This window comes from Cetorhinus maximus, chromosome 21 (assembly GCF_964194155.1).
Source record: "Cetorhinus maximus chromosome 21, sCetMax3.hap1.1, whole genome shotgun sequence".
Taxonomy (NCBI): Eukaryota; Metazoa; Chordata; class Chondrichthyes; order Lamniformes; family Cetorhinidae; genus Cetorhinus; species Cetorhinus maximus.
Window position 1 is genome coordinate 62,669,073 of NC_135899.1, and position 72,089 is coordinate 62,741,161.

The 72,089-nt window shown below is 42.3% G+C and overlaps 1 protein-coding gene and 1 long non-coding RNA gene across 2 annotated transcripts; one reads left to right on the forward strand and one right to left on the reverse strand.

The window, feature by feature from the left end:
- The first annotated feature begins 20,494 nt into the window (after positions 1 to 20,494).
- Positions 20,495 to 41,458, forward strand: LOC144695394 (uncharacterized). The gene is made up of 3 exons (XR_013579951.1): positions 20,495 to 22,003; positions 24,468 to 24,569; positions 40,945 to 41,458. It is a non-coding gene; the product is annotated as an uncharacterized LOC144695394 (long non-coding RNA).
- LOC144695476 (uncharacterized) lies at positions 24,720 to 35,010 on the reverse strand. The gene is made up of 6 exons (XM_078566353.1): positions 34,939 to 35,010; positions 32,172 to 32,264; positions 31,838 to 32,003; positions 29,981 to 30,195; positions 25,903 to 26,001; positions 24,720 to 24,725 (listed from the first exon to the last, which is right to left on the reverse strand). The coding sequence occupies exons 1-6, from the start codon at positions 35,008 to 35,010 to the stop codon at positions 24,720 to 24,722; spliced, it is 651 nt and encodes a 216-aa protein (XP_078422479.1).
- Positions 41,459 to 72,089: the final 30,631 nt, after the last annotated feature.

Genomic DNA, 72,089 nt, shown 5'->3' on the forward strand with positions numbered 1-72,089 from the left:
ATAGTGACGTTTTAACAAGTTCTAAGCTCAAGGGAATGATCGCTTTCTTTTGCTTTAACCCACCTGGAAACCAATTCTCTTAGCCTGGAAGATCCTAACCTAATTGCAGCAATTATACTTCTGATAAATATTGGACTGTAGCTTCAAGAATAATCCTGTGTTGTAAGATCACATGATCTGTGTAAACCAATGAGTTAGCAGCACAGGGAAACTCTAGAAGATAGTTCTTTAGTTATAGAGTTGGTTGCACACATGTAGTTGCTGCTACTGTCTTGTAAATAAAGTTAATTGTGCCCATCAAGAAAAGTTGCCTGGAAAATCAACTCAATAACAAATTGGCGATGAGGATAAATCAGGTCTGGTATTGTCCCTCGCCCAGCGATTGTGAATATCTAAGTTCATTAAAAAAGAAAGGAAGATCGACTCATCCGAGATGCCACAGTTTTCCAGAATCGATCCCTTTGAACCAGCCACAAGTGACTGATCTCAATGTATAGAATGTCTTGTGTTCTTCTTTCAAGCCAATGAAATCATGGGGGAGGAAAAGAGGAGAGTGATTCTCCTGAGTATTTGTAGGAGCAAGACCTACAGTTTATTTCGAAGGTTGACGGACCTCAGTGTCCCAGATTTGAAGGCTCTCAGTGAATTAGTAGACCTCGTTAAGGGACACTTTCAACCCAAGCCCTCAGTCACAATGCAGAGGTTCAGGTTCAATTCACGGAATAGAGCCCTGAGGGGGACCATTGCCACCTGCGAGGTGAAATTAAAACAACTAATGGAATATTGTGATTTCGGTGAAACCCTGAATGATATGCTCAGGGATCGTTTGGTCTGTGGCGTGCAGTGGCATTCAGCGAAGATTGCTGGCTGAAGTAGATCTTGGTTTTAAGAAAGCGTTAGAAATAGTGCTGGCGATGGAAAGCGCTGTAAGGGATTCACAGGCAATTCAAGGGGCGCAAAATGGCACCGCTCTCCTAGTTGGGCAGGAACAGTCAGCCGAAAGCGGCATGAAAAGCCAGGACTCCACCACGGAGCGGGTAACAGCCCCTGCTAATCGAAAACTTAGAGGTAACAGCTTAGCAACAAAGTCAAAAACTAATTTTTATCGATGTGGAAACAATCATATTCTTCACGATTGGCGATTTAAAGAAGTAGAGTGTTATTTTTGTCACAGAAGTGGACACATGTTGAAAATTTGCAAAGTGAGATTTAAACAGGCTTCCAGGCAACAATCGAAGTCCAATGAAGTCTATAGTGTAGAAGAGCCGGAAACAACCAATTCTGACATTTATTCATTATTCAACATGAAAATTGGGAAGATAGAGCCAATTATTGTCACAGCGCAAGTGATTGGTAAACCATTAAAAATGGAAGTAGACACGGGTGCTTCTACCGCTGTAATAGGAGAACACACTTTCAGATATTTAAATAAAGGTGATCAACAATTAAATTTGGAACAAACATCTGCCAGGTTGAAAACGTACACAGGTGCAGAAATCTAGGTATAAGGTATCACCAGAGTAACTGTTCATTATAGACACCAATTGGCACAGCTATCAGTGATGGTGGTACAAGGTGAAGGACCAATCTTTCTAGGTCGTGATTGGTTTAAAGAGATTAAATTAAACTGGTCTGAAGTCTTCCAGTTGCGAGCAGGGGGACTGCCAGAACTGCTAAAAAATGACACCGTCTCCAAGGATGAACTGGGAAAAATCCAAGACCTACAGGCCAACATTTGCTTCTTCAAAGCAAGATTGGTACCATACTCCCTGAGAGGGAAGGTTGACGCTAAGCTGAACCAGCTAGAGAGGCTGGGTGTCATGCAAGTGGTTCAGTTCTTAGAGTGGGCAGCACCTACAGCCCCTGTCTTTAAAGCAGACTGGGGCCATCCGGATCTGTGGGGACTATAGACTAACGGTCAACCAAGCAGCCAAACTGGACAGGTTCCCTATTCTAAGGTTGAAGACCTTTATGCCAAACTAGCAGGAGGGACAACTTATACAAAGCCTGACATGAGTCACGCCACTGATGATGCTTCCCGGGAATTTGTGTCCATAAAGACCCACAAAGGGTTATATCAATACAAATGCCTGCCCTTCGGTGTTTCCTCAGCCTGTGCCATTTTTCAGAGGATGATGGAAAGCTTGCTAAAGGGACTACCTCAAGTTGTGGTCTACCTGGGCGATGTACTGATAACTGGATTCACAGAAAAGGAACACTTGCCTAACCTAGAGGAAGTCCTGAAATGATTTTAAGAAGCAGGAGTGCACCTGAAGAAGGAAAAATGCAATTTTCAGGCAAATTGAGTCATTTATTTGGGCCATTAGGTAGATACACAAGGGTTACACCCTATTGAAGAGAAGGTTAAAGCAATCAGAGAGGCACCTGCACCTAAAAACATCTCTGAACGTAAATCATTTTTAGGGATGGTAATTTATCATGGCCGATTTCTACCAAATTTATCAATAGCTCTGGCCTCTCTGCATTCATTGCTAAGAAAAAAACAGCGTTGGGTTTTAGGAGTCACCCCATAAAGAAACCTTCATGAAAGTAAAACAGCTCTTACATTCTTCAAATTTGTTAGTGCATTAAGACCAGACAAAGGAATTGGTGCCAACCTGCGATGCGTTCCCCTATGGAGTGGGAGCGGTACTACCTCACTAGATGAATGACGGCACAGAGAGGCCGATAGGCTTTGTATCTAGGACACTTAACACAGGTGAAAAAGGATATTCTCAGATCGAAAAGGAAGGTCTGTCGATTATTTTTGGTGTAAAAGAATTCCACCAATCCATGCATGGGTGACATTTCACGATAGTATCAGATCACAAACCACTTTTCAGCCTGTTTAGTGAGGAAAAGGCTATACCTCCCATAGCCTCTGCATGAATACAAAGATGGGCTCTAATTTTGGCAGCACATGAATACACCTTTGTAAATAGACCAGGGATTCACATAGCAAATGCCGATACCCTAAGTCGCCTTCCTTTGCAAGAGAACAATGACCACATCCCAATTCCCCAAGAACTCGTATTAGTGATGAATTTCCTAGATTCTTCACCAGTCTGTACCAGGCAGATAACAAAACTGGATGAATTGTGATCCAGTCTGTCTCAAGTGAGAAACCAAGTGTTACATGGCTGGTCCTAGGAACCAGTCTCTGATGAATTGAAGACATTTTTCAACCGAAGACACAAGATGAGCAGTCAAGATGGTATTCTATTATGGGGTGCACGAGTAGTAGTTCCTTCACAAGGAAGGGAACCAACCTTAGTAGAGTTACACAGTGCCGATCCAGGGATCTCACAAATGAAGACGATAGCGCGAAGTTATCTTTGGTGGCTGGCGTTGGATGGTGATATTGAAAAGGTGGTAAAACACTGGGCAGAATTTTGCCCTTGGTGGGCGTGCGGGCCCCACTGGCTTGGCGGCGGGCGGACAGCCGACCCCCGCCGCCGAAACGGGGCCTGCCGCCATTTTGAATGGGCGGGCCAATTAAGGCCCGCCCAGCAGGCCACCCGACGGGAAGTGCTATGCGCTTCCTGTGCGGGGGGGGGGAGGGAATCCCCAGCTGTCAAAGTGCGCTCTTTCACGCATGCGCACGAAAGAGCGCACTGCTCCCTGAAACTAAGTGCTGTCTCAGGGAGATTAGTGACAGTGCACATAAGTTAAAAAATAGAAAAATAAAAATATTATTAACATGCCCCCCTCATGTGACAATGTCGCACGAGAAGGGACATGTTAATAAAATCGACATAAACTTTATTAAACTTTTTAAAAACGTACATGAAACCTTATCCCGCCAGTGGATGAGGTTTCATGTATTATCAGGAGCCCGCCGGCGCTCCTGGCCTGTCCACCAGCCTTAAGGTTGGACGGGCAGGTCTTTAATGATCTTAATTAGCCTGTCAATGGCCTTAATTGGCCATTGACAGGTCGGCGGGCGGACAGCTGATTTTGCTGTCCGCTTGGCTTCCTAAAAATTTAAAGGGACCGGGATGATGTCGGGGGTTCCTCCCGACGTCATTCCACATCATTTTCCCGTCGGCAAGCGTGCCCCGCCCCCAAATCGCCAACGGGAAAATTCTGGCCATTGTGTGCAATGTCAACATCTACAAAAGTTGCCAGTGGCAACCCCATTACACCCATAGGAGTGGGGTAAAATCGCCAACACCAGGCACTACTATAGGAAAACTACGCCAGAGCTTCGCCATCCAAGGATTGCCAGAGGTAATTGTCTCAGATAATGGTACCGGGTTTATGAGTGCTGAGGTTCAACGATTTATCAGCATCAATGGTTTCAACCACATGAAGACTACACTGTACCACCCGTCACCTAACAGACTGGTGGAAAGAGCGGTACAAACTTTTAAGGCGGGAATGAAAAAGTTAAAAGCTGGAAAGTAGACTTGCTCATTTCCTATTTCACTGCAGAACAACCTCCTACACTACGACAGGAGCAACACCTGCAGAATTACTGATGAGGCGCCATCTTTGAACAATACTTCCCAATTTGGAGGGGAAGGTGGAGAAAAGTCAAGGTAAAGTAAGCTCTGTGACCGGACCATTGTCGTACCACTTGGAAGTGGAGGGCCGGATCACCCGTAAACATTTAAGAAAAAGGGTGATATCCCAACAAATTGATGTTCCACCTGTAACCATTGCTAAACCAGTGGTTCCTATTGAAGTTTCTCAACCAAGGACAGACATGCCCAATGTCTCTATCGGAGTGGAAGACACTGAACTGCATGTGCCTAATGAGATCCTTGATGTTAATGTGGTTCCAGGGAATGTGGTTCCTGTCAAAGAATCATAAGTTGTGGAACTACAACATTCCACATGATCAGGAAACCACCTGGAAGACTGAACTTGTAATTTCATGGCCTGTGTAAATATTGTAATGTCATGAGATAAATATCCCTGTAAATACAAAATGTACAGAAAAGTTAAAGGGGGAGGGATGTTGTAATTATAGTTCTGATAAATGTTGGACTGTAGCTTTAAGAATAACCCTGTGTTGTAAGATCACATGATCTGTGTAAACCAATGCATTAACAGCGCAGGGAACTTCTAGAAGAGAATTCTTCTTTAGTTATAGAGTTTGATGCACACATGTAGTTGCTGCTGCTGTCTTGTAAATAAAGTTAAATGTGTCCAACAAGAAAAGTTGCCTGGAAAATCAACTCTATAACACTAATCATTTTTAAAATGCTAAATATGTCTCAGATATATGCTATAGCAATTGAATCTGGTTTACCTTTATTGGTGGAGTTGCCTTACTCTGGCCTGAGTAGTTTAAAAACCTACAGCTAAATCAACTGCTAATTAGCAACTGGTTCAGGGGTAAGTTGCGCAACCTTGTTATGTAAGGGTTAGAGGTTGCTCTACCGTGGACAATTGGTTATTATTTAAGCCATACATTTACAAACAGGAGTCTATGGACCTCAGGGATCCACAGGAATACTCAAGGGTGACCATGAGAGAATCAAATTTCTGACCTTCTAGGGTCGGACATACTGCATGCCAGATTCCTTGGTGAAAATAGTATTCCACATCCTTTGGCTAAGATCTTGCAGTCAGTGCCAAGCAGCCTTGCTCATCACTGACCTTGAAGAAAGCCGCCCATAAAGATCCAGCAATCTCTTTGGTGTGGATTTCCCTTTCCTAATGTGACTTTGAAGCTGATGCCGAGTCAAGGGGGTCTCCAGGCATCCAACAGCAGTGATGTCAGCAAGCATGGTAAGCAGCCAATCACATTTAAGTATTCTCACAGACAGCACACCTGAAATTAAAAACAGTGAATCCACTTTGAATTTAAATTTTCAGCTAAAATAAATATAAACAAACTCAAAAATATATTAGTTTAAAAGTATGTGGAATTTTTTTATCTCCATTGAGAAATTTGACATTCTGCAATTATAAAATTAAGTTTTGAGGGCCAGTGAGTGGGTAAGTATCGACTTAATACTTTAAAAACCCAGTTGCTCCTAATCAACAAAGTCTAATATTTTCAAGGGTTTTTATAGTGAAAATAATAGTGTAAAAATGAAAGTTTTTGTCAATTCACTGATTATTTAGGAATTGTACTCTGTGGGGTCCTCAACAGTGCATTCTCTGGAGGAGCATGCAGCTTCTGTCAACATTACTGACATAAATATTTGGATTTCTGCATTATTCTGCACATTAACAAATTCCGGATGTTGCTGTCAGCTGTTACTGGATTCCCACTACAAAATCTGGGTCACTTTTATTTTGCATTTGTTGAATTTTTGCTGCATTTCTCTTTTGCCATATATGCCAATAATAATGACCTCTATAATCCAGACAGTGGATACTGTGGCCTATTATTTACTGGAGCAGAATTTTGAAGTGAAGTTTGGGGAAGGGTATTGTTTGGGAAAGTTCGGATTTGCTGAACACAATTTTAACTCCACATGGGAAAAATTTTCCCCCCATTGAGGGGGGGTTGTGCAGAGGCAGGCAGAGGCGGGCGCCCCCCCCGATTGGGGACGTGTCGCCATTTTACGTGGGCGGGCCAATTAAGGCCTGCCCATCGTGACGTTCACCCGGAAGCGCTGTGCGCTCCCTGTGCAGGCGGGAGGGGGGGGATCCCTGAGTGATACCCTGCACTCTTTTGCGCATGCACGCGAAAGAGCGCAGAGATCTCCCTGATGCACGGAGGTACCTCAGGGAGATCCGTTTGACATGTGTAAGTTTAAAGAAGAAAAAAACTTTTGAAACATGTCCCCTCATGTGACACTGTCACATGAGCTAGGATATGTCAAAGAATTAATGTAAAAAATTTTATTAGATTTTAAAACACTTCATGAAATCTCACCCCACCCGTGGATGAGGTTTCATGAAAAACGTGAAGGCCGCCTGGGCTCTTCTCCTGCCCGCCAACCTTAAGGTTGGACAGGAGCTCATTTAATTGAGTTAATGACTATTTAAATGGCCTCAGTGGGCCTTTGACAGACTCAGCTGCACGCCGGCCGAACTGAAAGTCTAAATGATGTGCGGTGATGTTGGGACAACCGCCCTACATCACCACCCATCGTTTTACGCGTCGGCGAGTGGGCCCTGCACCCGCTCGCCGACCAGAGAATTCACCCTCGTGTTGCTTTGCAGTAGGCTCCCCACCCAGAAGCCAGCCTGATTGACAGCCTTGGGCCTTTCAGGTGGGGAATGCTCAAGAGGGCTCACCCCACGTGTAATTGGTTTCCAGCTGCTTGGAGATTGCTAGGGGTCAGGGTGCAAGTGTGAAGGTGATTATGTGGTATGGGAGATAGATTGGACCAGAAATGGGGTTGGGTGGCAATGGTGATTGTAAGATCATAGGAAGGGAGGGAGTGATTGTTGGGGTGGGTGATTCTGGAGAGAAGCAGCTTTACTTGGGGGTCCAGTGGGATCCTGCTGGACCTCTTCCTGGCCCACCAGCAGTGCTGGAAAGTCACTTACGATTTCCACACAGCAGCTGCCACTTCCTTTTAGCTGCCAGGTTTCCTGAGGCCCAAACCTAGAACAAAAATAAAATCTAAGGCATGCAAGCCTCCTTAAAATGTTCAAGTCAACAATCCACTTCCTGGGTGCAGGTTGGTTGCCCATGCCCTGCCTCACTTCCATTGAAACTGGAAGTGGACAGGCTCAACATAGATTGGGTTTGACAATTTTAAATTTTTACTTTCCACCTGATCCAAACCCATTTGGGGATTGAAACTCCCCCTCTGTATTTCATAAGGGTCCCAACACAGTAAATTGAAAGGCTCAAAGAACTTGGGGGCATTCTGAAGGAACAAAACAGAGCACCTCAAATTCATAGAATCGTAGAATCATAAAATGGTTACAGCACAGAAGGAGGCCATTTGGCCTGTCATGAACGTACTTTCTTCATGAGCAACTCTGCTGATCTCACTCCCCTTCCCCATACCCTTAGACCAGCAATTCATTTCTCATCAGGTGCTTATCCAATTCCCTTTTGAAAGCCACAGTTGACTCTGCCTCCACCAGACTCTCAGGCAGCACATTCCAGATTCTAAGCATCCGCTGTGTAAAAAGCTTTTTCCTCGGGTCGCATTGGTTCTTTTGCCAATCATCTCAATACAGTATCCTCTCGTTCTCAACCCTTCTGGCAATGGGAACAATATCTCCCAATCTACTCTGTTAAGAGCCCTCATGATCTTGAACACCTCTATCAAATCTCTTCTCTTAGGTAACAAACAGTGAAATACTGCATTTGGAGTCCATGGAAACAATATAAAAAGTATATTTTCCATAATCCTCAGTCCAAAAAAGAAAGACAATGATGTATTTGAGAATGGCTGAAATCTGCCAGAAATAATATTGGTACAGACTTGGATTTCAACTTTGACATCCAAATCAGGTTCAGCCTCCCAGTGTGGCAGGTAAAGGATTGACCCTTGCTTCTAATTTTAAATTGTGATGCATAGATAAAGTACCTTATTTATAATTTTTAAAAAAATTTCAATCCTACGAATATTAAACAGCAGCGTATGTTAAATCAGAGGCAGAGACAGAAATGGCTGGAACGTGCCAGCTATAGTGATAAATATGATGAGTGATAGCCTTGTATTACATCGAAACAGAATCTGACTGGAAGCAGATTACAACACAGCACAGGATTCAAGTGATCAGCTAAGCCTTCCCTTCCACCACCAGACTAAGCCTAAGCAGCAGCCGTCAGGAATCTGGACACAAATGTTTGAGCGACAGAAATAATTTTTAATGTGCATGGTAGTCTGGATAATAAGATTGCAATGTGTTATTTAGTTTATTTGATAACAAATTAATTGATGTCACATGGATTCAGTTCAATTAACATCATCAACTGAAAGCCAAAGTGTGTAATTGATGAGGACAGCATATACAGTTTAGAAACAATAACTCAGGATAAAATTAATAGTCACATGGATAAACTTGGTTAACTAAAAGAAGCCAGTATGGATTTCTTAAGGGAAAATTGTGTTTAACGACCTAGATGAGATTTTTAAAGAGGTATCAGAGAGGGTGGTTGAGGGCAATGCTGTTGACGTGGTGCACATGGACTTCCAAATGCATTTGATACAGTGCCACACAACAGAATTGCGAGCAAAGTTATAGCTCATGGATTAAAAGGGACAGTAGCAACATGGGTATGAAATTAGCTGAGTGACAGGAAACAGGGAGTTGTGATTAATGGATGTTTTTCAGGCTGGAAGAAGGTTTGTAGTGGAGTTTCCCAGGTGTCAGTCCTGCTTTTCCTGATTTTTATTAATGAGCTGAACCTTGGTGTGCAGGGAACAATTTCAAAATTTGTAGATGATACGAAACTTGGAGGTATTGTGAACTGTGAGTAGGATAGTGTAGAACTTCAAAGGGGCATAGACAAGTTGGCAGAATGGGATAACAGGTGGCAGATGACATTCAATGTGGAGAAATGTGACGTGATTCATTTTGGTACGGAGGACATGGAGGGAAAATTAAAGTAAAGGATACAACTCTAAAGGGGGTGCAGGAGCCGAGGGATCTGGGTGTATATGTGCATTAGTTGCTGAAGGTGGCAGGACAGGTTGAGAGTGCAGTTAATGAAGCATACAGTATCCTAGGCTTTATTAATAGGGGCATAGAGTATAAGAGCAAGGAGGTTATGTTGAACTAGTATAAGACACTAGTTCAGCCTCAGCTAGAGTATTGCGTCCAGTTCTGGGTGCAACACTTTAGGAAGGATGTGAAGCCACTGGAGAGAGTGCAGAAAAGGTTCACAAGAATGGTTCCAGAGATGAGGAACTTTAGTTATGAAGTAGATTGGAGAAGTTAGAACAGTTTTCCTTGGAGAAGGGAAGGCTGAGAGGAGATTTGATAGAGGTATTCAAAATCATGAGGGGTCTGGACAGAGTAGATTGGGAGAAACTATTTCCACTAATGAAAGGATCAAGAACAAGGGGATTTGGGTTTAAAATAATTTGCAAAAGAAGCAAAAGCGATATGAGAAAAACTTTTTCATGCAGTAAGTAGCTAAAGTTTGGACTGCACTGTTTAAGAGTGTGGAGAAGGTGGAGGCAGACATGATGGGCCAAATGGCCTCCTTCTGCATTGTAACAGTTCTGTGATTCTCTGATTCTGTGATGTACTGTAGAGGACAATGGATCCTCACTGTTGCATATGGTGCCAACATATGATGGTTTATTATGGTTTTCAAGTTCACTGATTTGAAAGGGTTCATAACTGAATTACTGGGATAGCAATTTATTGTGCTCCATCAAACAGAAATCCAACTGCCTAGAGTTAAGAATAACCATTATGTTCAGTGAAAAGGAATAGTGGAAAATCCTTTAATCGGCTAATTGTGCCACCACTCTTTATTGTGTAACCTGACACCAGCTGCTGTGCAAGTGTTTGTCATCTCTTTCTTTTAATAGAACTCCAGGCTACTGGAGATTACCCTCAAAACATGATTCCCTTCTGCACGGGATCACTCCTGAGGGTTTTTGCAGTGCCAACAGATGTTGTGATCACATTTTGAAAAGTGCTGACCAGGTTCACCTTGTTCATATAAAGTGGGACATTGATTGGCTTGTCGCAAATGCTGATTGCATTAACTGTTTGAGTATTGAATGTAATTCTGCAGCTTTTTGAAGAAGCAATGCTCAATGGGATTGACTTTGCTCTGCCTGATACCCCATCAGTCCCTGGTTCTGAAAGCAATGGGGAGTGGAAATTGGAGCACGGAGCTGTCAAGTCGAATCTCCACCCCATTGTGCTTGAGTTGCATTCATTCGGGTCTGGGGTGGGACGCAAAACAAGTGGGAATATTTAAATAGCACATAAATGGCACAGGGGTGACGTGAAAATATCATCTCTGTCTGATGCTGTGAACACGTGCACAGTGAGGCATCCAAAGAGGAACCAAAAGCAGTAATCCTGACAATCAGTTGCAATCTATAATTAGGGACCATTTAAAGAGTTGTAATAGAATCGGGATGTGACCATGAAGAATATTGCTGAAGGAATTGGGCTGGGAAACAGACTGAGAAAATCCAAAGTTATTGACCAGATGCAGACAGCTTAACTGAAAGAAGCAAGGGAGATATAAGGTCAGAATGCATGGGACTAGTGGGCTAACGTACAGACTGAAACCTTCTGCTCCACAAAACCTAAAAGAAAATGATAGTACTGGATGAAAATGCAGCTCAGCATTGTAGCGAATCTACCACATGGTTGCAGGATGAAGGCTTACACGAATGGTTGATTAGTCTTGATCAGTCTGAAGATGCAAAAAAAAGTTCAGACACTTCCCAATAGAAAGGAGGGTCAAGTCCCTCTGAGCACCATTAGCCTCAATGTTACATGGGCTTCAAAAACTTCAATCATTCTTCTTAAGTAATCATAGCTTTTTAAACTAAAGCAGCAAAAAAGGCTGACTCAAAATAGATAGATAAATAAACATACTTTGTGTTACAGAACATATTCTGTTAGCTTTGCTCCTAATTTAACAAGAAGTTAAATATTAATCTATTTATGCAGCTGCTCAGCTGATTCAAACACATTTTGTGAACGACCTTTTTTAGTTGTTGACGTTTTCTGAAACATGAGAAATGGCTGTTTTCTCCATGGTGACAAATGCGAGGGACAACTCCAGCCAGTAGATAACATTTTAGTGCCACGAAAGGACTGTCCTCTTCACAGGATTGCAATTGACAGATAACTGAGCTTCTTTATTTTGTTTGCATTGAACTAATTATTCATTATCATTTCAGATTGTTTTTCTGTGTACTTATCCGCAAATAGCTGCAACTTTTAAAGAATAATATACAATGAAATAAATTCACATAGATTGAACAGAATTGCATTTGTGTGATGACTTTTTTTTCAAAAGATGAACTATTCAAATATTTTAACTAGAGGTTAGTAAGCTGATGGTTTTATGATCAAAATAATCTTTAAATACTGGATGTTTTGTGATCGCAGCAAATTGAGGCACATGTGAATTTCCAGATACAAACTCCTTTCACTTCCAAAATCAGAGTATGGGAAACAAACTGCACAGATTTATAGATCAGCTTGTGTCTAGTGCAACCTGGAAGGGAACATTGCTTTGATTAAATGCTTTCTTGATAACGGACTTACAATGCAGAGGAAAGCAATATTCCTATAATTCCACATTTCTTAAAGGTTGCAGTCTCAATAGCTCCCTTTGGGCAATAGCTCTGCACCCAATTGCACAATTTCCTCCACCACTGCCCAACTTCATCACTCATTTATTTTCATACCCTCAGGCGCCTTTGTGAGCCTACAAGTACAACAGCTTCTTAATTACCATATTATTGTTGATCACAATATTCACTGCGAATGTGGATAACTCCCCTGCCACTTTACATACCTGTTTGGGGAATACTTCTCTATAACTTCTAGATCTTTATATAGAAAACATTATTCAAAAGCTGTTCCAAACCCTTGGATTTTCCAATATATTACCCACCATTACCTTGTCTGTTAGTTAAGTCAAGAAAATTGGTCCCTTTAAGTATAATGAGATAATATCATTGATTCACGGTCGTTCCATTTTACAGCTCAAACTTTTACCTGTAAACCTTGCCTTTGAAAAATAAACTGCAAATGATCATCAGTTATAACATTTTAAGGAATAGATAACTCGAGGACCATCTCTATTTAAAAGGTCAAGTTCACATTGCATTTCATGACAGGCTAACAGCAAGTGGCTTGTTACACGTCTCAAAATAGAATGAAATGCAGTAGATTCAGATAATTGGCAAAAGAACAAGGGGGGTCGTGGGGAGATTTTTAAAAATGTAGTGAGTAGTAATGCAATGCCTTAAAGGGTAGTGGAAACAAATTAAATTGTAACTTTCAAAAGAGAGTTGGATTTATACTTCAAAAGAAAAAAATGTGCAGGACAATGGGGGGAGAGAGGGCATAATTGGACAGTTCTTTCAAAGAGCTAGCATCAGTACAATGGGCCAAATGGCTCCCTCTGAGCCTGGAAGATGTGTGGGATCAACAAATGATCAACATCTTCTAAAGATACCAGACTGCCGGGGGAGGAAGACTAAAATGAACAGATCAAAGGAGAACGAATGTGGTTTCAATAAAGCATTATTTTAAAAGCAGTAAAGGTCATTTAAAGGACAAAAATACTTTTGGATGAAGATGGACATTTGGCCCATTTGATTATATTCTTCCAGGATATTGGCTCGACCATCTTCACATTTTAGCATCTAGCTGCTTCTTAAGTGAGTCCAGTGTTCTGTCCTCAGCTACCATTTGTGGCACTTGATGTGTTAATGTAGCAATCATGTTTCCCTTTGTGAATGTTTTGTTGAGCGGTAAATCAGATTTCAATAAGAGAAATGAGTTACCTGAACTCTGGAGCCATTTACATTTATACTTGTTGCTAATGATTCAGTGCCCAGCAGCAACCAACTCCTCTGGGAATGGTGTTTTCAGTGGAACCTTTGGAGGCTTATGTCTCTATTAAAAATAAAATAAGATAAACAGCTTCTGTGCACAACATTGAGATTGTGTACTCATGTTGCTAACCCAACAATGACTATGATTGCAGCATCAAGAATAACCACCTTTAAATCATCGCAAGGTTAAGATTAAATTACTTTTTTAGAAACTGATTTTATAAATTAATATCAAAGTATGACAGTAACAAGATGAAATATTCAATGCATTGGGAATCAAAGGTACCAGTTTACCAATACTCCTTAAAGGTAACAAAATGTTCCATGGTGCTTAACAAGAACGTTATTAATAAAAACGTTGACACCAAGGTACGGAAAGAGATGTGAAGAAAAGTTTGGTCACAGAGGTGGGTTTTAAGGAACGTCATAAAGGAGAAGAGAGAAGTAGAAAGGCAGAAGCTTTTGGAGGGAATTTCAGAGTTTAGGCCCAAGGCAGCTGAAAGCACAGCCGCCAGTGGCAGAGTGCGCGATTAAAAGCAGGGACTTGCAAGATGTGAGAATTGGAGGAACACAGAGTCTAATAGGTTTGTAGGCTGGAAGAGGTCATAGAGATTGGGAGCCCAAGAGACCATGAAGGAATTTGAAAACGAGGTTGAGGATTTTAAAATTACACATTGTGCTCTAAATAGAATATTATATTACTTCTGGCAAACTCTTATTATCTTGCTGCTTTAGGACCTTCATACAGAACTGCCAAATCAAAACTAACCATTTTGCTTCCTCTAAAATCTATGAAGGTTAGCTCAGCAGGGAAGAGAACACAATCTCACTGGAGAGATTTGGTACAATAAACATAAGGCCAGGTTTAATAACCCATAAGCTAATGCGCATCATGCAGTCATGAAACATGTAAACACAGCTGTTAGTCACTACATTTCAATCAACAGAAATCTCCCTCTTAAGGTCAATAAATACTAAACAAGATGGACTACACAGTTTGGTTCCAAGGGATGTAGGATAGAGAGGAAAAGCTGAGGTTGTTCTCCTTACAGCAGAGAAGCTTAAAGGAAAATTTAATAGCGGTGCTCAAAATCCTTAGTTTTGTTAGGCTAAATAAGGAGAAACTGTTTCCAGTGGCAGAAGGATCCGGGTAACCAGGGGACACAGCTTCAAGGTGATTGGCAAATGAATTGGATGGGTTACTCGGAAAATTTTTGTTGCACAGTAAGTTGTTCTGATCCCAAGTGCCTGAAAAGGTGGCGGAAGCTGATTTAATAGAAGCTTTCAAAAGGGAATTGGAACTGGACCTGGATGGAAAATAAAATCCAGGTATGGGGAAAGAGTAGGGGAGTGGAATTAATTGGATAGCTCTTTCAAAGAGCTGACACAGGCATGATGGGCTGGATAGCCTTCTTCGGTGCTGAGTCATTCTATGCTTGGAGGCACTTCCAGTGTGTTGACTGATGCACCCTGGTTGACATGACTGAGCCAAATGTATCTGAGGGATTTGCAATGTTACCTATCATGCATGTTGCCATTTTAACCATCCTGTCGGTGCTGTAATTTAAAGCTTTCCTCAGCAGTTTCCATCATCTCTTAAGCCTACTTGTGAAAACTAACGAAATATCCTCATGGCGTCTTTAAAAAAATGAAAATTATCTTTCTATTCTGTTTTCTAAATGATTTTGCAACCAACTTGTTTTTTTTTTTGATGTGTGTGTGACTTTACAAATGATAATATTCAGTTATAACCATACGTTAAGCAAAATTAATCCTGAATGTTAATCGTTGGAATCCTGCTACAATGGAGTGCATGCTTTAGTTTGTAAGCGAGAGCAGTTGTACTAATTGGGAAAGGATTAGGGAATTATTCTTAAGTGTATAAGAACTGGTTTACACCTGTGTCGGGGCAGGTGGAGGAAGGGGAGTCTGTGCCTGTGCTTCTGTGAATAAACCTGTGTTAAGGCAAAGACTGGCTCCAGATCTGTCCTTTACTCAAGGTATGAACAGTGACATTAACACTGAATAGTGTTTTTCCTAAATGGTCAAATCACCAGTACCATGAGCAGAGTATCATTTTCTCATTCATCTGCTCTCAGTCATGAGTCACCACCGGTTCAACGTGATGCTACTAAACTATAAAATGCACACACCTCGGGGCATGGTGAAGGCTAATTGCATTTTCTAGGTCCTAGTAAGCCTAGTAAAAAGGAACTTACTCTAGAATATACTTCCACATCATGATCACTAATTAATTACACTAACTACGAATGACAGCTATAAGTGCACAATATGCTAACAGTCATGAGCTGCCAAAAAGAGCAATAGCAACCATCATCAATGTACCTCATTAATGGTGATCTAATTCCATTTCACAAGATCAAGGTAGACACAGTTAAAAAAAACCTGGGGGTGATTTTTCTCTCGATACAGATAGTGACAGATTTACCACTTGTGTTTTGATTCTGCTAAATTCATGTGAGTAAGAGACATTTCTTCCGTTGTTTTTTGATGAAAGTGAAAAAATTAGCTCTGAGGAAGATCTTAACTCTGGAACGTTAAGAATCATGCTATAGTTATTCAACATGTCGGACTTAAGTTCACAGTATTGTGTCAGTTATCACACAAACAGGCTGCAATTGCAGTGTTGCAAATATTCCAATGTTTTGCATCTAAATTTATGTCTGGCAGCTAGCTAACACATCTAGTTGGCTGTTAGCTGCCAATAAAGCTTATGGAGATGTGACAACTGGCCTATGTAGATGATTCTGATGTATTAACATTCTGGAAGTAATGAGCAAGAATGGCAACTAAGAGGAAGTTAAACAGGAAACCATGGAGGACAAACTGTTCTGGTTAATATATGCAGTGACCTGATGAATGCTTTCATGGCTGTTTGTTCTGGGCAGTGCTTCCAGCATTATCATAAATGCGATTTGTTTTATAGTTAGCACACTGGCAATGTCACTTCATGTCAGAATGAATCCAGCTCTCCTTCCATGTTTCAGCGAAGTAGGGTTCTTTTTTTAAGTGAAAAAAGTCCATCAAATTCAATATGGTATTTTTGGACAGTTTTCTGTGCAATAAATATCTGGCCTATCATTGTCAGTAAGGTCCACAGTATTTCTAAAGTTAGCAATACATAACGGAGAGCAGCAGATGTCAATCATTTAAAATGTGTGACTACATTTAAAATAAAAACAGTAAAATTTGCCCTTAATGCACAGCAGAGCCACCAAAAAATGTCATATGATTATATATGACTTCCCAAAATAAATGCATTTTTGCTTCTTTGAAAACCAAAATATTTTTTTAAATTTTGTAAATTCAATGCAGTTAAGCTAAGCAGTGCTGAGGATTTGTTTTTGCATATAACTTTATTAAAGCTTTTTTGATAATACATAGATGCCACACAAAGTCGTACATCTGATAGTCATTACCTGAAACAAAAAGAATGACTGAATCCTAACAATGACACAGTTAAACAATTGCAGCCACAGTAAGTGAGGCAATGTTCAACTGTGATTTCATTAGAAACTAATTTAAAAATATCTTTTCACAGGCTATGGAAAAGGAGAATTAGCCACTTTAATGTCATATGGATATTGTGAATCTCTCTTCCTGTATTATCATCAAAACTCAAAAATGGCAGGAGGCCTTTTACCTGTTGTTACTTTAAAAGACACACCCAAGAAGTATTAAACATAGTTAAGTGCTGTGATCACATTTTTCTGCATTCAAAATGTCATCAACTTCTCTCCCTGATGATCTACTAGTCATGTTGTGCTGTTATAGTGACATATATAGTAACAAGATGTGAAACTGTGTGTGACTGATCAACTTTAGGATGGGAATCACTGTTAGTGATATCAGAAAATGAACCCAATGCATTTACTGGAGACGTGAAACTGTCTAATTTAGTTTCTGGCCATGTGCCTCAAAATATTAACTAATGATTCACTAATTAGAAAAAAAATACTCGTAACCACACTTGGTTTTAATTGGATAGGGTGAGTCCATATATTGTAGTTAGTAATTGAATCAGAAATAAAGTGGGGTTTATAATTATTTCATTGGATCAATTATTTTTAAATTGGAAGCTGGAATAGAATTGAGTTGCATTCTAAAGCACAAGGGTTGTCATCACAAGAATCACTGGAAGGTTAACTAATCTATCAATGATAAGTCAAATTAAATTTTAATTAGATATTGTAGTCTGTTGGCTCTTATTAAAATGGAATACACCAGCATACCAATGACCCCAACTACTGGTACCTAGAGCAGGACTGATTTCTCCACAGTGTTGGTAAGATCAGAGTTACAAAGTAGGCCAGCTCTGTGTGAGAATGACGATCATGAAAGAGAAGGATGAGAAAGACACTTTTCAAGCAGAACACACTCCTATTTTCAAATGTATTTATTTGGTGATAAGCCTCCCTCAATGGAAACTGTAAAATGGTTGAATGCTTGCAATGCTCATAGCAATACCTCCCGCTGCTTTCAGTTAATTCTCGATGGGTGGTGATAGTCCCCCCTTTAACAATAACAGGAGAATGTCTGCATTTCTTCTTAATTAACAACCACATGCAAAATCATGAAAACATGATATTTCTGGGAAAACAACATCATTGCTTCTGAAGGGAAGCAGGCCCTCTCTTGCTTTCATTTAAGGAGAAACATAACCCTTCTTATACTCTTTATTCATATTCCATACATTACTCTAACATTATACAAATATAATTCTGTTTTAATTTTATTACAGTCCAGTCAAACAAATATTTTATGCTTGAAGCAAACATCACAAGACATGGGTTTAAACTGCATATTCACATAAAAGCAGGGTGACCAGACCTTGCCAGAATTCGAATTCGCACTGTGCTCTGTAATGACAGGGCTGGCAGTAGATACGACAGCAGCTACAACTGTTCAGAAATACATTCAACTTTGCTCAGACGTTTCTTAAAGGGTGTGTTCAGGAGTGAGTCTGCACAGATTGAATGTCGAAACCAATGCCAGGTCATTGCAGAAAACTCTTAAGTAAGGGCAGTAAACAAAAATGCTGCACTAGCCAACTATTCCACCTAGAATCTAGGGAAGTGTTTGAACTGAGAAAAGCATTCCTGGAATGAGGGTAGGGTAGACCATAAGGCCATAAGACGTAGGAGCAGAAGTAGGCCATTTGGCCCATTGTGTCTGCTCTGTCATTCAATGAGATTATGGCTGATCTGATATTCCTTAACTCCACTTTCCTGCCTTTTCCCCATAACCCTTGATTCCCTTACTGATTAAAAATATGTCTATCTCAGCCTTCAATATATTTAACGACCCAGCCTCTACAACCCTCAGCGATAAAGAATTCCACAGATCCACTACCCTCTGAGAGAAGAAATTCCCCCTCCTCTCTGTCTTAAATGGGCGACCCTTTACTCTGAGATTATGCCCTCTGGTCCTAGATTCTCCCACAAGGGGAAACAACCTCTCAGCATCTACCCTGTCAAGCCCCCTAAGAATCTTATACGTTTCAATAAGGCCTCCTCTCATTCTTCTAAACTCCAACGACCCACTTAACCTCTCCTCATAAGAAAATCCCTTCATACCCGGATCAACCTAATGAACCTTCTCTGGACTGCCTCCAATGCCAGGATATCTTTCCTTAGATAAGGGGACCAAAAAAGTTCACAGTATTCGAAGTGTGGTCTAATTAGTGCCTTGTATAGTTTTAGCAAGACTCCCCTATTTTTATACTCCATTCCCTTTGAAATAAAGGCAACATTCCATTTGCCTTCCCTATTACCTGCTGAACTTGTTTGTTAGCTTTTTGGAATTCATGCACAAGGACTCCCAAAGGAGTGGAACGTGGTCTTTCTCGCACTTATGAATACATATGTTTTCCCTTGAATATCTGTGGGAAACAGAAGACTAAATAAAACTCTGAGGGCTTCCAGTGCTGAGCTAACTACATGATAACATCTCACTTCCAGAATTAGTCATTGAAGCAGAACATTTTTAAACACCAAGGATTAAATTTGATAGATAGATGCTGGACAAGATGTTAAAGGCGAACGAGAACAGGGTTGGTAAATCTCTTTAGGACTATTTACTCACATGGAGGGTAAATGTTGACACAGGATAATTGGACTGAAAGGCATGTTTCCATTTTATAACTTCTATGTATTTCTGTGTATATTTCCACAGCAAAACTTGACTCTCCCATTTCTTCCTGTTCCATAAAGGGAAAATTTGCTTTCAAGTTACTTATTCCCTTTGTGCTATTGGATAAATTACATTAACGTGTAAATATATGAAGTGGATTCACATCTAATGTGTTCAAACATTGAATGTTATTCCTGGACATTTCTAGCCTTACCTCCTTCATAATCAGTTGGGTAAAAAAAAGCACAAACTTATCACATTCTCCTCTCTCCTGCAGGTTTATTTATAGTGACCTTTACAAATAACAAAGAACTAGCCAGAATTCTCTGACTAATAATGTTGAGTTTTACAAAGTAAATTGTACCTCTTTTTTTACACAACTTGTAAGCCAATTGAAGAGGCTTTACTTGTACACTAATGACTGGAAAGTTCTAAAAATAGAAAAAGAAAAACTTGCATTTATTAGCACCTTTTATGACTTCAGGGAGTCTCATAGTGTTTTATAGCCAATGATGTACTTTTGAAGTGTAGTCACTATTGTAGGAATTGCGTCAGCTAATTAGCACATAGCAAGCTCCCAAAAACAGCTAAGTGATAATGACCAGATCATCTGCTTTTAGTAATATTCATTGAGGGATAAATATTGGCTGAGACACCAGGGAGAATTCCACTGCTCTTCTTCAAAATAGTGTCATGGGATCTTTAATGTCCACCTGAGAGAGCAGACAGGGCCTTGGTTTAACATCACATCCAAAGCACAATACCTGTGACAGTTAACCACCCCCTCCAACATTGCACTGGAGTGTCAGCCTAGATTTTTGTGCTGATGGCTCCAAAATGAGATTTGAACCCAAATGCTTCTGCTTCAAACAGAAAAGTACTATCCACTGATCTACAGCTGTCGCCAGTACCTTGGTTATTACTTAGTCACTGTATATCAACCAAAAGGAATTATATCCACCTCTGAAGAAATATTTGCATTATAAAAGCGACGCTAGATCAGAAAACATATAGTCTGGTGCTGGTCCCCTAAATAGCAAAGCTGGAACCCTCAGAGGACCACACACTCATACTGCACTTTCATATTTCCTTTCCCACCTCCTGTATTTTAATAATCAAGTGCAAGACCCATCAGACTTTTCTTTCCTGCCATATGAGCAACATTTTTAATCAAAAAGATAGTTGTTATTTACAATAACCTACAAAGATTTCAACACTGCAAACTCACTGAACTGAACAGATTTTTTAACTAGATGTATCACTTTACATTACAATGATATATGTCTATTTAGAACTTTTATATACACTACATAAGCCTTTTCTGTATAGTTCTTCAAGCATTCTGTATTGCAGAGCTGTGGAGATGAAAATTTGAGAAAAAGGGACTAAGTTTCATGTCACACCATCTGCAGTTTATATTTGAGATTTCAAACTATTGATATCTATTTTGATGTTAAAAACACTACTTTCTCTCTCTTAGGTTTGGCCTATGTTTGATTGTGTCTATTTCAGATTGGCAGAAGAGAGTGTACATTTTCTCGCTTATTTTATATTGTAAATTGAGAAGCCCAAAAGATCACTTTTTGTTAGAACAGACTTAAACGTTGCAAAAAATGACTTAATTTTTCCACACTGTTAGAATGTATATGTTGTTTTTCTCAATATACCTTGTTGAAGACAATACAAATATTGAATCCAAAATAATTTGCGACTTTACCACTTACCGGTGTAAAATTCCATTGGGGATCTGTGGTGTCTACAGCAGTAAGGTATGCATGGAACTTTTGATTAATGATTCTTCAGCTACAGAGAAATGTTTTTTCTGCCTGTTCTCTGCAGCCTGAGTATTTGAAATTCTTGATTTTATTAGTGATGATGGTGAGAGAGAGAGAGAGAAAGCTATTTCCCCATCTTAGAATCATTACAGGACCCTTAAGCCATCTCCTATTCTGAGACCCAATTGGTCGATGAAGAAAACAATTGCTTTAGCTACATTAAGGGTGATCGGTTTCTTTGAAGCATCTCCTCAGATTGAATACTGACATAAAAAGGCTTATGCAGTTGTATGCTGATGTCTGAATGAAAATTGACATAATTGAACATTCAAAGTCTGGTGTGAATTCTTGGCTCCTGCATTTAGAAACTAAAGGGTGCAAAATGATTAGTCAAAATAAACACAGCAATTGTGTACACCATCAGCTTCATAGACTCTGTGATACTTGCAGATCCAATTAAATTTTCATTTCCGTCTAATTTCAGACAGGAATCCGTGGTGGCTTGGCAGCACTCCTGGACGCAGGTTGATGAACTGCTACTAGATGAACACCCAGAGGACACAGTGTTGCATGAGTTGTCACAGCTACTTGTCCATTTGTTGGTTCCTGTATCCTGTTCCAGCTAGGTAACAGAAAGAGAAGCAACGAAAGGTGTATGACACCATAGAGTGCACCATTAAAAATCAGGATGACGTTGCTTTATCTTAACTGGCAGGATATTCATTTAATGCTTTGAACACAAAGTTCAAATATTTGCATACTCTCTGCCAGTTATCAAGTAGAAGATTGGTTTCTATAACTTCCGAATGCTGCAACTTACAAACTAGAATTAGATGATGATTAAATGCAACAACAACTTGCATTTATATAGCACCTTTAATGTGGTTAAAAAGTCCCAAGACACTTCACAGGAGAGTTATCAAATCAAGATTAACATCAAGTCAAAGAAGAAGCCATTAAGACAGGTGGTCAAAAACCTGATCAAAGAGATGTGTTGTTTCATGCATTAAAGTGTTGTACTGCAGAGGGCATTAATTTTGCACCAATAACTTTTCCAAGAGAAGCACCTCTTTTGGGGTATTGGGGAGGTATAGAGTTGCCACCTTGGCTGGAGATATTCCGGTTACATCATACGACCTCCTATCTCCAGCCCAATCCACACTCTCATCACTAATCACCCAATATGTCCATCCCCATGGGACATTGCTTTCCAACTTCAATCATAATGTGAATCTCTCTCTATTTAGCATCCTCTTTGCCCAAAGGTTGCTAATCATGGCTGATTTGTGCAAGGAGACAGGCCCCAAGAACTATCTGAGCCGATAAGGGGATTAAACCCATGCTTCTGACATAATTTTACACCACAGTTTAGCTACCTTGCCAACTGACTGTGACTAGCCCCCAGCATGTGAATAGACTCTTCAGTACACAATTAGATGATTCTTGACCGTCAATCAAACAGTATTTTCCCCATGTCCAATATTTTTATAATTAGTAAACTAAAGTGTTCAAAGAAAATTTTTTATATCCCTGTTTTTTATTACCCCTGTGATTTTTCTGCTGGGTTGCCCACAGCAGTGTCCTGAACATTTGTCTTTAATTCATGGAGACTCCAGTGCAACCCAGAAGGGTTGGCAACCCTAAGGAGACAGCAAGCAGGTGCTGGCAATGGTGGGGAGGGGGAAGCCAAGGCCACAACGATTAGCATTTATTTGGTCCCCTCACCTGACAGGTGGGGGAGGCCTTGGAAAAGGTTCACACAAGAGTGCCTGTACAGAATGATTCATAGCTCAAAGAACCTCAGTTACTCAGGCAGGTTGAAGGAGCTGAGTCGATTTACTTCAGAGATTAATAAAATAATGAAAGGGATGGATATCATACCTGTTGATAGATTACTCCAGTTTGAAAGACTGGGACATATGTTTAAACTACGTAAAAGTAGGAATAAACTTGATGTTGGGAATGGGTCTTCTTTTCCCTGGGTGTAGTGGGCCTCTGGGATGCATTAACTGAATACTGACTCTCAGCACGCCTTCAAGATACCTCATCATGATGCTCCAGGTATTATGGGCCAGCTTTTCTTTTACTACCTGTCATTTTTGCATGCTCATATGATCTCATGAGGTTGCTGGCAGCTAGTTATAGAGGTTCCTTACACAGCTTAGGGAAATGAAATGTAGTTCATGTGGGATCCAATAGGAGAGAGAAAATATTAAATATATTCAGATTTTTTTTTACATGTAGAAATGCTCTGATATTTATCAAGATGATGCAGCAACACCAAAACCGAAAAGATAGAAGAACTTATACACATAAATAAAACACCTTTCACTCAACAAGGAGTAGAAGAGAAGTTAGCAGAGGCGACCAAAGAACTAGGTTTAAAAATGTAGGAGAGGATAGTTACTGAGGTACAGATCTGGAAAGACCTGTAGAGGGAGAGTGGAGAGAGGTGATGGAGGATCTGAAGATAAGGGTGAAGATTTTAAAAGCTGACACACTGATAGACTTTGTGTAGGCTAAGAGTGCAATCGCAGAGGTTTGGATCAGGTGGGTAGGGTAGAGTTTGGAAAGGTGGTGGGGGTAGCATGAAGAATGTGTTAAAGCCACAAAGCAGAGTTTCAATAGCAGTGGAGTGGAGTATGGACAAAGAAAATGGTTGCTCCGGAGGAGGAAATAAACTATTGAATGACAGAAAGGACTTGCCATCTGACACTCATTTAGAATGGAACAGGATGGTCAGCTTTGGTTTAATTGAATAACAAGGGAGGAAAAGACAATCAACACCTGATTGTCCGCTATATACAAACGTTGGACTTTTGAAGTATACAGCAGCATTTAAATCACTTTTAACTAGAGCTTAGAGAGCCGCACATTTTAATTTGTCACTATGGTCTTCATTTTTCAATTTAGTAACCACAAATCAAACTATTCCCGATTATTGAAACTTCCCAAACTCACATCCAAAACATGAAGCCACAAGAGCTGTCCAAATTTTTAAAAATTAGATATTCAATTCAGATTTCATGTTGAACGTATGATCATTTCAAAGTCTTCTCTCACTCTATTTATTTCCAAAGTTTCATGCTAAATTTAGTTTCTTATCTCTTTTTAGGTATTTATTGAAGCATACCATTTCCTAGCCAACAAATCTGACCTTTTCCGGAAGTTTTCCAGTGTTGATTCTGAGAGGACTGCAAGGTGATGGACAAAATTGGTGTTGGCTCATTCTCCCTCTATCCAAATCTGGGAGTGCCTTACTTCCAATGTATACATTAAGTTGTGACAATGTGGTCAGCAGTTCTTTATATGGAGATGAAACAGTCATCGTCCATCATCACCACCATGAACCATCTTTCTATTACTTTCAAGACTGAGATCAAGTGAATTTTATTAGGCAAGGGTTTTAAGGGAATATGGATCAAAGGCAGATAAGCTGCAGATCAGCTATAATCCAATTGAATGATTGAACAGGTTCGAGGGGCTGAATGGCCTACTCTTGCTCTTATGCTCTTGACATGGCATCCAACAGAAAACATGGCTAGCTGGCGGCTTTATGCATACGCACAAGTTTTTTTTGTTTGTAAAGTTTTATAATTCCAAAAATCTCTATTACAAGAGATAGAATCTTCCCTATTTTGAAGTGAATGTCACCAAACAATAGTGGTTGTGGAGTTACATACCGATGACACAGCTATTTATTTTAAATAGGATAATGTCTCCACTAAAATGACAGGCAGGAATGCTATGCAAACTTGTTAAATATTGCCCCCCTAACATTGTCAACTTTAATATGGCACTGTATCAGTAAGCCTCAGATGGACCTCATACAAACATACAAACTAGGAGCAGGAGGAGGCCACTCGGCCCATGAGCCTGCTGCACCATTCAATAAGATCATGGCTAATCTTAATGTAACCTCAACCCCACATTCCTGCCTACCCCCGATAACCTTTCATCCCCTTGTTAATCTAACTAGCTCTGCCTTAAAAATATTCAAAGACTCTGCTTCCACTGCATTTTCAGGAAAGGAGCTCCAGAGACTCACTACCCTCAGAGAAAAGTTTCTCCTCACCTCTGTCTTAAATGAGCAATCCCTTATTTTTAAACAGTGACCCCTAGTTCTAAATTCTCCCACAAGAGGAAACAACCTCTCCACATCCACCTTGTCAAGGCCCCTCAGAATCTTAAAGGTTTCAATCAAGTCACCACGTACTCTCCTAAACTCCAGTGGATACAAGCCTAGCCAGTCCAAACTTTCCTCATAAGACAACCTACCTATTCCTGGTTTTAGTCTGGTAAACCTTCTCTGAACTGCTTCCAATGCATTTACATCCTTCCTTAAATGAGGAGACCAATACTGTACCTGACTCCTGTGCTCCTGATATGGCATCTAGCAGTGCCCTGTACAACTGAAGCCTAACCTCCCTACCTTTGTATTCAATTCCCCTCGCAATAAACAATAACATTCTATTAGCTTTCCTAACTGTTTGCTGTATCTGCATACTAGCCTTTTGTGATTCATGCACTAGGACACCCAGATCCCTCACCTTGCAGTAGTCCTTGCCGACAGGACAGTTCATGTCTCCCAGATTCTGGCTTTGGTAGCAGCTATCTCCAAAACAATCGACCACAGCGCATTTGTTTCCCTGCAGTGAAAAAAAGGAATATCAACTTGGTGCAAGTATTTGGAGCATGATACAAACATTTTCATGAGCAATTCTGAATATTTTCTACCCACACTAAAGTAAAACCCTTCCTGACCATAGTTCAGGTTATGTGGTTTTGTTTCATTGCTTTTTTAAATATATGAACAGATATACAACAGAACTTGTGAAACTGTCATATGCCAGGCTTGTGTCATCCATAAATTTTCTACAAGTTTGTTTTTCTTAATCTAATTATCCACCTTTCTTTCACAAAGCTGCTTTACAGTAAATGGCTCCACAAGCATTGGGAGTCCACTTGTACTGCACTGAGACCCTGCACTTCAGCGTTTTGTGTGAAATTGGTGTTCGTGCATTTTAGTGCACAAAATGGGCATCACTCTCAGAGTAGCACCTGATCCCATACCCACAAAGGTGGCCCAATATTGAACCCCTCATTAGGTTAAATACCTGGGCTGCCTATGTTACAGACAGCCTTCATTGGCAGCTGGCCTAGCTAGGATGTTAATTTTACACGTTGCTGATGCCATTTAAAAATAGTATGTAAATGTTAAAGACAAGGGGCACTTTGGATGGACTTTGGGTACACTGGGTGCTTCATTCCAACTCCTTCTCTTCCTATCACTGTGCTCTGCACCTGCTACTCCCCTTAATATTATGTCCTTCACCTCCTCATGCCTCTGCCATCTTTCACAAGCCAGTAGCACCGTTATACACTCACTTGCATGTCCTCAAAGCCACTTGTTACTCTAATACTTACACACTTTCCTGCTCTGTTACAGGCCAATTTCACACACAATAATGGGGAGCAGACAGCTACAGGAGGAGGGCCATTATTCACCTGTGTGCTGTCTCAACTTGAAGAGTGAATGATGGCCAATATGAGCAGGGAGCAAGTCAGCAACTGGGGGGTGAATTTTTAGCTCGGCGGGCAGGCGCAATCCATGGGCCCAAGATCGGACTGGTGACTGCAATTGGCCCCTGACTGCGATTTCACGCTGGCTGACCAATTAACGGCCAGCCAGCGTGAAGCGTGCGCTGAAAAGTTCAGTGCTGTCGGGGTGAGGGTGGGAGGAGGGTGGGTGATGACGTCAACGAGGGCGCAAGCGAGCACCGAGAGAAAGCTCCCTGAAGGCAGAGAGCTGCCTCAGAGAACTGCAGACCTGAAAATGTTCCAATGAAGTTTTAAAAAGCAGAAAGAAACTGTCAGAGCATCACAATCAGGCACCTGAAAATACAGATGATAAAAATGTTGCCCACAGGTTTTAATTTTAATTTTATTTCATAATGGAAACCTCATCCCGCCTTTGGGTGAGGTTTCATGAAAAATGTAAAGGTCGCCTGGCCGATTCGCCCACCCACCAACCAACCGTAAGGTTGGACGGGAGATGAAAAATGGCAGACAATTGTGCCATGTTGTCTGGTGAGAGTGGAGGGAGATTTTCTACAGGGCTTTAACCCACCTTTTCCTCATTGCCTGCTTATTTAAATGCTATCCATACACACGACGCATGACAAATTGCTGCTGCTTTCAGAAGCCAACCAATTTGCCTCTGCTTATCCACATCACCAAATGTTAACTCATGTTGCTTTTTATCCATTTCAGCTCCAGAAGCTCCAATCAACCGTCACGGAGTAGCAGAAGAAGAAGACAATGATGAAGAAGAGGGAAGCCTGCACAATAGGAGCTGGCACTCCACCTATGTTTGCAGACACCAGCCCAGAGACTGGCACCCTTGTGGGTCAGAGGATAGGCCAGAAGATTCTGAGCATAGAAATGCACTCAGCATGAGTGGACAGGAGCAAGGACAGGAAGATAGCATGTCTAAGGAAGTAGCTCAATGAAAGGAGATTAAGACAACAGTTTCATGGTCAACATTAGACTTTTAATTCCAGATTTTCATTGAATTCAAATTCCACCATTTGCCATAGCGGGATTCAAACCCAAGTATTACCCTGGGTCTCTGGATTACTAGTCCAGCAACAATACCACTACACCATCATCTCCCCTTAAACCTTTATTACCTGGAACCTGCAGCCATTTTCCAGTGCTCTTTCTCCCTGTTCCATGTGGAAGGTAATGAACTGTTGACACCTGGCAAGCTGTGGCCATGTGCAAAGCAAACTGATTGATGTTGCTGGCCACACCACCAGCAATTTAGAAGGCGCCAGAAGCATAAAAGATTTAGAGCCATGATGACCTTCACTGCCATGGGCAGTGTAATGCATTACTGAGTGTTGGGCTTTAGATCTTGTTGTAACAAAGTGGGACATTCATGTGGCAGTCTCCCCATCAAAACACAACCAACTTACACACCGATCCCTGTGAGCTGCCGGTTTCACAATCAGCTGCCCTCTCCTCGCAGCCTGTACTGCTCTTTGCTGCATTCCTCACTCCTCCTTCGCCTCATGATTTTGGAACTTTAATGGCAAGTTCAGAAGTATCCCCAAGTTCAGTAATTCAGAATAAGCAAATCCTGTGAAAGAGTTCTTGCCCTCAGCAAACTCATACTATAAAATTATTAACAGAGAAACTCCTGCCTGGTACACTAGCAGCCTAAAACATCTATACCATGACTTTTTAAAAAATTTGTCCATGGGATGCGGGAGTCACTGGCTAGACCAGCATTTATTGCCCATCCCTACTTGCCTTTGAGAAGGTGGTGCTGAGCCGTCTTCTTGAATCAGTGCAGTCCACGGGGAGAATTTTCTGCCCTTCGGGCAGGCCAGTTGGGGGCGGGTACGAGCGGGCGCGGAGCCAATCGGCTGCACGCTGCCATTTTACATGGTTGGGCCAATTAAGGCCTGCCCAGCTTGACACCCACCTGGAAGCGCTGAGCGCTGCCTGTGTGGGCGGGGGGAGGAGGGAAATAGTGGCAGCAGTGTGTACCAACTACCATCTGCGCGAAAGAGCACAGAAATCTCCCTGAGGCACGGAGCTGCCTCAGGGAGATTAAGTTCAGTCATAAAGATGTGAAAAATAAAAAAATAAAATTATTCAGACATGTCCCCTCATGTGACATTGTCACATGAGCTGGGGCATGTTTATGAATTTTCATAAAACATTTCATTAAATTAATAAACCCTTCATGAAACCTCATCCTGTCCGTGGATGAGGTTCCATGAAAAATGCAAAGGCCACTTGGGTTCTTCGTCTGCCCGCCAACCTTAAGGTTGGACAGGCAGCCCTGACAAGTACTTTAATTAGTTGATTAATTGCCTTAACAGGCCTTTGACAGTTCGGAGGGTGCACAGCCGGCTCCGGGGCGCACCCGCCGAACTGAAAATTGGAATGACGCGCGGTGATGTCAGGCGTGTGTCCTGATGTCACCGCGCGTCATTTTACGCATCGGCGTGTGGGGCCCGTCCCCACATGCCGAACAGAAGATTCTGCCCTATGTGTTGTAGGTACGCCCACAATGGTGTTAGGATACGAGTTCCAGGATTTTGACACAGCGACAGTGAAGGAACGGCAATATATTTCCAAGTCAGATGATGTGTAGCTTGGATGGGAACTTGCAGGTAGTGGTGTTCTCATGCATCTGCTGCCCTTGTCCTTCTAGGTGGTAGAGGTCACAGGTTTGGAAGGTGCTGTCGAAGGAGCCTTGTTGAGTTGCTGCAGTGCATCTTGTAGATGGTACACACTGATGCCACTGTGCATTGGTTGTTGGAGGTGAGGATGCCTGTAGTTACTATCTCGTGAAAGCAAATTCTTGCCACCATGATTTGTTAAGAAAGTGGTGTTTCAGACACACAGGACCCACACAATCATATTTAAATGATACCCATGCTTGTTGCAGGTGGCTACACTGGAAACAGGTGGCCATTGAATTTGCCTGACTGTTTGAAGCTGGCATTTTAGTCACCATTGCATCAAAAGTATGGAGTGGGAGTTTAGAATTCTATTTGTAACATCTACAGGTTGATGACAGAATACTCACACATCCAGCTGTATACTCACACTGCCTATTGTTGTAGGGGTGGTTGTTGGTGTTGTTGTAGGTGTTGTTGTTGGTGTTGTTGTTGTGGTTGTTGTTGGTGTCGTTGTCGCTGTTGTTGTTGGTGTCGTTGTTGGTGTCGTTGTTGGTGTCGTCGCTGGTGTTGTTGTTGGTGTCATGGTGGGTTCAGTCATTTCAACAGTGGTTTCCATTGGTTGATAGGTTGTCATTGGCATATCTGGAATGCAAAAAAGGTTTGATTTAATTCCAAGAATCGACAAAACATTATGATTAACCAACTGGGGCTTTCTCACAAGATATAAAGGTAAAATTCTTAAGGCTCAATTCCAAATCAGAGTCAGGTAGGAAGATTTATTGAAGGAGATAATCCAAACCATTGTCAATAACAAAATCACATTGTTCCATTAAGACAGTCTTCACTTTGGGCCAATAATGCCCCAATGGGACACTGCCAGTGCCATGGCTCCATACGCCTTCACAGGCAAGGTCTGACCTTGGCCGATAACACAAAATTATCCCATTTGAATTTTATTATGGTGCATTAAGTGTATTGGTTGTGACGCACAATGGGCATGTGGTTGGAATGTCAGGTTCCTGCATCAGTGAAGTGATGCTGATCTCCAGAGGAGGACAGTGGTATTTCTGGCCTGGGAGAAGGGGAACGCTGACAGTGTTAATGAGGAATACCATGCAAAAGTACAAGGGGCACTACAAGGGGTTTTCACAACACTTGCTGACAGCTTCATGGTCACCATTACTGAGACCAGTATTCAATTCCAGATTTTATTAATTGAATTTAAGTTCCACCAGCTACCATAGCAGGATTTTGAACCCACATCCCCATGGGTTACTAGTCCAGTGACATTACCACTACACCAGCATCTCCCCAACTTCTTCAATTCCTCCCAGAATTACATCTACCTTTCAAGAGAAAATGCTGACCAATTGCATCAAGAGGACAATGACAACATAGTGCCACAAGTTTGATTATATTATAAATTAACAGTTAAAACATCTAAGATTTTTTTAAAAATGCTTGTGTAGATTTAGGGGACATGCTCCAGAATATGTTGATTCAAATTTAATCTTCAAACATTGTAAAGGCAATGACTTTCAGCTTTAAATCTTTCAATGGTGATGGTAAATTGTGCCTAGGTCAAAGTCATCAGGGACAAATGGCTATGATGCTGAGCTTCACACTAATAACAGTATTGGCGAAATGATGATGTTTGTGTAACTGTATAGGATAAAATGGTAGAATATTCACTACAACCCGTAACATCATTCTGAATAACTGTCGGGGTCAAATGTAATAATGCAGCAATACAAAAAAAAACTGACTGAGTATGCAGACAAGGATCTTCCAAATGGGCCCTTGAGATTCCATTTATTTTGTGGCCATCACTGCCTTGACATTATTATCTTAGATGTTGAAAAATCATTACATTCAGAAACTTTGCAAATTTAACTATTTTTCAGCTTTTGTACATCACAGGAATGTTCATCACAAAAGTGAGGGTCAAATTCCAGTTTTACATTCAATGCGAATACAAAATGATTGTACTAAGGGTTATAAGATTCCGGAAAGTACTGGGGTGCATTGATAATTCCCATCTGACCTTACTAATGCTGGGTTTTGTTGAGATAGTCAAAGTGAGAGGTAAGTGTTATGTTATAGGTTGATAATGGAAGATAGAGGTACTGGGTACAACAAGTTTGTTTTGTTACATATTGCTACCTTATGAACAATGAATACAGCCTCATACCCAATTCAAGTTAGATACTGTTGTGTCTGTTATTTGCATGACATGTTTTCAAATAAGAATTTTGTAAATCAGTGCAAAAGATATCTGTACTACCTTCACCAGGTAATTCTTGAATTTCACCATTCAGCATCAGGCATAGAGTTGTATTGCAGCACTCCATTGTACATGCATCCAGTGAGGAATTTCTACAGATGTTGGTCGTGCCTGCACAATCATCACTGCAGCCCGCCCAATATGAGATATTGGAGAAACGGTAGAGCTGTGAAATAGAATGGGCATTAATTAAAAACAAGGTTTGAGAAATGCATTGAAAGGAATTTGATTTTCACTAACAATACACTAATTGTGCTTCTTAATGAAGATTGTCTACCTGTTTCCTTCAGCTCCACAACTGAAGAGATCATTTGAACAGATCAAACAAACCTACCTCGCAGTACATATGAGTCTCAGGACATTCCTCCCAGCTGTTAAAATCCTCATAGCAGCTGTATCCCGAACAGTTAAATGTTTGGCAGGAGAACTGCAACAATTACAAGAAAAACTATTTATTAAATTCAATCAATTGTTTCATTTAATACATAACTACTGCCTTCCACTATTACTTTACTGTGCAATAGATTTTGTTTTATCCTTTCATGGGATGTGGGCATTGCTGGTTAGGCCAGCATTTATTGCCCATCCCAAATGGCTCTTGAGAAGATGGTAGTGAGTGGCCTTCTTGAACCATCGCAGGCGGTGTAGGTACACCCACAGTGTTGTTAGGAAGGGAGTTCCAGGAATTTGACCCAGCGACAGTGAAGGAATGGCGATATAGGTCCAAGTCAGGATGGTGTGTGGCTTGGAAGGGAACTTATAGGTAGTGGTGTTCCCATGCATCTATTGCCCTTGTCCTTCTAGGTGGTAAAGGTTGCAGGTCTGGAAGGCTCTATCAAAGGAGCCTTGGTGAGTTTCTGCAGTGCATCTTGTAGATGGTACACACTGCTGCTGCTGTGCGTCGGTGGTAGAGGCAGTAAATGTTTAAGGTGGTTGGTGAGGTGCCAGTCAAGTGGGCTGCTTTGTCCTGGATGACGTCAAGCATCTTGTGTGTTGCTGGAGCTGCACTCATCCAGACAATGGAAAGTATTCCATTACACTTCTGACTTGAGCCTTGTAGATGGTGGACAGGCCTTGGGGAGTCAGGAGGTGAGTTACGCGCTGCAGAATTCCTAGCCTCTGACCTGCTCCTGTAGCTAGTATTTATATGGCTGGTTCAGTTTCTGGTCAATGGTAACCCCAGGATGTTGATAGTGGGGGATTCAGTGATGGTAATGCCATTAAGTGTTAAGGGGAGATGGTTAGATTCTCTCTTGTTGGTCTTTGCTTGGCACTTGTGTCGTGCAAATGTTACTTGTTGACAATTATTATTAACAAAATTAACATAATTATCAACAAAGATGTGGATCATGAATTTTAGTAAAAACTGTGATCCCCAACAACTTGGTTAATGATGCTTGTGGCAATGGTAAAATTACGGCCTGAATTCCACACAGTGTTTAACATACCCTTTTCAGCTCTCTTTGTAAAATCTTGGATGCCTTCCCTGATTCTAAAGTGCTCTAACTCGCTAGTTTAATATCACCTATTAATTTAACTACCTTGCATTCAAACTGAGTTGCAGGTTATTTATGTATACCAGAAAGACAAGGGCCTAGAAATTTGTTCGTTCTGTATATCTTGTTCAAAGGCATAAAACCAAGTGCCTGCGGAACCAATCTGTTGAATTGCATTTTCATGGCTGGACATGTGCCTTCTGCCATATTGTCAAAGGTGAAAGCATGCGTGTCCAGGGCCCAGGCCTGGAGACAGATGCTAGGCCCTTTTGCAAAGGCAATTTTGGTGCCATCACCTAATTTAGGACCCCTTCACAAAATTGGGCTGCCTGAACTCTGCCAGCACCAGGCAAAATGTGCTCAGGACATCTAAGTCCACAAGCCACCTGACACTAAGCAGTTCTTAAAGGGACCTCTGGGAGCCACCAAGCTAGATGAGTAAGAAATTGGAGCAGGAGAGCTTCTCACAGCTCCACAGGAGTCCCAGTTCCTACTCAGCCACTCCCAATCACCGCCTTCTCCCCCTCCCTCTAGAACTACCTACGTGCTGGTGCTGGCAACATAGCAGGCCACAACCTAAATTCACAATTACCGGCAAGCTGCCTGGGATCTTACTTAAGTGAGGCCCGAGGCCTGAGGCCCAGTACTGAGTGTGCATTGAGCCAATCCAGCACAGAAATTATTCCCCATGCTAAATTTCACCCTTGGAATGTCTGAGCACTGGTCTGTGGAACATTGTATCCAATAGCTTCCACCACACACCACCCCACCCATTGCAACCACGAACCCCCTACCATGCTACTCTGCTTTCTTCCTGTTAATCAGTTACAAGTTCATGTCTGTGCCTTATTCTGGATGCCCAGGCCATGATTTTATTCTGGGGCGGGATCATTCTGTGCGGAGAAAGAAGGCCTGGGCGAGCGACAATTGCACATGTCGAGAACCCGGAGAGGTTTTAACTCCTAGGCTTCATTTAAATATCAAGGCCCCAAATCCTGCTCCTTCCTGGCAGAAATAAGCACCTGAACAACAGGGTAGAAGTGGACAACTGCCAGGGACCGACTGGAACTCTCACCAGTGGTCAATAGGTGCTAAGGGGTGGGCAGGGAATGTTTGCGATTGGCGACAGAAAGCTTTTGATAAGGATCAACCTGGCTTCAGCTGGTCCACAAGGAAAAATAAAAATTGCTAGCCTTACTGGGCCTCCACTAGCCCATGAGCTCTCTCCCAGCAGGCTTGACCTGGTTGGGGAGCCACTGCCGCTTCCCCAGTTAAAATAGCGGATCGGGCCCCACTGTCATCATCAGAACCCAATCTTAAAGAGGATGTCACTGGCTTGGGGCAGGAATCCTGGTCGTTTGCAATTTAAAATCGTAGGTGGTCAAATTGGGTTGGGAAAGGAGTGCAGGATTTCCCCATTACATTAAACTTCTCCCACCACCCCCCAGCTCTGGTTTAGCTTCCTTTAAGTGAAGAAGAGTTAAAAACAGAGCCCAAGTGACCTAATTTGCAGAGGACTGTAGATAAGATATCTCTCCATTATATTACTCTCTTAATTATAATCTGTAATTCGGAGCATTAAGTATTTGACTGAAAATAACTTACATTAGCTGGAAAGTCAGTTGTATTCATTGTCATATTTCCGTAAACATCTGTTGTCATATTATAATCAGTCATATTCCAAAGGGATAATGTATTGGCTACAATAAAAGAAAGTAAATATACTTCACTTACATTAATAAATGCATTTTCCCACATTTTTCTCTCCAACAGTGCTTCCATTGAGTTGATGTTTACGGCACGCATTTTGGAGCATCCTGTTTATTTATTGGCGCCACATACCACTGTTTGATCACAAGTGATGTGCTTTCTACTTCAGTTGTCAGGTTGAAATTGTCCATGCCATTTACTACAGCCACTCCATTATAAGCCAATCAATGGTAACAGCTAGGATTTATCCTGACTGGTTTCCTTCCTTTGAACTCAAACATTAGCAGCCATGGAACAAAACTCATTGGAGTAGATCCTGACACTGAGCGATAGTGTAAAATGGGTGATAGGGAGACAGGCAGCCTGTTTTACATCTCTTCCGATTTTTATTGCCATTGACTCCAAATGGAAACAGGGGAGATGTAAAGTGGGCTGCAACTCACTACCACTAAAAAGTCAAGTCTTAACCCATTCAGTGAAGGATGGACAGCCTGAACGGTTCGGATTGGAGCAACTTGTCAGGGATTTGTGCTTTACATCAATAACCACTGGCAGTCCTCTACTACTGCATTAATTTAGTGATTGAACCATCTTGCCTTCCCATTTCAGAACCAGAACTTGGCATATTCTAAATTCACTAAAAAAAATGATGAAAAATTCCACTGATCACTAAGGATGGGATTATTGTAAATAGGGAGACACTGAACAAGGTGAGTACAAAGGACAACAGCCTTAGGCTGCAAATACATAATTCATTGAACAGTAGATAAAACCACAAAAAAGGCCTTATGGATGTTATTCATGGTGTACTGAGTACAAGTGCAAAGAGGTTATAGTGAATTTTTACCCAGTAATGGTTAAATGACAGAGTCCTGATTGCAGTTTTGGGCACCCAATTATAGAAAGAAGATTAACATTAAAGACTCAGGTATGTACTGGGATGGGTTCTGTGTGCAGTTGAGAGGAGCTTTAGTCAAGCTGGATTTCTTTGATTCAGAGATGGTCTGATCCCAATCCAAGGCGTGTCCGACACCTGATCCAGGTGAGTGTGAGCCCCGATCCCAGAGGAACTTTAGACCGTCGACTTCCGGGGGTGCCCAACCCAATCATGTGGGTGGTCCGATTCTCAATCAAGGAAGGGTCCGATTCCCGATTAGTGACAATCCAATCCTCAATCCCGGGTTGGGGTGGAGCCTGATCCCCAATCCCAAAGAGAGATTTTGATCCCCAATTTCGGGGACTTGTCTAATCCCCGATCCCGAGGGTTTGATTGTGGAGGGGGGTACAGGGCCGAGTCAGAGCCAGCAATCGCGAGATCGGTTGGCCTGATTGCCTGGGAGGTTGGAGGTTCAAAGGCATTAAGGTAAGCTATAGGTAGGTTGGGAGCAACACTTTTAGCTCCATCTGGACCACAAGAAGCCCTCATCTCCCTTTAAACAACTATGATTCTTCTGTTAGCCAGCTAGGGTTTAACCTGGAACGCAGGTTAAATATGAGGCACACAGCCCTATTATAATATTTAAACAGGCAACCTGCCTCCTGGGAGTGAGTTGTTGCTGGTCCTTACCCATCCTGTCCCACCCTATCCTGCCTCCGTTAAAACTGGAAGTGGGTTTGGTTGGATGTGGGTTGGGGAGGTCAGTTTGGAGATATTTTAATTTCTCACATCTCACCCGACCCCAAACCCACCTACTTTTGGGGGAGTTAAAGAGTTCAAAGGTGTGAATCATGTCCCCTTTTCAATCTTTGTTTTTTCCATTGAGAACATTTCCAGCCTGAGAGTCTGTTCCCATTGCCAGCGGTTTAAAATCCAGCACATGTGTCTGTTTGCTCCAAACCATTCCTTAAGCGTTAAAAGGCTTTTTGAATGTAGGGCACTCAAAATGGAATGTGTTACTCACTCATAAGCTGTTTAAATCAACCATATGTGAAGATTCATAAGACGTCAGCATTACATGGGGAGCCAAACTTCATGGGCATATTGCTCCATTTTTAATATTCTTTTCCAGGGATGTGGGCATCACTGGCAAGGCCAGAATTTATTGCCCATCCCTAAATGCCCTTGAACCGAGTGGCTTGCTAGGCCATTTCAGAGGACAGTCAACCACATTCCCGTGGGGCCAGAATCACATTAGGCCAGGCCAGGCCAGGTAAGGATGGCAGATTTCCTTCCCTGAAGGCCATTAGTGAACCTGATGGGTTTTTCCAACAATTAACAATAGTTTTATGGTCACCATTACTGAAACTAGCTTTCAGTTCCAGATTTGTTAATTGAATTTAAATTCCACCAACTGCTATTTAAACACATGCTCCCAAAACATGAGCCTTTGGATTTGTAGTCCAGTGACATTACCACTACACCACTGCCTCCCCTACATGTTCCTTATGCCACACTTATAACAGAGGGGGGAAGGTAAGTGAAACACCATCCTAAAATATTTCCGAAACAGCCAAATTCATACAGTTCATCTTCCAATTCTTTTACCATCACTTTCCTGTTGCTTGGTTGCGTCCACCCCATTGCTGTATAATGCAACGCAAATCACTAGCAAACCTGTGGGAGAAAAGCACAAAGCCAAGTGCCAAAAATCATTCATACGACACTGCATATATGATAAACTGTAATGTTAAATAAATAATATATAGTCCTTTACTGGTAGTACAATTCACAGCTATAGTAAAGCATTCAAAAGATTTATTACACAGCTCACATATACAAATTATTAGCAAAATGACATCAAAACATTGTGGGAAATTGGCAGTGTAATGTTTTAGGAGATGAGTTGGGTACGAGGAATTTAGTGATTGCATTCAGCAAACCCTTTTTTTCCAAGCATTGATGTTGCATGCGAAATGAATGTTTGTAAGCAGTAGTCCTGTAGTTTCTGGGAGAGGAGTCCTCCTGCACCAGGATATAACCAGGGCAATTAGACTGTGTGGTGTCTCTAGGCCATGCAGAAAGCCCAAGTAAATACTGTGGCAACTGTGCTTCCGACTGAAAATTGTTTCAACGTAATAATATTTCTGATCCTCTCTCAATGAGCATTTAAAAATAATATATGAAAACAGTGTTTTGTTTAGAAAATTCATTTATGTTAAACTGTTTTAAAAGCAGCTTACAGGCTCAGCCTCTGATTTTCACTCGAGTGCTTAGCCCAATTTTAATAGCTGCTGCATAACACCTAACTGCCTCAGTAACCTGTCATCCAACAGATGACACAACTAACTGTTACTGTCAGTTAATTGGTGGCGTGTTATATTTAAAGTGGTCGGACTTTGAACGCGGTAGGGATGAATTTCTCTGGAGGTGTCATCTTTCGGATGAGACAGTAAACGAAGGCCCTGTCTGCCCCTTCCGGCAGAAATGATAAAGATCCCATGGTGCTATTCAAAAAGGAGCAAGAGCATTCCTCTGTGTCAGCCCAATATTTATCCCTCAACCAAGACCTTAAAACAGATGACCTGGGCATTTATTTAATTGCTGTTTGTGGGACCTTGAGTGCAAATTAGCTGCCATGTTTCCTACATTACAACAGGGGTTGGTCATTTAAATATTATAATAGGCTGCACAGATTTAACTATCTTCCAGGTTAACTAAAGCTCTTGCAGAAAATCAGAGGTTTAAACAGCTTGAAATAGTGGCCGCAGATGTTGTAGCTGATAAATAACTGAAAAGGTGCTTCATTTCTGAGGAGAGTTTTCATGGGGGTTCCACATAAGTGTGAGAGTAAGGAACCTAGACAACAAAAAGAATGCAGGTGGAGCTAAATGTGGTGCAGGAATGGGTCCATATCTGGGTCGATGTCTTTTAACCTGGATAAACGTATTACAATGGAAATAAAATCAGGCTCCGTGTAAAACAGACTGTCAATTTAATTATTATAAAGCAAAATAGTGCAGATGCTGGAAATCTGAAATAAAAACTGAAAATGCTGGAAAAACTCAGCAGGTCCGGCAGCACCTGTGGGGAGAGAAACAGAGTTAACGTTTTGAGCCTGTATGATCCTTCTTCAGAGCTTCTTCTTCAGCTCTGAAGAAGAGTCACAGACTCGAAACGTTAACTCTGTTTCTCTCTTCACAGACGCTGCCAGGCCTGCTTGAGTTTTTCCAGCATTTTCTGTTTTTATTGCCAATTCATTATTGCCCACTTCGCACTACAGATAAAAACTAGTTTCAACCCTTGCTTCTTGTTGTCTTTTTCATATCTTGCTCTCTTTCTCAAAGTTGCTTGCTATGCAATGTTGTGCAATAATAAGCAGCAGTTTTTACAGGTTAACAGCAATGTTAGCTTACTATTATGTTATGCAATATGAAATTTCTTTAGCTACAATTTTATCAGAAGCATTAACCCATTTCATTATTGGCTATGATACAAGCAGATAGTTCGATATCACAGACACTATGGCCCCAATCTTGACTAGCATGGGATTTCAGATCTTTGACTCCAGAGAGTGCATCTTTTTTTTTGGCCAGGGTTAAACCTGGAAGTCAGCTAATTTCTCCACTCAGAATCGAAACTGATTGACTGGCTTGGCTTGCTGACAGACAAGGAGCAAGTAGGGAGCCTGTTGCTGGGATAGCAATAATGTGGGGTGGGGTGGAGGTCTGACCCTGGGTAGGGGAGTTCCACAATGCTGACACACAGTCCTGCCTACCTTTAGCGTGCTGCATTTCCCGCCTGGAAAACCTGGTTGGCCAGGGTTAAACCTGGAAGTCAGCAAAATCTGCGCAGCCTCATTACAGTCATTAAAGGACCAATTCATCTCCCGGGAAATGATCGGTTTCCCACCCCTCATCCTGCCTCCACTAAAACTGGGAATGGGCTTATGACCTCAAGGTGAGTTGGGCTCGGATTTGAGATTTTAAAAAATTTTCACTGCTCACCCAACCCAAACCCTCTTTGAAAGGAGCTTTAAACTGATTAAAAGGTTGGACGGACTGGGCTTGTTTCCACTGGAGTTTAGGAGAGTGAGGGGTGATTTGACTGAAATATGCAAGATCCTGAACGGCCTTGAAAAGGTGGACGTCAAAAGGATGTTTCCTCTTGTGGGTGAGTCCAGAATAAGGGGGCACTGTTTTAAAATTAGAGGTTGCCCTTTTAGGACAGAGATGGGGAGAATTCTTTTTCTCTCAGAGGGTTGTGCGACTTTGGGATTCTCTGCCTCAGAAGGTGGTGGAAGTGGGGTCATTGGATATTTTTAAGGCAGAAGAAGATAGATTCTTGTTAGGCAAGGAAATCAAAGGTTATCAGGGTTAGATGGGAACGTGGAATCGAAACACAAGAAGATCAGCCATGATCTTATTGAATGGCTGAGCAGGCTTGAGGGGCCGAATGGTCTACTGCTGCTCCTATTTCTTATGTTCTTGTGTTCTCTTGATACTTTGAACAATGCAGCTTCACATAGGCAGTTTTAATAATGGAGGTGATATGAAGTCAGACAAGATAATGGGGTAGGAATAAGCAATGTAGAGCTGAAATCCCTATTATATACTGATGTTTTGTGGCTCATCTATAACGTGACACCTTGCATTGTTTCCTAGTGCCAGTCACCCGGATCTCAGTGAAACATGTGTTAGCATTTAAATTGTTCATGCCTTGGCCACTTGAACTGTTAAAAACAGTTTGCAGGATTTCAAATGCTTATGTGGATCATGGATTTTTCCTTCTTCAACTTGGATGGTGCCTGAAGAACATTTTCAGTTATATAAACTACAGTGCAGCACCAATGGTTAATGTTCCATTGGGCTGAATTATGGAAGGTGGCAATGGTGAGAGTAATTTGAGGTAACAAGAGGAAGCGTATTGCACAACATTACAATGTATAAACTCAGATATGATCACTTCCCAAAGTTTTGCTATTATAATGCTAAAAATCCCTAAGATTTGCATTCTTTTCTTAGGATCAATCATCAGAAATACATGCCCTTAAGAGACTGTTTATCTTCAAAGAATACAGAGAGAGAAGATACCTATAAAATATTGGATTTTGGTGCTTCTGGCCACCATCCTTCACCCCTGAGAAAAATTCAGTGGGCCGGTCACCAAGCGAATCTGAAATAGAGTTAACTATTGTGAATAATAAGCTCACATAGCTTTACTTTTCCAAATACTTTCTGATGTCAACAAGTAGTGTACTGAGCCAGTAGAAGATCCAGAAGAAATCCAGTCATGGATGCATCAATCACACAAGATTAACAACTACTAGCAAATGTCTAAGGAATTTTCTGCAATTGTATACACACTGATTAGGGTGAACCCTTGAAAGAATGCTAAATGGAAGGCTGCACAAAGTCAAATTGGCAATTTTAGAGACTATCTTTCATAGCATTATTTCATAATTGATAACCCCCCTTCTCCTGCCCATCTCAGCATGCAAGTTGGATTCAAACTGTTGCCAAATTGCAAGAGAATGAAGAACACGCCCCCTACCCTACATCTGAACCAATGTTAACTGCAAATACAAATATTTTCACTGGTGTACACTGCCGCTATGCCAGGAGATAAATGGTGTGCCTGCTGGGAAGGCAATGTACTGCTTTGATAAATCTGTATTTACTGAGCCCACTGCTGGAGTGCTTGCAGTCCACAAGTCCCCCTCATTTGGGAGATCTGTTGCATTTAAAAATGAATGTGAGAGCAGGTTAGTTGCGTGATCGCTGAAATTTGCAGGGCAGTCATTGAAATTATAACAAAAAAAGCCACCTGAAATATAAGTTCTTTAACCTTGGGAATTGCTATATGTTAAACAAAGCCTTATACACATGATTTTTGGTAACTCTCTTATTACTAGAAAATATAGACAAACATTGCCTTATGTTTCTAAACAAAACAGGCTAAGGTTTACTCAAACTAGTTGGATTCAAACAATTAACAGTTGTCTGTAACAGGGGAAGGATGAGAGAATCTAACCCAACTTTCTAGCCCAGGTATTAACTATACAAAGACTTGTACTCACTTATACAGAGAGTGGCACTCATTTATTACAGAGACTGGTACTTATACACAGAACCTGTTACTCACTTAATATAGAGAGTGGCACTCACTTACATACGGAGGCTGGTACTCACTTACACAGAAACTAATCCTTACTTATATACAGAGACTAGTACTCATTTACAAGACAGTAGTATGCAATTATATACAGGCACATTTACTCTCATACATATAAAGTGGTACTCACTTTCACGGGCACTGCACCTAACAAAGACTGCTCCGTCCACATTGAAACTGGTGCTTATCCAGCAACTGATCTTAACACGGAGACTTATATAAAGCGGGTATTCACTTACACAGAGACTGGTCCTATCACAGAGACACTATGGGCTTATACAGAGAGACTGGTGCTTACACAGAGAGACTGGTGCTTACACAGAGACTAATAATTATAAAAGGCTGGCACTCGCAGAGACTGGTACTCACTTACACAGAGACTGGTACTCATTTACACAGAGACTGGTTCTTCCTTATAGATGAGACATCTGATTTTTAAGTTTTATTTATCGTAAGGATGAATAAACCCATGCTTTTTCAAGTAAAATACATTATATTGCTTTTAATTAGTATACAAACTTTGGACCCTCCCTGGAACTGATCAATGTGTCCTTGAGTCATTACCAAACTTGCCTTTTGATTGTTTAGACCTACCCCCTAATCTAAATGGTAAACACAAAAAGCAATGAAGAAAGACACAAAGAGTTGCATTTATTTGGTGCCTTTCTTGACCTACCAGACATCCCAAAATGCTTTACAATGAAGTACTTATGAAGTATAGTCACTGTTGTATTGTAGGAAAAGCGGCAACCAATTTCCACAACAAACCTCCACAAACATCAATGCAATAAAGAGCAAGTAATCTGTTTTTGTGATGTTGATTGATGAATAACTATTGGCCAGGGCATTAGGGATAACTCCCCTGTTCTTCAAAATAGTGTCATGGGATCTCTTACATCCACCTGAGAGGGCAGACAGGGCCTCGGTTTAATATCTCATTGGTGCGCTGACAGTGCATCACTTCCTCAATACTACACTGGCATGCCAGTTTTGATTTTTGTGCTCAAATCCCAGGATTCGACTTGAGCCCAGAAGCTTCTGACTTTGCGGCAAGAGCACTACCAGCTGAGCCATGGCTCACACTACTTACTTAGATGATGAACAGAACCCCACAACAAATGTCGTCCTATCACAGTCAGCAAGAATGGTAGTGGAGAATCAGGCTACTAACAACTGTGAGGAAGCTCATGAATATCCACATCCTCATTCTGGCAAACACTGTACACAAGGCAACATTTCCCAATTGCTGCAGTGACTACATATAGATATAATCATTAGTCTCTGTGTTAGGACCAGTGTCTGTGCTACGTGGACTTGAAAGCAGATCCAAAGGCACATATAGACATATTAACAGCAAAACGGGTCATCAGAGGAGCAGTGGGGCTAATCAGACACCAAGATGGAGATCTATTGGTGAAGCCAGAAGTCATGGCTGAGGTAATTAATGCATATATTGCATTTACCAAGGAAGAGCCAAAGATAAAGTAATTGAGGAGATTGTTGGGAAGTATTAGGAAGGTTCGAAAGTCGATAAGTCACCCAGTCTAGATGTGATGCAATCTAGATTTCTGAGGGCAGTGAGAGTAGAAATTGTGGAGATGCTAGCCATAATCTTCCAATCCTTCTTACAGGAGTGGTGCCAAAGGTCTGGGCGATTGCAAATGTTACATTCTTGTTCATAAAAAAGGAGAGAAGGTTAAATTGTACAATTACAGACTGGTCAGCTTAATGTCACTGGTGGGGAGGTTTTTAGAAGATTTTATAAGAAAATTGACTGCCACTTGAACAAAGTTGGACTAATAAAGGAGAGCTTGCATGATTTTTTTTTAAGGGCAAATCATGTTTGACGAGCACGATTGAGGTTTTTGAGGAACAGAAAGGATGGATGATGGGCAGTGCAGTTGGTGTTGTGTATATGACCTTTCAAAAAGCATTCAGTGAAGTATCACATATTAGGTTTGTTGGCAAAACTGAAGCCCGTGAGATAAAAGGAATGGGAGTCGACAGAGCCAGCACAGACTCAATGGACTGAATGACCTCCTTCTGTACAGCATTATTCTAAAGGCTGAATTTTCCAGGGCACCGGGGTGGGGGTGGTGCGGGGGGTAGATGGGGGCAGTGTCAAGGGTGGTGATGGGAGACCCCCTATGCATAGAATGGCTGCCCTGCAGCCACGTTGATTCTGATTGGTTGCTGGTAGCATTAGTTGCTCATTAAGGGCCTCAATTGGGCCACTGGTGAGCAGGTCACCCACTGCTGGTGAAATTGTAGTGGGGAGAGGGGCGGGCAGATTGGTGGTGGCAGGCCACCCACTGGATTTTGTGTACTTTCCCCACCTTCAAACCCACCAGCAGGGGAGCGTAAAAGCCAGCCCCAATGATTGGATGACTCTATATGTCAAAAGTTTCAAGTAACAAAATGCTTTGGGACATCCTGAGGTCATGAAATGTGCTATATAAATGCAAGTTCTTTCTATATGGCAGCGGGGGACTTCAATGCCCATCACCAAGAGTGGCTCAGTAGCACCAATACTGACCGAGCTGGCTGAGCCCTAAAGGGCTTAGCTGCTAGACTAGGTCTGCGGCAGGTGGTGAGGGAACCAACAAGAGGGAAAAACATTCTTGACCTCATCCTCACCAATCTGCCTGCCGCAGATGCATCTGTCCATGACAGTATTGGTAAGAATGACCACTGCATAGTCGTTGTGGACACGAAGTCCAGTCATCACATTGAGGATATTCTCCATCATGTTGTATAGCACTACCACTGTGCTAAATGGGATAGATTTTGAACAGATTTAGGAACTCAAGTCTGGGCATCCATGAGGCGCTGTGGGCCATCTGCAGCAGCTGATTTGTACTCAAAGACAATCTGTAACTTCATGGCCCGGCATATCCCCTACTCCACCATTATCACCAAGCCAGGGGATCAATAAATTCACCCTGGTTCAATAAAGAGTGCAGGAGCAGCAGCAGGCGTACCTAAAAATGAGGTGCACTTGGTGAAGCTATAACGCAGGAGTACATGCATGTCAGACAGCATAAGCAGCAAGTGATAGACAGCTAAGCGATCCTACAACCAACGGTTCAGATCTAAGCTCTGCAGTCCTGCCGCATCTAGTCGTGAATGGTGGTGGACAATTAAACAACTCACTTGAGGAGGAGGCTCCACAAATATCCTCATCCTCAATGATGGGGGAACCAGCACATTAGTGCAAAAGATAAGGCTGAAGCATTTGCAAATACCTTCAGCCAGAAGTGCCGAGTGGATGATCCATCTCGGCCTCCTCCGGAGGTCCCCAGCATCACAGATGCCAGTCTTCAGCCAATTCAATTCACTCCACATGATATCAAGAAATGGCTGAAGGCACTGGATACTGCAAAGGTAATGTGTCCTGACAATATTCTGGCAATAGCACTGAAGAATTGTGCTCCAGAACTTGCCACGCCCCTATCCAAACTGTTCCAGTAAAGCTACAACACTGGCATCCACCTGCTGTGTGGAAAATTGTCCAGGTATGCCCTGTACACACAAAACAGGATAAATCCAACCCAACCAATTACCGCCCCATCAGCCTACTCTCGATCATCAGTGAAGTAATGGAAGGGGTCATCAACAGTGCTATGAAGCGGCACTTGCTTATCGCAGCCTTAAATGGGGATCCCTAATTTTTAAACTGTGTGCCCTTGTTCTAGACTCCCCCACAAGGGGAAACATCCTTTCAGCATCCACCCTGTCAAGTCCCCTCAAGAACTTATATGTTTTAATAAGATCACTTCTCATTCTTCTAAACTCTAATGGGCATAGGCCCAACCTACTCAACCTTTCCTCATTAGACATCCCCTTCATCCCCGGAATCAGTCGAGTGAACTTTCTCTGAACTATGTCTAATGCAATTATATCCTAAAACTGTACACAGTACTCCAGGTGCAGTCTCATCAATGCCCTGTACAACTGTAGCAACACTTCCCGACTTTTATACTAGATTCCTGTTGCAATAAACACCAACATTTAATTTGCCTTCCTAATCACTTGCTACACATGCAAACTAATTTTATTTGATTCATGTACCAGGGCACCTAGAACCGTCTGAAAAGTAGAGTTCTGCAGCCCACTCACTTAACCTATCTAAATCCCTCTGTAGACTTTTTTGGGGGGATTTTCAGTACCCACCCGCCGAGATCTTCTGGTCCCGCCGCAAGTCAATGGACCTCTGGCTGAGGCACTGCCTCGCCCGCAATGGGTCCTGCTCGCAACGGGGCCGGAAAATCCCGGCCTTTATGTCCTCATGACAATTTAATTTCCTACCCATCTTTGTGTCATAAGCAAATTTAGCTACCATACCTTCAGCCTCTTCATCCAAGTCATTGATATAGATTGCAAATTGTTTGGGGCCCCAGCACTGACCCCCGTGGCACTCCGCTGGTAACAGCTTGCCAACATGAAAATGGCCCATTTATCCCTACTCCTTTTAACTAAACAATCCTCTAGCCATGCTGCTGTGTTACCCCCCACACCATCCTACACTAAAACCTGACACCATGAGCTCTTATTTTGTGTAGTAACCTTTGAAGTGGCACCTTGTCGGGTGCCTTTTGGAAATCCAGGTACACCTCATCTACAGGTTCCCCTTTGTCCACCTTGCTTGTTACTGCTTCAAAGAACTCCAATAAATTTGTCAAACATTTCCCTTTCACAAAACCACATTGACTCTGCCTGATTGTATTAGGATGTTCTAAATGTCCTGCTATTACCTCCTTAATGATGGATTCTAGCATTTTCCCTATGACAGACATTCGGCCAACGTGCTTATAGTTTCCTGCTTTCTGTCTCCCTCCTTTCTTGAAAAAAAGTGTTACATCAGTGATTTTCCAATCTGCTGGGACCTTTCCAGAATCTAGGGAAGATTGGAAGATCGCCACAAATGCGGTGGGGAGAAGGCTGGGCAGATTGATGATGGGCAGGCTACCCACTGGATTTAGCGTGCCTCCCCCATCTTTAGGCATTTTAAGACCCCAGGATAAAAGCCATTTGGTCCATGGTACTTGTCAGATTTTAGTTCTATTAATTTTCCCAATACCTTTCACCTAGTAATTGTGATTGTTTCAAGTACCTCCCTCCCTTTTACCTCTTGATTTTCAAGTATTCTTGGGGCAGAGTTTTTGGGTTGTCTGGCGGGTGCGGTGGGCAGGCGCAGTGTGCGGGCCAGGGAGTGGCTGGGAAACAGGCTGCCCGCTGCCTGCGATCGGCCCCGACAGCGACTTCACGCTGGCTGACCAATTAGTGGCCAGCCAGTGTAAAACTCATGCTGAAAAGCCCAGTGCTGCCGGGGTGGGGTCGGGCGGAGGGCGAGCGCTGAACTCAGCGCGCGTGTGAGGGAGCGCACACTGAAAGCTCCCGGAAGGCAGAGAGCTGCCTCAAGAAGCTGAAGAATCTTAAAGCCAAAAATAAACGTTATGAAATTCTGAAAAAAAATTTCCACCCGTAAGGATCACTCACCTAAACATATTAATGATAAAAATTCTGCCCAAACTTTTTTTTTGTGAATTAATATCAGAAGCCTCATCCAGCCCTTGGATGAGGTTCCCTCAAAAATCCAAAGGCCGCCTGGTCGATTCGCCTGCTCGCCAACCTAAGCGTTGGGAGGACAGCGAAAGGTCCAAGTCTACATTAATGGCCTTAATAGGTCTCTTAATTGTCGGTGGGTGCGCTGCTGACTCTCACGCACGTCTGACGACCAAAATATCGCGCCAGTGCGCGATGATGTCGGGACGCTTGCCTGATGTCATCACGTGCTATTTTACGCCCGATCGGCTCAGGCGCACGCCTGCCCGCGGAAGGTAAAATTCTGCCCTTGGGATTTTTTTTTGTATCTTCTACAGTGAAGGCAGACTCAAAATACATGTTCAACATTTCTGCAATTTCTTTATTTCTGATTATTAATTCTCCAGTCTCACCCCTTAAGAGACCAATGCTCACTTTAGTTAATCTTTTCCTTTTTAAATACTTATAGGACAATATTTATCGCTCGGCGGGCGGGCGCCCACACGCCCGACCTGGTTAAGCGTGAATTACACGCATTGACATTGGCTGAGTGTGCTGATGTCATTGCGCAGATGCGGGCAGTTCTGTCGGTGGTCGCATGCCAGAGTTGGCATTGTGCCCGCCGACAATTAAAAGGCCTGTTAAGGCCATTAAACAATCAATTAACTTAAATTTTTAAGTTCTGTTGAAGGGTCATGAGGACTCGAAATGTCAACTGTGCTCTTCTCCGCCGATGCTGCCAGACCTGCTGAGTTTTTCCAGGTATTTCTGTTTCTGTTTTTGTTTTGGATTTCCAGCATCCGCAGTTTTTTGTTTTTATAAACTTAAATTTTTCACTGCCCGTCCAACCTTATGTTTGGGGAGCAGGTGAAAATGCCTAGCAGCCTTTGCAATTTTTTGGAAACCTCATCACAAATGAAAATGAAATAAAAGTTTTAATATGTAATTAATAACATGCACCTGCTCACATGACACAGTCACATGAGGCGACATGTTTCATTAAATTTTTATTTTCTTTATTTTTTTATATAACTCCTCATCCCCCTGAGGCAGCTCTGTGCCTCAGTAAGATTATGACGTGTGCACTCGCGTGTATGTGTGAAGTTTGTGCTCGCCCCACTTGCCATCCTCCCCCCACCCGCACAGGCAGTGCTGAGCGCTGCCGCTCACGGTTCATGCTGAGTGGGCCTTAATTGGCCCGCCGTGTGAAATCACCTTCTGGCCTCGATCGCGGGCGGTGGTTGTCTTCCCACCCAGCCCCACCTGCCCCCACCGAGCCCGTCCGACAAGGGTGAACTTCTGCCCATAGAAACTCTTACTATTTTTTATTTTTCTAGCTAGCTTATTCTCATACTCTAATTTGTCCCTCCTTAATACTATTTGAGTCATTATGTGCTGATTTCTAAAATCTGTCCAATCTTCTGACTTGCCACTAATCTTTGCAGTATTGTATGACTTTTTTCCTTCATTTTGATATGATCTTTAACTTGCTTACTTAGCCATGGATGGTGCAGTCTTTCTTTCTCAATGGAATATGTCTTTGCTGAGAGTTATGGAATAATTCCTTAAATGACTACCATTGTTTTTCTGCTGTCCTACCACTTAACATATTTTCCCAGTTCACCTTAGGCAACTGAGTCGTCATTCCCTTGTAACTGCCTTTATTTAAGTCTTAGACCCACGCTTCTCATCTGTCCCTCCCTCAAACTGGATGCAAAATTCAATTATGTTATGATCACTGCTACCTAGAGGCTCCTTTACTATAAAGTTATCAATTAGACCTGCCTCACTAGTCCAGGTCTAGAATAGCCTCCTCTCTGGTTGGCTCCAGAAAGTGCTGCTCTAAGAAATTGTTCCAAAAACACTTTATGAACTCACCTTCTAGACCACCTTTGCCAAACTGATTTGTCCAATCCATGTGTAAATTAAAATCACCCATGAGGGGGCATGGGGGCCATGGGAGACGCATGTGGGCATGGAAGTGCATGGGTGGCATGGAGGATGCTAGGGGGCATGAAGATCATGGAGGGTATAAGGGGGTATGGAAGAAGCAAGGGGAATGGGTGGGGGTGAGGGGTGAGACTAGGGGGCCTAAAAACCATGTAGAATATTGGGCTGATAGCCCAGTGAATGGAGGTAAGCCTTCCAACCTACTGGTCTTGTGAACTGCCCGCCTCCATTCTCACCTCAGACCTGCATTGGGAGGCAATCACCATGATTCCAGCCTGTCTCCGACACAGGAAGATGAAAATTCCAGGTGAATGGGCTAAATTTCAGAAGCCCTGGGGCACAATATCGGGAAATAGCTGACCGCGGTTCCTGACTCAAAGTGGAAAAGCCTGCAGATAATCACTTTTAGTCGTGTTGGCTGAGGGACATCGAGCCAAGATACCAGGACAGCTCCCTTCCCTGCCCTTCTTCGAAAGAGTGCAATGAGATCTTTTACATCCATGAGTGAGAACAAGTAGGACCGAGTTTAATACCTCATTGTTTGACTATAAATTAATTTTTGGATTACTAACAATTTGAATTCATGATAAGTAGCTAACTAGAATCATTAGAAATTAATTCTAATTAAGGGGATAAGAAGTTAATTCTAATTAAGGGGATAAAGGACAGATCCAAATACAGGCGATGCTGAAAGCGCCAAAGGTTAGAAGTTTTTCCACAGTCTGGCAGAGGGAGCTAGAAGACAGTAAAATGGATATGGTGGAATCAAAACTGTTAGAAGCTTTGTTAGTTTAAAGAGCACAGGTGGTTGGGTTTACATTTTCTTCAGTAAAGCTTGAAAATAATTTAATTACTTGAGGGAATTCCTGTGCATTTTTAAGAAGCTTCTACCAATTGAAAAGCTATGAGGAGCAATTAAACAGTTTACTTTTCACGTCCTGGGGGAGGATGATAGCCACAGCATTTCCCAGGATATGTAATCTTCACAGTCTTTGGGGAAAGCAGGGAGATGTTCCAAATTCTAGTTCAATAAGGACATTGAAAAGCCCTTGCAACTCATTGATGGTACAGACATCAAACCTTGCAACACGCTTGAGGTTTTATCAGAACAATGCCTTCCACTACTTGAAAATAAAATACTCCCCACCTCACCAGGCCAATTGGGCCCATCACACAGCCACACAAATCCCTAGGCACCTTATTCCCAGCCTAAAATGCACAGAAACATTTATTTCCAAGATGAGGAAAATACAAACACAGCAAGAAGAGTCTGGACAGAGACTTGGAATGAATCTTGCTCGACAATGGCCAGGATTCCATTCCACAGATCCAAAACTGTAAGAAACTGAAAGAGGGTCAGATCAAAATGAACCTGACGATGCCAAGGTATCCTGGACCTGTGGCAGAATGCTGAAGAAGATATGGTGAGGAGGACATAACCCTCTTTGGAACTCTCATCCTCAAAAGGCGGTGGAAGCAGAGTCTTTGAATATTTTTAAGGCAGGGCTGGATAGATTCTCGATTAACAAGGGGGTGAAAAGTTATTGGGGGTAGGCAGGAATGTGGGGTTGAGGCTGCATTCAGATCAGCCGTGATCTTATTGAATGGCAGTGCAGGCTCAAGGGGCCTAGTGCTCCTAATTCGTATGTTCATATGTATGTTCACACTTTCTCAGCACGCCTGAAAATCAAGCCTTTCTAGAGAAGATGCTGAAACACTGAAACATGGAAAGATTTAGGTCACAGAATGAGGCCATTCAGCCCATAGTGTCCCTGCCAGCCAAATAAGAATGGTCCAGCCTAATCTCACTTTCCAGCTCTTGGTCTGTGGACCTGTAGGTAATGGCATATCTAGTGCTTTTTAAAGGGTTTCTGCCACTTCCACCCTTCCAGGCAGCAAATTCCTAACCCTCACCACACTCTGGGTGATAAAACTACTCCACAACTCCCCTCTAATCCTTCTACCAATTGCATTAAACATTGCCCCCTGGTTATTGATCTGATTACCAATGGAATAGGTCCCTTCTATCAACTCTATATGCCCCCCATAATTCTATGCACCTCGTAAATCTCCCCTCAGCCTTCTCTGTTCCAAAGAAAACAACTCCACCCTATCCAATCTTTCCTCAGAGCTAAAATTCTCCTTCCCTGCCAACATCCTTGTAAAGCTCCTCTGCACTCTCTCTAGTACAATTATATCCTTCTTGTAATGCAACGACCAGAACTCAATACAGACTGTAGTTGCAGTCTAACTAGTGTTTTATACAGTTCCAGCATAATCTCCCTGCCCTTATACTCTAGACCTTGGGTAATAAAGGAAGTACCTTGTATATCTTCATGACAACCCTCAATTTTCCTATCATCTGCAATCTACTTAGTCATGATGCCTACATGTAAGTCTAAATCATTGATATATACCACAAACCACAAGGGACCTGGAACTGAACCCTGAGGAACCCCACTGAAAACAGCCTTCCAGTTACAAAAACACTCATTGACTATAACCCTTTGCTTCTTTCCACTGAGCCAATTTTAGATCCAACTTGCCACTCTCGGATGGATCCCTTGAATCCATTTGCCTTGGATTATTTTTTTTGACCCATCTACCTTGTGGAACCTTGTCATAAACTTTATTAAAATCCATGCAGACTACATCAAACACTCAACTCTCATCAACCCTCCTTGTTACCTTTTCAAAAAATTCAATCGAGTTAGTCAGACATGACCTTCCCTTAACAAATCAATGATGACTTGTTTAATCTGTGCCTTTCTAAATGACAATTAACAATGTCTCCCGGAATTTTTTCCAATAACTTCCCACCTGTAATTTCTTGCTCCATTGTATCCTCCCTTTTTAAACAACAGCACAATGTTAGCAGTCTTTCAGTCCTCTGGCACCATGCCTGTACCCAGAGAAAATTACGGTCAAAGCTTCTGTTGTTTCCTCCCTTGCTTTCCTTTGCAGCCTGGGATACATTTCATTCAGGCCTGGTGATTTATCCACTTTCAAGGACGCTAAACACCTTAATATTTCCTCCCTCATGAAGTTTATGACATCCAACATTTCACATTCCTCTTTCTTAATTACAATCTCTGCTTTGTCCCTTGCTTTTGTGAAAATAGACACAGATATTCATTAAGGACTATACCTGTGTCTTCCACCTTCATTCACAAGTTACCTTTTTGGTCTTCAATAGGCCTTACTCTTTCCTTAATCGTCCTCCTGCTCTTTATGTATTTATAAAGCACCACCGGATTTTATTTGCCAACATTTTTCATGCCTTCTCTTTGCTTTTCCAATTTCTTTTTTAATTTCACCCCTGCATTTTCTAAACTCCTCTGGCTTCCTGCAGTATTGAGCTCTTGATATCTTACATAAACTTTATTTTTTGCCCTATCTTATTCGGTGTGCTCTTTGACATCTAGGTGGGGCCTTTACCTTGTGGGGAAGTATTTACCCTAAAACCTCTTCAGCTCTTCCTTGAATACCTCTCACTGCCCTGATGCTGATTTACTTTCGAGTACCTGTTTCCAGTCCACTTTTGCCAAATCACATCTCAGCTTAGTGAAATTGGCCTTCCTCCAACTTTGAAACTTTTACTCTTGGTCTATCTTTGTCCTTCTCCCTAACTACACTAAATCTAACTGAATTATGAGCATGACCACTAAAATGCTCTCCCACAGATACCCCTTCCACCTGCCCAGATTCATTTCCTAAAATTAAATCCAGAACCACACCTTGTTCGGCTTGCTTTGTACTGGCTACAAAGAATTCTCTGAATGCACTTTAAGAATTCTGCTCCTGATTTTATCCTAGTTAATATTAGGGTAATTGAAATCTCTCACCATTACTATCCTTTCGTTTCTACAATTGCTCAGCAATTTACCTACATTTTTGCTTTTCTATCCCCCAAAGCTGAGAATCCTGAAATGCTACATCACACCAATTTTGACATATGTGAGTGAGTGTTGGACGATCAGTGAAGCAATGCAGAGGAGAATTGAGGCTTCAGAATTGTAGTTTTTGAGGCGAATAATGAAGATATCTTGGACAGGTCACACTACCAATGTTAGGGTGTTAGTAAAATCTGAGACCAAAAGAACTCTGCTGATCAAGAAATCAAGAGTTACAAAGTCTGATGCTGATTGGGAATGATCAATGGTAAAACAAATCAAGGTAGACAAAGAACAATCCTTCTAAAGAGCCTCGCCAATTGGATGAATGTACCAACAATGAAGATGATCCATACCTCTAGAACAAAATTAACATGGAGGTCCATGGCCGCCAACATGACATGGAACCCGAAGAGAGAGAGAAATCTCCTTTTGACTGTTTGGGATTTTATTGTACAATAGCAACGTTGTGATTGTTACTTTTTTTTGTTCCTCAGTCTAACCCATATGGATTCATTTGATGCTCCTTCTATCATTCCTCCTCCCATTTATGATTGTTTCTTTGACCAATATTTCACCTGACCTTACAAGTCATTTTTAATCCCCCTGATCTCTATCCCATCTCAAATCCCAAAACCAGGAATGGTGAGCTGCCACCCCTGCCCTTATTTAAGCCAGGTTTCAGTAATAGTAATGATATCATTCTTCCAAGTGTCCTTTACTGATAACACTGAGAAAATGGCCAAGTGTCCCATTGAACCAAATCTGTCACACTTCCTCCTTGGCTTCCCAGACTCCTTATGCAGTAACATTATGCGTAAGCTCTTCAGATCATCAGAACTGTAGTCCATCGCTAAATTATGTGTTTGTAGCAGGAGCCCCATGCTCCCACATGCTCAATGTCCATTGCAGCACTATGGAAGATAGATAATCATGTACTCCCTGAAGCTAAAACAGGAGAGATCGCTATGGAGCCACTAGAGCTAGAAGAGCAGATGAGGCTGCATGTCGGCAGCAGCCTCCACACACATGCTAATAGCCAGCTTTTCAGCCTGATAGTCAATCTGTGGGTCAAGATTTTCTGATTAAAATTAAAGCAGCATTTAAACTCCCTGTGTTCCCAACAGTGCCCCAAAAAACTCCAAAATGTTGCAGGACAAATCCCTACTGTATATACATGGAAGTTGTGCATATGTGTAACCACCTGATCAGATGACTCTTAATCCCCTGACAGCGTCATCCACCGGTGTGTAAATAATTGAAACCTTACAAAAGGTCAATATGTAATTGAGGCACTGAAGGCTCAGGACCACATCTTCTGAAATGCACAACAAGTCCAAATTTACTGGTATGAACATTTAAATCCCCTTGTGCAACTCAGATAGTTCCTTTTCCATATTCCAATGACACAGTAAACTCTATCCAAAGCCTCACAGGTCTCAAAATGACTATTGTGCAGATGAAGCTTTCAGAATGTCTCAAACCAATGAAACACAGGAATGTTTCCATCAAACCCTTGTATTAAAGGTTTTATTTTAAATAAATATGCTTAACTTGTTTCACCCTCTCCTCACTCCCACTTCTAGTTTCCAGTTAGTTAGCAAAGTAAACGGCTGAATTCTTCCGCAACCACATGGTCTAGAGGAATGGACCAAGGATTCTCTAGGTTTTGACTGCTTTTTGACACACAAGAATGAACCATAGATGTTTGCCATTATGTGGAGCAAAGATTAGACCAGGTTACTTATTCTCTGATATATTTTGTATCAACATTTGGGCCCTGCATTTAGTTATTCCCATAATCTAATCAAAACTGAAATTTCAATGTGCAAAGAACCATGCCCATGATGTCATATGCATTACTCATGTGCAGATGTTAGAGTAGAAAATTGTTGTACCATTAGACAAATTCCATGTTCAGTATTGACAGGGATATTAAGGATTTTAGTGAAACTACGGGTAGAAATCTACCCCTGTCGGGGTTTGGTTGGGTGGGGGGGGTGGTGTGTGTGTGTGTGCGGGGGGCGGGTGGATTCCCTGAGTCGGGGCCTGCACACGAAAGAGTGCAGAAATCTCCCTGAGACACGGAGCTGAGACATATTTATCAAATGTTTGAAAATTCTTTATTTAATTAATAAACCCTTCATGAAACCTCATCCCGCCCGTGGATGAGGCTTCATGAAAAATGTGAAGGCCGCATGGGCTCTTCGCCTGCCCGCCAACCTATTGTTTTAATTGATATTTAAATGGCCTTATTAGCACTTTGACAGTTCGGCGGGTGTGCAGTCATGTTGGCTGCGCGATCACCGAACTGAAAATCTAAATGACGCGTGTCACTTTACATGTTGGCGAGTGGGCCCCACCCCCGCTTACCAACCCAAAAACTCTTCCCTACAGATCACCGGCTACATGCCTTTTGATAACCACATAAATTTCATCAAAACTGTATTTTAAAAAATCTAAACTTCCTGAGGGTTGAAGCACCCCTACACCATCCCACATCCACCCCAACACCCCAAAAAAGCCCTGAAAATAAATAAGTCACCTTCAATCACATCTGCTTTGTAAATTTCTAAATTTTACATCAGAAAAAAAAAACACCATTCTACGTACATTACTTTAGTTTCCATTATGACACAACTGACAGAAATTGAACATAGCTTACATTATTATAAGCTGAAGTCCCATTGCACCCTCTGGCCGGGGTTTTCTGTGCCCGCCGGCATTGGGCATGTTCGGTGGTGTGAATGGACAATATGCCGTGATCAGTTTCACGATGGTGTGAAACCGGTTTGCAATCGTCCGCTCAGCCCATCAATGGCAGGCCACCTTTCCTGCCATCGGACATCAGGAACCTCATTGTAATACATCAGCATATCATTATAAGGTCAGCCCACTGGACTCATCCCCTCTCGCTGGACCGTCCACCCACGTTGACAGGAAAACACGCCGATGTGTTTCACACCAGCACATAAGTGACGTGCACCTGGCAGACTGCACTTTGCTCGGGACTTCAAGGTTTGTTTGCCAACCTTGCTTCGGTCAGCACTTACAGTCATCAGCGCCAGGCTTCACAGACAGACATCACTTTTAGGGGGGCTCACGGGTAGGTCTCTACCTACCAGATCAGCAACATGTGGGTGGCTTTTCAATGGCTGCAGGGCTAGGGCTTGTTTGGGGAAGGGGGAGAAGTGGCCTCAGACAAGGGAAGAGGCTGCGGGGCGAGGGCTGTACTGGGGAAGGAGGGTATCCCAGGGTGTGTGCGGGGATCAGTGCAAGTGGCCTCAAGATGGTGAGGGTGGAGGAGGCTGTCTCCAGAGGAGGTGAGACCAGATGGACATGTGAGGGTAAGTGTGTGAGAATGGGTGGTGATGCCCCTTGAGCTGGCAGTGAGTGAGATGCCAGTGAATGTGTGATGGGCTTGAGTGTGTGAGTTTAAAGTGATGAGATGGTTGCCATACCCTGGCTGCAGGATGAGATTATTCATCCTCTTCCTGCATTGGACAGCCAACCTCTTTTGTGCAGCATTGGCACTGATCACCACTGCCACTCTCTGCCATCCGAGATTAGTGATGCCGCTGCCCATCCTGTGGCCAGAGTGGGGCTAGAGGACCTGACAGTGGGCCTCCATGGTGTCCAAATGGCATTCCAGTGACCCATCATTAAACCTGGATGCTGCAGTCTTTTTGTCTTTTGTGGACATCTTCCCTGCAAGAGTCGTGGGCTGGTAGCACTGAGGTGTATGCGTGTGGCTGGACTTTAAATATGGCATGACGAAGCAGCGAGGTGATGGCGTGGCGGGCAAATGAGAGTTCACCTGCCATGGAAATGTCATGTTTGCCAGGAAGGCATAAGTAATACGGTGGGTTTGGGATGATACGGCATTTTACCCGCCCGCTACCGCACTTAATGCAAATCTGGGACAATTCCGCCGTCTGTGTAATTATTTGTTTTCACATGACAAAGCCACTTGGTTTCACAGAAAAATAGACGAAATCACAGAATTTGAAATTTCTATATAATAAAAATGCAATTTAATCCTGGTCATCAGCTCATCCGTAGGATTTTTTGAGTTTCTGGTTGCATTTTGATTTGGCGACTTTGTTAGTTTCATACATTCACCCTCATTTGCTGGAACACACTCCATTCCACTCAGACAGTATTCCAATCAAAGCTCCGGTGATACAACCGAAACCCAGCAACCACTGACACCAGGGACAAACAAAGATACGTGCACTGGTATCACTGCCATTATGTCACATCCTCACAGTCAATGTGGGCACCCCCTTGCTCTCACTGGATAACAAAGCTCACTCATTTCTTTCAATTGTCTCATTCATAGTTTTATAAACACCATTTTTCAGAGTATTAGGACACACCCTGATCCAAACCCTGGGATTTTGGTAAACTTGAGAGTGTTGGAGTATGCTATGCGTGGCCAGAATGTTTCCCATCTTTTTCCAGCATCCTTGGAATTTCTCCTGTGATGTAGTCTAACAGCAAATAAACCGGGAGAGATCACAGATTTTGACATAACCTATTCTTATTGTACTGGTTTAAAAGGAATGTGGCAAGCAACAGGTTTTGTGTTGGCAGTAGAAATTTGAAAAAGTCCTTGAACGCCTTGTCAGTTCCTACCCAGAAGGTTCTTGTATGGGTACCGGACCCCGTTCCTGGGAAACTCGAGACCAGATGTGTGCCAGATTTGGGGATTTGACAGATTTTGGGTGCTAGGCCTAGCGAGTACTTATAATACATAAAATAAAGAATGAAAAATAAAGGATAAAAGGGTTTTATTCAAATCGCTACCCAGGGCGCCAGCTTCAAATGTTTTCGGGTCCTTCTGGGTTTTGGGATGCCGGATAAGGGGTCCGGTACCTGTATACCCTAAAATGAAACTCCAGTCCAGCCCACTACTGAGCATTTCCAAGTTTTGCTGGTTTTTCCTTCAGGGAGATTCATGCCCGTTCTCTCCTGCAACACCCTGTTTGAATCTCTCTAATTTGATTTCCACCTCTCTTACAAAAGTGAAAGGGCTCTAACCCTTGTTAGGTTACAATCCTCTGTGACTATGAGCAAGGTGCATTATTCCTTTTTGTGTTCCTCAATCTCGTTAAAGCATTTGACGCTGGCGCTATCTTTCCCCAGCACCTCTCCGCCATTGGCCATCTTAGAGGGCCTGCTTTTACAAGGATCCCCGCTTACTTATCTAATCATAGGAAAGACATCTCAAGCAATGGCTTCTCTGCCCACACCCACATTATCACTTTGGAAACCCCTCATGGGTTTAACTATCCTCTTCCTTTTCTTCATCCACATATTTGACAATATAATTTGCAAACAGGGGGTCATCTTTCACACTGATGACATCCAGATCTACCTCTCCAACAATTTCCTCAATTTCTCGACTAACTGCCTCTCTGCTATGAGAATGCTTGCCCAAAATCTAGTCTTGGATGAGCTCCAATTTTTGCCAATTAAACATTTGCAAGACTTGAAGCCATCATCGTTGGTTCCCCAACAATGAATCTGTTTCAAGCTGAGCTAGAGTGTTCACACCCTTGCAAGCCTACCCCAAGATGAAACTTTGAGCCCGTATCCTCTCCATTACAAAGCCCACCTACTTCCACCTCTATAACATTGCCTGCTTCCACCCTGTGCCTCAGTTCATCTGCCTCTGAAACTTTAATTCATGTACTTTCGTTCCTGTATTGAATTATTTCAATATGCTCCTGGCTAGCCTCTCGTTGGCTCTCGGATCCCACAGCCTTAAATTTCAAATTCCCATCCATGTGTCTAAATCTTTCCACTGTTGCTCTCTCTAATATCCTATCTTCATAACTTTTTCCAATGCCATAATCACCAATGAACTCTGTTGCTGTGACTCCGACCTCTAGTAGGTCACCTTCCTTCATCCCGCAATTGGAAGCTGTGAATTTGGCTGTGTTGACCCCCCACCCCGTGGAATTCACACCCTAATCCCTTCTGCCTCTCCACCTCCATTTCTTTCTTTAGGCTCTTCCTTAACTTCTTTAAACTAAACTTTGGATATCCTTCCTTTTCATTCCTTCATTTTTGGCTTGGAGTCCCATTTTTCTTACAGCTTTGTGAAGTGCCTTGGGGTATTTTCTACATTAAAGGTGCTATACAAATGCAAGTTGTTGCCTGCAGTGTGGATTTCTTAATTGGACACTGGCAAATTTCATGGGGGGAAGCCAGCTAGAAGAGAATTCTCTTCATCACAATAGATCACTTATATCAAAGTTGTGCTTATCAGCCATCCATTAATTGTGTGCTTGCTGACTTTACAAGGTGCAAAAATAGCTGATTGCCATTTTGTGGAGCCTTCAGGAAGTATTGAACTATTTTTGGGCCTCAGGCTTTTACTCACATAGAGTACGGGTGAAAGAGACAATTTGACCCATTTGTCTCCAGAAACCTGTCACAGCAATTAGTCACCTCTTGAATGATTCCGGAGCTTTTGCTTTGGGCCCCTTTCCAGAGCTTGGTTGCTTTCCTGTGCTGCATGGCCAGGACTGATAGCAGTACTCAAGGTGCATTTGCACAGCATGCTTTAACTTTACTAATGGCACCCTTTGGCTGATTGGTCAGTATAACTCTGTATTCTGTAGGCTTGGTTAATTATTAGATCTTTTTGAACCCCTTTCCTAGTTGGATCAATGCATATTTTCATGCACTTCTCATTTTATTCCTCCATTCTGTAGCACTTTACACTTCTCTGTATCTGAGTACTCTATGCATCTTCCCAGTCTGCCATCCCTCTCCAAACTAGCACTCATTGCTTATCCTCTTTCAAGCAATTCCACCTCTTTACCCAATTTTCTGCTGTCACTCAGGGTAGAACTCTTGCCTTATAAGGTTCTGGATTAACATAGAAACATAGAAATTTATGACACAGAAGGAAGACATTTGGCCCATTCTGTCTGTGCCCATCAAAAAAGTGTTATGCAGCTTAATCCCACTTCCCAACTCTAGGTGCATAGCCCTATAGCTTGTGAAATTTCAAGTGCATATCTATTTTAAAAAATCAATAAGGATTTCTGCCTCTCCCAACCTTTCAGGTATTAAGTTCCCACACCCCTGCCTTCTATGGGAAAACATTTCTCCTCAAATCCCCTCTAAACTTTCTGCCAATTACTTTAAATCTATGCCCCCTGGTTACTGACCTCCGTGCTAAGGAATAAAAGACTTTCCTATTAATTCTATCTAGTCCCCTCATTATTTCATACATCTCAGTTAAATCTCCCCTCAGTCTCTTCTGTTCCAAAGAAAACAATCCCAACCTATCCAATCTTCTATCCTAGCTAAAATCCTCCATTCTTGGCAACACCCTTGTAAATCTCCATTGAACGCTCTCTAGTGCAATCCCATCCTTCCTGTAATGCAGTGACCAGAACTGTGCACAGTACTCCAGTTGAGGTCTAACTAGCATTTTATACAGTTCTAGTATAACCTCTGAGCTCTTGCATTCTGTACCTCGGCTAGTAAAAGAAAACATCCTATATGTCTGCTTAATCACCTTTCTGTCCTGCTAACTTCAGGGATCTGTGGACATGCATTCCAAGGTCCCTCTGTTTCTCCACAACTCGCATTATCCTACCATTTATTGTGTATTCTCTTGCAGTGTTTGCCCTCCCAAATGCGCGACCTTACACTTCTTTGGATGGAATTCCATTTGCCACTTTTGTGCCACTTGATCAGTCCATCATATCCTCCTGCAGTCCTCAGATTTCTTCCTCACTGCACATGGGAATTTTTTGTTTAATTTGCACACTTCTTGACCATGTCCCTACATTTAAGTCTAAATCATTGATATATACATGCATAGCACTACTCCAGTGAGTTGCATGCCTGACCAAGGCTAACACTTCAGTACCATTACTGGGTGCTGCACAGTCAGAGGCACCATCTTTCGAATGTGATATTAAACCTGCCCTCTCCACTGGGTGTAAAAGATAACATAATATTGTCTGAAGGGGAGTGTTTCCTGGTGTTCTGGCCAATGTTTAGTCCTCGGCCACCATCGCTAAAAACTGATTATCTGGTCATTTATTTAATTTCTGCTTTTGGGATTTTGCAGTGAACAAATTAGTTGCCATGTTTCCTACATTACAATAATGAGTACACGTCAAAAGAATTTAATTGGCTGTCAAATGCTTTGGGACATCCTGAGATGTAAAACAATCTGTTAATTTATTACCACCCATTTAACACTATTGCACAACATCCAGGTCTGCTCCAAGGAGGGACCGAGTATAGATGAAGCTTCATGTGAGGGCAAGGGGTAATTGGACCAAAGCATGTTGACGTAAAATTTTAAATAAGATATTTCTCTGCAGTACAGGCCAAGAAGTTATGAGATGCAAGACCGAGATGCTACAGTGCTGCCATTGGTGGGATGATGTCATTACAGCTGTTCAAGTTTACATAGGCATTAAAAATATGGATTTGGAATTAATCGTGGGAAACATTGACAGAAACATGACATGCAGGGAGTAATGTTTTGTAGACAGGAAGGCACGCAAGCATGAAGGGCCTGGTTTTAACTGTGTGCAAGTGAATGAGGTTTTAGTGAATTAAAAATCAGACCCAAAATTTCCAACATATTATAGATTTTTTCTCCCTGATTTTTTTTCTCCTCCCCTTCACCCATGAAGTAATTGACCCTATGCTAGAGTATGGTTCCATAAGCACCATGCACCCTCTGGTACCTCACCACATGGTCATTATTCACATGCGAACTTTGGATATTTAGCTGTGGGACATCACATCTAAACCTGTTTAAATGCTTAAACGTTTAAATGTTCTTCTGCATATGCATTTCTGACATGGATCACCCAGATAGTGATCATGAGTGGGAATCCTATCCTATTTTCTCTCCCCTAACCTTAGTGGTACACATTTGTAGCACCTTACAGCACTCTTGGCCGAGATAACAGGCCTGGGACCACATGGTTTATCTGCTTATTGGGATAAATTGGCTGAGCCATTTGGAGTACACGGAGTACCATTTTAAGTGTTAAGTCCATGACTGGATCAGGTAGCCATAATATTCAGTAAATCGGTGTTTAGAAGACTTCAATGAAATGATGTCCCTGAGACTTGGCATGACAACTAGGAAGACCAGTTAAATCTTATTTTGTAGAAAAGTTGTACCAATTAGCAAAAATGAGAATGTCTGATACATCTCCTTAACTTCCTTAGGTGATGGGCTGGCTGATTGGTTTGATCAATGCTAATGGGTCAGGAGTCTAAATTGTGCTTTAACCAAGAATAGCTGATTCCTTCAACATCAACTTGAGTATAACACAGTTGCCCACTTTGGGTCTATTGGTTGGCTTATTACACAAGGTATTAACATAAGGACACCTCAAGACACAAGAAGTTCAGTGTTTTACACGAGTTAGTGTTGAGGTTTGAAAAGATAATGGAAAACTAGGAGCAGGTTGATCCATAAACCACTACCAAGGACTTGCATTTATATTGTGCCTTAAAATGCCCCAAAACGTTCTTGTCATACAGCAAAATTTTAAGAAATTGTTTACATTAGCAATACCAATTAGATCATCGAACATTCTCCTACTTTCAGCTTAGGGAAAACACATTACACCTTTTCAGAAAGGGCCAGGTTTAATCCCTGAACTGCACTAAGCAGATTGCTTTTAGCCAGTGTATCAATATGAGCACTTGAATCAGCCTAGATACCCCTCAGCTACATTGGGGGAAATCACCCAAGGTACCTGCTTCTGATCACAGTCCAGTGATTATCAATGAGATATTGGGTGGATTTTACGTTCCTCGATGGGGTGAGGGCCAGAGGCGGAACAAAAACTGAATGCTCCGCTCGTTCCTGTCCCCAGCTTCTCTGCTTGTTCAAACAAGCTTCGGATGGCCGTCCCTGGGGAAGGAGGTCAATTATAGGTGCAAGGGGTGGGGAGCCCAATCAGTGCTGTAGGCCTGGAAGTCATGTGAGAGAGGAATACATACGTGAACAGGAAGTTGGCCATGTCTAGAATTGTGCAGGCACCCTGCTCTCAGAATCAATGTTTATTTCGTATAGTGGGCTTAAATTTTTTTTTTTTAAATGCCATTAAAAAATAAGCAGATGTTGCCACCTACCCCAGCAGGATCTGCTGGTGCATTGAACCATGGTCCCAGTGGCAGGCCTTTTCTACCATCCTTGTGCTGCCTGTTAAAGACTCCCAAACCTCGTCTGATGCCTGAAAAGTGCAGTGGGCATTGAAAAATTGCAGAAGAATGGGTTATTAACAAGCTTAGCGGCCTCTTAATTAGTGATTTCAAAATGGCGGGCAGACTGCTGATTTCAGCACCTGCCTGCCTTTTGTAATTTGGGAGACTGGTTTGATGGCATTATATTGCCAACATGACGTCATCACACGGAACTTTTTGTCAACACAGGAGGGGACAGCGCGCCCAATTTGGGAACGTAAAATCCAGCCCATTGAGTGAGAACTGGGTGCGATGCTCCCCAGTCAAAAGATTTTGCCAATACTCAAGTGTTTGGGATGACATATGTAAAACGGGTCACGTGAACGAGGGGTTAGAAAACCACTGGTTTCCCATGGAATTGTAGCCCAGCATCGCCCGATGCCTTCAAGAGAGGAACAGTCAGGGTAGAAAATTGGAGGGGTGGGGACTAATTGGTAGACAGAATAATGAACATTACAATTTGTGTCTCATAAGACCAGTTCAATGCACTTTAGTATTAGGCATTTGAATTGCAGTCAAATGCACTTCATCTAATACTGCACGAGGTATATGGAATGTTTGTCAAATAAAAATATCAAAGGTTGTTTACTTGCTGTACGTTAGGATTGCTCAAGCCCAGATGGAACTCAAAACTTATTTTTTTTTCCCTTCTGAATCCTTTGAGAATTTCAGTTGCTGCCAAGCTGCCGTGAGTATAATGGACTGAAAAGTATGATATCATCACCCACGGCAGCAATAACAGGCCACAGGAGGCATGAGGAAAAGCTCAGTCACTATGGCAATCACTTCTGCAGGCAGGCCTGATAGCCTTTCCTTCCCTTGTGCAGGTGTCCTTGTAAACTGATCCAAGACCCAGGCACGGCAAGCGTCAGCTCCACTCTTACAACTGGTACAAACCTCTGACAGTTGGCTGATGAGAATTCTTTCTTTCAATTCCAAACTTACTTCCATAAATTTTAAACCACTGTCGTCCAGTCCTACACCGAACAGTGAATATAAAAAGCTGCTAGAATTAACGCTTTAGCCTTAGATCGGTTCTCATTTCTGCTCTCCTTCAGTTTTTTCCCTCACTTTAAGCCCTGATTATTAGCATGTCTGTTCAAAGGTTTAATAAATGGAGGAAACTCACTGGGGAGTAACAGTTTATGGAAAATAAAGCACTAACTGGCACTCATGAGTAATGTGGCCCCAACAGAAGTGGTTTGTTTTCCATAAACCAGGACTTCCAAAATATTTCCTAATTTTATATATTTTTATATACTTTACAGTGAACGTTTTTAGATTCACTAACTATTCTGGCTGTAGGGGGAGTCACCAGTGAGATCAACTGATTTGGTCTATTAATGCCCCGAATGTTCATTCAAGGCCAGTGCTTAGGGATAAGGGTGTCATTTTCTCCCTTTCCAAGGGGGTCATTTGATGGATTGGTTTTTAGCTTTATGTGAAGGACAGGACGGAATGCATTTTGTCAGGCAGCATCATTCTAATAACACCTGTTGTTTTTAGTGCACTCGGTAGGCGTGATGTTCCAGTACAAGAAAAATGTTTCACTTGTAGCTGACAGGAAACATAAGCTTTTGGGCGTAAACCATTCCAAAGGTTGCACACATTGTGCAAAGAAACTGCTCAAAGTAACTGCTGTTCTCATCGCTGAAACTAAGTATTTGATATGCAGGAGGGTCTTGACATAATCAAAACTGGTTTTCCAAGAAACCTCCTCTACCAACTAGCATTACATTCAGATCTATAAACTGGAGATAAAAACAAATGTGTTGCAAATCCTTTTACCACAGCTTATTAAATGATTCATACAGCCACTCAGGTCAGGAAAAAACAGCAGAAGGTTGTGTTACACGCCAACAGATTCAGACCCATGAGTATATTAGGATATACATTAACTTTTTGTGATATTGTAAAACAGGTGGTAGCATGTCGGCAACTTGCTTTATACCTCTCCCCACTTTTATTAACTGGGAGACATGTAAAATGGGCAGCATTGTCACTCATCTTACTCTATGGCACAAAATTAAAATTTCCCACACGGCTGTCTATGAGTGAAAGTTGGCAGCACGATAATTATGTGCATTACAATTAAAAACGGTGTTAAATTTTCTGTTTGGATCACGAGTTCTGTGCAACCTCCTACATCCTGTCCCATTATGAATGTTCCATTCTCTATCTCTAGGATTCTATGCATCTCTCTGATTAATGAAGAGCCTTGTTCCACCTTAATCCACTCTCTGGAGATCATCACATCAGCCTCTCTGAACAAATTTTTGATCACCACTTCTACTATCTTTCTTCCGACTCAGCATCTCAGCACTGCCATTTGGGATATAGGCATGCTTCATGGCACAATGTTGCCTTCGTCCTTTCCAGTTCTTTCATGTAGGCCTCCACAGTGAGATTTTGTGAATCGAATAATTGGTGGGACGGCCCAAAGTTTACTTTCTTTGGGGTTGCAGAAAACAATATTGTTTATTTTGTTTTAATTGCAATCTTTGCTACCTCATTTCTCATCTTTTCTCCTGAACCTTAATCCTGAGGTTTGATCCACAGAAACTAGGGGCTCTTGACTATCTCAAACAAGTGCCCATTTTTCCTTTCTGAGTCTAAACAACACACTGGGGTTCATTACCCAACTGTAAGGGTGTTACAACTGAGCCTAACCTCGCTATTCTGACGTACATGTGTGTTTTCCAGCAGGGGTCACTGAATAGCTTTCAGAAGTAGGAAATCTAATGTTTGTTGCTCTCCTTCATCGAAGGATGTTCAAGACAGCATTAATACCCTTACCTGACTTGAGCTTAGTAAACAAAACACAGAGATTTAATCTGAGATCTCCATAACTCGATATGTATCTGTGATGCATTCACCCACTAAGCTAAGGAGAAAAATATTATATATGGCTTCTTCATCATTGCATGGATGGATTTTAAGAGAGGTTGTGTTACACTAGATATTTTTTTAGTGGGGGGCGATTATGCAAAGTTGGGAAAAGTACATGTCTTCTATTTCTTTTGTATTTTCTCCAATTTTCAACCTCCATGCACTAAGGATAGAACCTAAACCCACATGCTGGCAACCCTCTGAGACTTCACACATTATCAACACATAAACGTAGATGGTACAGCCCAGATTGTCCAATTGGCATTCCTTTAACACCAGCAGTAATCCATTTAAAGTAATGCTGATTGGAAGATCCAGAATTGAGTGTTAATGGGCCTATTCAACTTTGGTCATATCAAACCAAGACTTATGACCTTAACTGATGCCGTTCATGTATTTCTGAGAACAGTCACAAGAACACACAATGAGTGACAATGCAAAGCAGGTGCATTGGCTAAAATTAGATGATTCACCGTAGACTGTGGATTAAACAGCTTTATGCTCAGTGCCACATTATTCTGTGCTTTTATCCATTGACTCAAAAGTGTCCTAAAAAATATAATTTGTAGTATTTATTATACATTTTATCCCTCATGTATCACAAATCCTTTTCTTTAGGCAAATTCCTATTTTTGTTTCCCATTGCATTTCTGCTAATGCCTTGAAAGTGGACTCTTTAAAATTAGCTTTCAAACATTTGAAGCTTGTTTTTCTGTTACTTCAGTGGAGGTCGCAATGTGTTTTAAGCAAGTTAGCATCTCATAGAGTTATTACAGCGCAGAAGGGGACCATTCAGCCCATTGAGTCCATGCTGACTCTCTGTAGAACAATCCAATTAGTCCCATTCTCCTGCTCTATCCCTGTAGCCTGACAGGTTTATTTCTTTCAAGTGCCTTTCCTTTAAAAATCATTGATCATCTCCACATCCATATCCTCATAGGCAGCGAGTTCCAGGTTATTACCTCGCTTAAAGTAGTTTAAGTGATTGGAGCCATTTTTAACTGCCTTGTCCAGCAAAAATGCACCAGTTATCAGGCTGAAAATGTTGTCAGGTCGTTCACTTACTACCTCCTTTCTGCTGGCCCTCCAGTAACTGCCTGTCTCAGGTGGGATGTGGAGATGGGCAGTGGGATGGCTTGCCTGGGAGGCCATTTTTAATGTAGGATTCTAATGACATACATAGGACCCTAACTGAAGTATTGAGCTTAAAAAGGAGCAGACATACACTGTACCAATGGCAAACAGTTGTCCGGTGTGAGAAGCTCATGGTCTTTAAAGGGAGGGCCAGAAATGCTCCTCTGGGCCCTACAAAATAACTCCAAACTGCTGTTCAGTGCTCTTACCCCCATCTCCCAAAGCTATGATTATTGGATGGCTCCAATTAGGTGCTTTTTGACTTCCATTCTTCTCAACCGGTGAGATGCTTGAGAGTGCTCAGGATTCATGGCAGTTACAATGGATGGGTGTAGCCATGTGCCACCTGCTGACCACCCATTGTGCCACTTAACTGAAAATCAGCTCCTTTAAGTCTTAATGTGGTGATGGTCAAAGAACCTAATTTCAAGGCACATGGCTCTCAAAAAGGACATAACACCAATTGCAACAACTGGGGCTATATGGAATCGTTGGCTCAAGAATTGTCTCATGAGTTTTACAAATTGGCGTGAGGAAAACAGGTGTTGAGTCAGAAGAAAGAAATTAGGAAGGGCGGCCAAAGGATTGGTCAGAGAAATTTACACAAGGACTTCTGGAAAGTCCTTGCGTAAACCTCAAAATGACACAGGTTTCATCCACCCATTGTGCGACTTAACTGAAATTCAGCTTGGGATCAAGGTAGTTGAAGGCTCCACGTTAATGGTGGGTCAATGCAGGGATATGGCAGAATGGAACATTCTTAATGAGATATAGGGCTGTGGGAGGTTGCATAGATAAGGTTGGACAAGGCCAGGAACATTCTGTGGGACAGTATCCGTGGAACACAGTTTTGGACAAGTTAGAATTTACGCAGAATCGGAGACCAGCTAGGAGAGTGTTGGAGTCATATTTGAGTGTGGAGGTGACACGAATGGGTAAAGGTTTCTGCAATAGAGGTGTTGAGATAGAGGTAGAAGTGCATAATTTTACAAAAGTGAAAGTAAGTGGTTCCATTGATGAATTGGATCTGGGGCGAGAAATTGGGAATATCAGCGCCTGTTTTTTCTGATACTATGAGTACCCTTGGAGCTCCAAAATGGTGCCCATGGTGAACTTAACCACTTGTGGAATATGTCATGCTGGACACAATATTGATGCGGGGTTACTATACACACAATGGATACTCAAAATACGCAGAGCAGGCAGGTATGGCATTCATAATTTTCTAATGTTGATCTAACATCAGTCTTGCCATTTTGGAAAGCAATGCCCCAGCTAGTGCATTCTTTTAGCCTCAGGTGCTCATGAACATGTGCTCAGCAGCAGGAAGGACACACAGAAGGATTATTTAAAGGTACCATCAACTACTTACAGTTGAGCTGCTGGTTGATTTCTTCTGGTTGTTGCAATGATGCTGCTACTGTTTGGTGCTTTCTATAGTTGTTGCAAGTTGCAGAAGGGAGTGGTGCAGCCAGAGTTGAAGGAGTTTTTTTTCTGACTTTAAGGCTTCTGCAAAACTCAGTTGCTCGGAGACATGGCTGCACTAGCAGGCATTCCCCTTGGAATACAGCATCAATGGGAGAATGACCAGAGGTCACACAGGGCATGATAAGCTGCTGGAAGAGGGAGGATGAGGAGGGGGAAGAAGGATTTTCAGCCCAGGGTGTACAGGGAGCAATTCTCCTACATGAACCTCAGGGAGAAACAGTGTGTGAGATGTTTGTGCTTTGGTAAGAATGGCCTGGCTGTAATCTGCCAACTGCTGCAGCCACACTGCAGCCTCAGAGCAAGGCAAGGACTGCATTGTCAATGGTTTTAATGGTGACCATGGCGATGAACTTATGTATTTGATTCCTACCAGGCTGGAAATAATTTCAACGTCACACAGTTTGCTGGCCAATGTGATGTAAGGAGGTCACTAGGATTCAAAGAGACCTAACTACATATCACTCTCCCTTACAAAGACAGGCAAATAGAGAGAGCAACAAGCTTTGCATGGGTTTTAAGCTTTCTCTTGGTGCAGGTCGCCATTGACAACCCTTGGAGGGCACTACACGTCAACCATACCCTATACTGCAACTGAAAGATCAACCAGGGTGGCCAACTCTCAGGGAATAAATTAAGGGACATTTTGCCATCCAAGTGGGGGGTGCTGGCAAATATGCTGATCATGGGGGAGCAGCGAGGAGGGGGGTTTTTGTGAACCTGTAAGGGTGGGGAGGAGGTCAATGAGAACCTGTGGAAGCAGGCTATCAAGCAGGAGAGGGCGTGTGGTATTGCACATGGGCAAAGTTCTAAGAACGCAAACACAGGACAAATAGCATCCCAGATGCATACAATCTGGGACACGGGACAAGCGTGCAAAACATGGCATGATCCAGGAAAATCCGGGGTGATTGGTCACCCTGAGGTCACCATTGGTGTTTCACCGTTGGCAGTGAATCATGCGGGTCTATGCCCGATGTCCTGATAACAGTCATGATGACTTCATTCTGCGGCAGTCCACTGTGCCAGCTGCATTTGAGTCACGACAATAAGCCAAAGGGGTGGTTACTGGGCAACAAGGGCTCTCCTCCAGTGAAATGACTGATGGCTTCAATGTGCAACCTGTGTGGACATGTGTAGCATACATACAATGAGAACCACCATGTCACAAGAAACGTTATAGAGCAGACCAGTGATGGGCAACCTAGGCTAGTGAGTGGTCCGCAGGAGTGACCCTCCTTCACCTCAGTGGGCCTCAAGATAGAAATTGGGCATGTGCACCAACCATGACCCCATGAATAAGAATTTGTGGGGCGTGCCAATTGAACTGTAGCAGCTCTTTGACTGGATGCAGAGGGAGCGCACGGCACTCACAGTTAATGTTGTGTGCAATCTGCACGCACCTCACTTCACGTACCCTTGCTTTGCGTGCATATCACTTTAGTAACACCAGTAGGATAAAAACCTACGCAGACGGAAACCAGCGGAATCTGGCAGCCCTGTGTGTGGGCAACGGTCAACAAACTGTCTCGTGAGCCACACTCAGAGCGGCCGTAGGTTACCCACCATTGCAGCAGACCGTTGGTGTGCTGAAACAATGTTTTCAGTGCCTGAACTGCCCTGGAGATGCCCTGGAGTGTTTGGCAGAGTGGCTGTCAAGATTCATGGTGTTCTGCTGCACATTGCACAACCTCACCATTAAGAGGGAACAGCCCTTGCCAACAGCAGCTAAGGAGCAAGAAAATGAGGAAGAGGAGGAGGCAACCTAGATAGAACCTTTCTGCATCGGATGTCCACGAAGAACTTATGTAAGTACCAGAAACCACAACCCCAATTCCCTATTCACCAGCAGTCCAACTCCTTGTCTTTCCTTTAGACACTGACCATCACAGTGTCTGCTTGACCTCATTGCAAAAATAAAAGCCACCACAAAATAAATATCCTGAACCAAAGTTATTAATACAATCATGTCACATTGCAGATAAAAGACAGCTGATCAGCCTTGTGCATTCATTGAGTGTTTGGTCTTCTGTGTGCCTTTGCCTGTCCTAGTGCTCCGACACAGTACAATCCCAGTTGCTGCAGCATGGCTGCTGGAAGGTAGCTGACTTTCTGTGGGGAAGACTGCAGATGGTTTGGAGGATGATCTCAAGCTGCTCTGGGCCTAGGAGGCAAAAAGCAAGGGCTTTATGTTTACACCATGTGCACCTTGTAAATCAGAAGAGATTGTGGGATAAGGAGAAAGTAGGTTGTGAGGAGGATTCAACGTAAGAATAGTGTCATTTTCAATGGTTTCAGCCCTGCAGCTAACCACAGCCTCAGCAATGGCCATTCCAATAATGTCCAGCACCATCTCCTCCCTGAGAATTAGGACATTCAGGCATACCTGTCCCCCTACTAGTAGCCCCTGCTGCTTCTGGCTGTGTGTTATCCTGCCTGCAAGAAAAAGGGAAGTGTGTCAGTGAGTGTTGTGCAATCTTTTTGGACAATGTGGCTGACATGGTTGGGTAGATGGAAGTGTGTGAAAGTTGTGTGATGTAGGTGTGCAACTTGCAGCAGTATTAAGTGTGTAAGGGTACGGTGGAGCACATGAATGTTATGTATGAGTCCTGATTGATAGGGATTGTTAGTAGGTGATGATGTTGAGTGCTGATTTGAGGTTAGTGGTGCAGTTGGTAGGATATAGCATCTAACAAAGCATTCACTGACCATGACCACTCATGTGAGGTCATTGAACTTCTTGTGGCACTACATTCAGGTCCTAAGAGCTTAACGCAATGATCTCCCTGGGTATCTGGTCCCATTGCCTTCTGAAAGTGTGTCTGGAGGGCCACCTGGCCCCCTGCAGA

What these genes read in the sequence shown, in the direction of transcription:
- LOC144695476 (XM_078566353.1), bottom strand. Translation starts at nt 35,010, where the DNA reads ATGACTGATTATAATATGACAACAGATGTTTACGGAAATATGACAATG. An exon ending in CAACTGACTTTCCAGCTAAT is followed by an intron (nt 32,265 to 34,938) that starts GTAAGTTATTTT and finishes TAATTGTTGCAG; the next exon opens with TTCTCCTGCCAAACATTTAA. An exon ending in TCAAGAATTACCTGGTGAAG is followed by an intron (nt 30,196 to 31,837) that starts GTAGTACAGATA and finishes TTTGCATTCCAG; the next exon opens with ATATGCCAATGACAACCTAT.